This window comes from Mus caroli, unplaced genomic scaffold (assembly GCF_978045245.1).
Source record: "Mus caroli unplaced genomic scaffold, Mus_caroli_1 scaffold_11, whole genome shotgun sequence".
NCBI lineage: Eukaryota > Metazoa > Chordata > Mammalia > Rodentia > Muridae > Mus > Mus caroli.
In genome coordinates, this window is record NW_028227266.1 from 96,132,543 (window position 1) to 96,204,631 (window position 72,089).

The following is a 72,089-nucleotide window of genomic DNA, read 5'->3' on the forward strand; positions in this document are numbered from 1 at the left end:
GGCAGCTTATACCCACCACAGGTTTGTGGTCAAGGCTAGTCTGTCACTCAACACATCTGTGCCACTTCTGAGTCATGGGACCTCTCCGGGCTTCAGTTCCCTTACTGGTGAAACAGAGACAATAGTGCCCACGCCGTAGGGCTGTGAGCCTGAAAGGAGCCAGCATCTGTAAGTTGCGCGGTACGCCTGGAACACAGTGAAATGCCAGTCACTACTTTTTACTTCTGTGACTTATTTCCAGCGCTGCACTGTCTGGTCCTCATTAACCTTGGGATCAACTTAAAATCCTTTTTATGGACCCTTCCAACGTGGCCGTCAGAACCCTGGCGTCTCATTCATGTATCAGACATGTGAGTCCACCAACCCCTCTATGGTGCCCTCTGCTCCCTCATAAACCCACTTTTCTTTTTCTGCTCCCCCAATTCTCTTATTTTTGTGACCCTAAGAATATCCTGCTCTTGTGAAGCTTGAGCCAGCCCCTCCCCGACAAAGCCCACCCAGCATGAGTCTTGGTGTTCCCTCCACCATTTCCTGAACATCAGCCCACTGTGGGCCAGACTGGGGCTATCCTGGGTTAGTTTTTATTGAGTGAATTTGTTGTCTACTTTAGTGCTTAGAGAGACCCTTCCCCTGTCTGACTTTATTAAGATAAAAGACTTCTTTATTATATTTCTTGGAAGGAAAAAAAAAATCAAAGAAATAAGCCTCCAAACAGCCACAGTTTTAGAGAGAAAGCATTATTTCTGAGCTAAATGAAATTTTTTTCCCCATGAAGGAAAATTTAGCCATTGTAGCTCCTGGTGAAGCGGTGCAGACCCGTAACAGCTCGGCTCTGCTTTGAACCCATTTGCCAACTTCTTCAACTCAGCGTAAACAACTCTAGTTTCTGGGTCGGGGTCGGGCTTGACATTAACACGTGCCCCTTGGGCATCACTCCAAATTGTATTTTCCCCTAGAGTTAATTATTTACCCAGAACATTTGTACAGCCTAGCTTCTGGATGTCCACTGGCAAAGAAGCCAAAACAGACCACTTGGAAGCCAGGACTGGCAAAGTTCTACTGCTCTCTCTTGATCACGCCAGCCTTCAGCGTTTAAGTGGGAGCCACACTTCCTTTCTCCCTCAGTGGGTCTCAGGATGATTCCGGAGCAGCGACTGCAGACATGGATGCTGGCACATATGTACAAGATCATGCCTGTGTATCTGCGTGTGTACAGTTGCTCACATGACTCCCGGAATGTATTTCCTGTGGGGAAAGGGGGCAGGTGCTGGCAACTGCTTTCCCAGGAGTCCATGTGTCTGACAGAACAGGGATTTTCAGGGGCCACAGGGTTCTCACCAGGCTGAGGATGTGGCTCCTTCCAGCCTTGTGTGCATCCCCCTGCTGGGTCACTGGAGTCTCTCTTTTTTCCCAGACTAACCTTAGGTCCTTCTCATATCATCAGTTAGGCTCATGCTGAGGGGTATCTGAGATTCATGTATTAATTCCTTTGGGAGAGGAACAGCTGTGTAGATGATGGCAGCAGTCTAAATGAAACCGACATTTTTCTATAAACTTCACTTCTCACCATCTCTTAAGACCCAGAGAGACTGTGTAAGCAATGAAGACCAAACAACTCAGATCAAGGAGTGCTGCTGCCGCCTGGTTTCCGCTCCAGTCTGCCTTCTGTTTTGTTTGTAGAAGGCGCCCCAACATCCAATTGTTACCTTGTCTTCAAAACCTAGCCAGAAGCTGTATCCCATCACCCCAGTCCCCTGCCTCAGGCTTTTCAGGATCTGATCAGTGCCTGGGCCACTGCATAAAGACTCTGTAGGTGACTGTGGAACTCATTTGGTGTTGACACTGAGGTGGAGCCAGGTCCGAGCATTGCTTTGTAGTCTGGCTGTTGTCTTATGGATTAGAAGCAACCTGAAGGCGAGGGCTAGCTTTGCAGGGTTGTAGCTACCCTGCGGAGCCTAGCTACATTCAGAACACTTGCTGTCACTGTATTCTATAACACAGCAGTATCTCAAAAGCTAAGTGTTCACAGCCCCCAGTTTCAGCTCTATCTACTCTTGCCTAATATCAGTTTTTGAGCTGTTGGTTCTTGGCCCCAAAGCTACCTTTGTATACCATCCGGCGACCCTGGGCTTGTACCAATACAGGTGGCATTGTTTCCTTTGCCAGGCATTTCTAGGGTCTTCTATAGGGGGCAAAACATCTATCAAGGAGGGAAAGAGATTCTCTCTGTGAGGCAATGGTGGGTGAAGATGTGGCTGCTGCCTTCAGCTTTCTACCTGTCCCGCTCCTGAGCAGGAAGCCGTCTAAGAAAGCTGGGTCCCAGTTCAGAGCCAGAGTTGAGGGTCTGCTTCTGATAATCTCATTTATGTCCTGACCCTTGGGGTTACTAGTGGGGTTGCCACTGTTTTTCCAGTGTCCCCTTTCAGTCTTCTATCCTCCAGTGCCCATTTAATCAATTCTTCATTTTCAGTCCTTTGTTAGAATTAGCTGGGTTGGTAGTGGTGGTGGTGGTGGTGGTGTGTGTGTGTGTATGTATGTGTGCATGTGTGTATGTGTGCCTGTGCGTGCATGTGTGTGCGTATGTGTGTGTGTGTGTGTGCGCGTGTGTGTGTGCGCGTGTGTGTGTGTGTGTGTGTGTGTGTGTGTGTGTTGGGGAGGGGGGTGGATACTACTCAGTTGATAGATGAATATTCACCTGCTTCTGTTAGATTCTCCTTGGTTGTCCCCAGGCATTTGAGCCATACTTTAATTTCCTAAAGCACAACGTTCTGGAATTTTTCTTTTCCCATCCGTTTTTCCAGTGCTTACCTCACTCCTGCCCACTTACGTTCGCCCCACTGGTAAGGAAGTCTGCTCTTCCTCCTGGAATCCCTGCCTAGATCATGCAACTGCAAACAGCCCTCCTGCCTTTCTCAGCCCCACAGTCCATTCGACATGAAAGCAGAAGCAACACTAACAAAAAAACGTGACTAGGGCGGAATGGTGCCTTGTTTTACATTCGTTCTGTGGCTTCAGAGGGACTTGTGCCCCGAGATGCTCTTAGGCCCTACAGATGTCCTTTGCCTTGCTTCCCACATGATAGGCTCCCTGCTATGCCATTTTCCCAACATGCCAAGTCCCTTGCTGCTTCAAGGCCTTGACACCTGCTGCCCTTCTGTGAAGAATGCATTTCTCTTCTGCTCATACCTGGTTGGCTCCTTCCTATTCTTGAGGAAGTAGCTTCAGGTTCTTTAAGGAGACATCCTGTCCAGAGTTCAGAGTTCACACTTCCCAGGCCCCATCTCTTTTCTAGGGCTTCTAGTCATTTACAATTAGCTGTGTATTTGCAGGGCAGGCTTCAGATCTGTTCAATTCAGTGCCATGTTGAGGAAGCCCAACCCACCACCATCCCTGGTCTCATTATAGACACATTAAGGGAGAGGATGAAATTAGAATTATTATCTTTTGAACAAGCAGGAAAACCTAACTAACAGCTGTTCTCTCTCTCTCTCTCTCTCTCTCTCTCTCTCTCTCTCTCTCTCACACACACACACACACACACGCACACGCACACTCACACGCACACGCACGCACACACACACACACACACACAGACAGACAGAGACAGAGACACAGAGAGAGAGACAGAGAGAGAGACAGAGACAGAAGTTTTCAGGTGTGCTTTGCTACTGATCCCTTCCAGAGCCAGAGCCCTTTCTCTAAAGAAAGGTTGCTGGGATGGAATGTGTAAGGACGTGGAGAGATAGCTCAACATGGCAGTATATAAGTGTGTAATTAAGAACCTCTTGGTCATATTTAGGACCCTTACACCCATTCTAAAATACATGCTTGTACCTCAGGCATGGTCCCCAGAGGGGAATTTCTATGGATCATAGCCACAAGGACCAAAGAATGGAAGAAAGTGTTGCTCCTGTTCAGAAACTCCCTTTGACTTTGGAAGACTCGGCTCCTGGTTTGGTGGCTTCTCAGGGATCTTCGCTTCTTTAGTCCGTGAAGGCAAGTTCACATGGTCTCTAGAAAGGCAGCATTGGGATGTATGGATTCTTTAATTGCACCATGGTCCTTGTCCATGCCGGGAGTAGGCATGATCATGATAATGTGATATTCACACAGTTAATATTTTAAAGTTTAATTTCACTTTAGTTGATCAGTGGTGGAATCCCTGCTGGCATGTCATTTCATTTGCTTGCCGTGCTAATGATGGTTCTGAAGTTTTTCAAAAAACGATTATACGATAATACCAGATTTGATGGTGGATCTGGCCTGTCATTCGCAGGGATGGGATCGTAACACAGCTCCCGGGCATACAGTCTTGTAATTCGTACCAGGCATTCTGGGGCTTCTCCTTTGCTCTGGGTTACAGAGGAGTGAGAAAAGGGAGGCCTGGCTCTTTTTATGGGCCAGAGGCAGACTTCAGATCATGGGCAAAAGCTGTGGGAAACCACGGGCTTAATAATTTGGAAGAGCATTCTCACAGTGCCAGGTGCTCAGTACTGAGACAGATTAAATATTGAGGGAAAGCCTCCCCACCAATCGCTGACTTGCTCAGACACCTATAGTGAGCTAGGCCAGCACTTGAATGAACACCCAGGGGTCTTGCTTCTAGATAGAACAATCATTACCACCCAGGCACATGCCACTTGTCCCATACAGAGCACCATGAATTCGGAGCTCAGGCTGGAACCTGAGCGTATACAGACCAACAGGCTTTGTCTCTTAGTTTCATCATAATGAATCAATCACAGCAGGTTATGATGTCAGACATTTCCTTTTATTGGCTTTTAGGAAACTTCTTTTGGAAAACCCAGAGGTACTGGAAACATCCATCTACCCTACAACCTCCTCGAGGAATGTGGTGAGAAAAATACATACATACACATATAGATATCTCTATGAGCAGTAGAGTTCTGAGGGGGGTTCCAAGGCTCAGAAGCGCTTCTGGAGGGCAGACTGGATGTTCTTCAGGAGTCCCCACTTAGCTCGGTTCTTCCCACGCCCATCTGGTGTTACCACCTACAAGGGAAAGCAAAGAGTGTGTGGGACCATCCACGGAGGGATAGTAGCTCCTAGAGCCCAGGATCATCCCATACACCATCTCACCAATGCCCATGACAACCATGGGAAGCATGCACGCTCAGCCCCTCTATAGAGATGAAGAGCCCCAGACTCAGGGTACCACAGAGCTTTCACAGCAGCCCACAGCTGTTGTGTGCTGCCACTCCAATCCTACACATCAGGTTCTACCTCTCTCAAGGCAGTTCATACAACCGAATGTGGACAAGCATGATAGACTACACCCCAAATGGCCCTTACCACAGAACATCCCCCCACGCTAGCCTCTGGAACTTTGTTTCTTTCCTGTCTTTCAATTTCTAAGTTTCAGCTAATGAGTGGTTTCTTTACTAAACTTGGGGTGACCTGTTTAGGGTGTTGGGGGAAATGACAGTTTTTTTAATTTGTTTTAAGTCTCTGTAGTCTCAACATTAGTTAAGTAAAGAGAAGATTCTTAGAGATGTGTATGAAAGATGAATAAAGCAGAATTTGTAAGTTGTCCAGTTTTCCCCATTTTACATAGACAGGAATGCTATCTTCTAACTCAGGTATGCTTGGTGACTCAGTGCTACCCAAGAAAGGCAAGATTCTGGGCAGCAGGGCTAAGGAGGACCTTCTTAGAAACCTTACAGACTCAACTTCGTCATGCTTCTCCGTGATGGACCTCCATGTCTCCGACCTCGCATCATTCCCAATCCCTAATACACATTTACTGAAGAGGCATTTAGGAACTAAAGTTGGGATGGAAGATCCCACTGCCCATGCAAATTAGGCCAAGAGATACATGAGTAGATGGGGCAGGACTAGGTTCGATTGATGAGGAGAAATGTTTATACGAAGCACAAAGTCTCTATGATAATGTTTTTAATCTTTTATATCTGTGTTGGGCAAAAACAGAGATGCTGCATAGAGAGAATCCTGATAAAGATGAAATGAAAAATGTCAGAGGTGCACAGAGCTACTGGGGACAGCCAACAAGGCCTAGTGGTACTGTGAGTTATGGGGTTTGGAAGTGCATTAAAAAATACACATTTGACAATTTTGTCTCAAACTTTTGTAAGGAGCTCCAAAGCCAACGACTGTGTAGCGTAATGGGACAGAGGTGGCTGGGGAGCGTTAGCGCGAAAACAGCAGCGTCAGGCACAACAGAGGACAGAAGAAGCAAAAAGACAGAATGAAAATGCTACAGAAATTGAAATGATGGTTGGCACCTCCTTCCTTGTCCCACACTGAAGCTGTGTGACGGGGCTTCCCCAGAAAAGGAGAGGAGAGAGAGGCTCCCCGACTCCTGGAAGCTAGATTTGAAACATCAGTTCTAGATTCTGATAAAAACAGTATGGACAAGCAGTGATATGTCCAATCCACTTATGACCATAGATGCAAAAAATCATCTAAAATATCATATAAAAATCAAATCACAGTAACTGAAATAGCTGTTAGAATGACATACGAAAGCAATATGTGATGCCAACCAAGGGCTTATTTCATGAAGAAGTGGAATCCAGCATTAGAAAAGGCAGTCATGGTGAGCCAGAACAACACTTAGAAAGGCCAGGTCCTGGGTTTAATTCATGGCACCATAATCAAACCAAACCAAACCAACCAACCAACCAACCAACCAACCAACCAACCAAAACCCATCATAATTTACTTAATTGATAAAGTCCTAAAGGAGAAAAATCATATGATTACATCAATGAATGCAAATAATATCATTCTCTATGCAAAAGCTCTTGGAATCCTGGAAGTCAGAGATGTTTCTTTAGGTCAATGACTATAAACCTAAATACTGAATAGAAACAACAAAGTCAATGGAGAAAGTTTAGTGTCAGCAACTGACAAGTGTGTCTACTTCTGCCATCCTGGGTCTGACTCAAGGCTCTCGCTAAAGTGATTAGGAAAGAAAAAGAAATATAAACTCAAAGACTGTGAGCGACGAGATAAAAGCACCATTACTTACAGATGATAAGCTGAACCAACAGTCTTGGAATAACAGAGTCCTTAAAGATTTGCCGGGATTCAGATTTATCTAGAGAGGACAATAGCTTTCCTACTGAACCAGCCATCTGTTAGGAATATACTACAATATAGAACAAACACTCAAGGCATCAAAGGTTGTGCACTGTTCACTTTTGTGTTTTTCCTAGATATGTTTAAGGATGCAACATATTTGGGTACACATATGTGTGGCGAAACGCTACAATAAGCAAATTGGTGAGTCTCTTATTTCGCATAATCCCTGGCTTACAATGTGATTATGCATCTAAAATCATAGCAAATTAATCACATATGACACGGTATAGAGTGTAGTCTTACTTCTGTTCATTAGATCACTAAACTATGTAGTTTACCCAGGAACACAAGGTTGAAGACCCCAGAAAACCTCACATAAAGCAGTTTGAATGAATGTTCAGATAATATGGCAAACCTATCAACTGCCTCCCAATTAATTTCTCAATGTCTTTCTAACCCAATTCTGTTTGGATTAAAAATAAAATAACTAAAACAATAACCACAAGGGGTTCCTTCGATGTTTATAAGAATTAGAAAGCCTCCATGACTTGCTAGTCTTTGTTTTGCAAAAGAAGCATGGTTAATGAAGGTGCCTTGGCAATTCATTAGGACAGCACACAGCTGAGACTAAATCCCAGTAAAAGCAGACAGGCACTGACGTGAGCGTTGGGGCTGTTTCGCATCATCCCCAGTCTTTATCTTTAAACATCTTCACTCCACTTTGAGACAAAGACCTCCAGTCTTCTATGTTTTCGGTTCCTAGTCCCATAGCTCACTGCACTGTTAGCCCCCTTTACTGCCCCCATGGCTCCCTGTGCAGCTTACATTTTCATAACATCGTTATGCATATATTATCTCCATTTTTTCCTCCAGCAATGGGTGATTTGCTACCATTTATACAATATTATCTTTACTTTGCATATGGCCCTGTTTCTGCTGAAGCCATTTTTAATTTTTGTCAAAATAGAAAGCAGAATGTTGAGACATACTAGGGGATTCAGGAATGAACCCTAAATATATAGACAGTGAATGCATGATCAAAATAGCACCGTGACTGTACACAGCACAATCCTAGTAGACAACGTTGGGTAAATGGGCTCAGTTGTAGCAGAGCAGATACAGCTGTTCTTTGCATTGCATTTAAAGGTAGACTGTGTACTGATAAGACTGATAAAGGTGAAACTATAAATTTAATAAAAGAATATGTGGAAGATTATCTTTGTGATCTTAGTCAAGGCAGGGACTTTTTAAACAGAACCCCCAAAGGTCATACCATAAAGAAAAACAGTTACGACTTTGATTATTTGAGAGTTTAAGACTCCTGCCATTTCATGGAGTACAATATGAACAGAGGTGATAAGACAAATATCAGAGGAGCAGAAATATTAGCAATGTCTAAAACCATCATCTGGAATACATGGTGTCCCGTGAGTCACCAAGTCAGGAGAGTATAGGGCTGGAAGTGGCATGGGTGGGATGGGGTGGGGTGGGGGAGGTAGGGTAGTGGGCAAAGGGTGGTAACAGGCCACTTATGGGAGGAATCCTGGAAGAGTGTGATCATTTGAAATGAAATGTAGAAAAATAAAGTGAGCTGATGTAACTATCAGGTTGCGCTTGATCAACGCAGGTTGAATTTAGGATAGAAGGTCTCTCTTATGGAAATATTCATGGATGTGGCCAAATTAAGTACACTGCTGTGACAGTTTGTGTATGCTCAACCCAGGGAGTGGCAATATTAGGAGGTGTGGCCTTGTTGGAGTAGGTGTGTCATTGTGGGTATGGGCTTTAAGACCCTCATCCTAGCTCCCTGGAATCCTGTCTTCTGGTGGCATTTGGAACACGATGTAGAACTCTCAGCTCCTCCTACACCATGCCTGTGTGGACACTGCCATGCTCCCACCTTGATGATAATAGACTGAACCTATGAACCTGAAAGCCAGCCCCAATTAAATGTTGTGCTTATAATAACTGCCTTGGTCATGGTGTCTGTTCACAGCAGTAAAACCCTCACTAGGACAATCATGTAGTTTATAACCCAGACATTTCAGTCATAGTGCATTTCTTATATGAAATCAACTATGCTCCTTTAAGTTCATATGTTGTATTCCTAGTCTCAGATATGATTCTGCTGGGTCAGGGCCTTTAAGGAGGCAATGAAGTTAAAATGAGGCTGTTTGGGCAGCTTTAATCCAACCCACAACCATTGTTATAGGAGGACATTTGAGTGTAGACCTCAGGGATACGTGGGGAAAGATCACTCAGGAGCACAGTGCGAAAGACTTTTAGCTAGAGCCACAGCTGTCTAGCGATCCCTGATCTGTAGCAACTTGTTAGTGCAACTCAACCTGACTCATAAAAAATCCAGGGAGACTTTTACACCTCTATCCCAAGCCACAAGCATTGTCTACTGTAGCATTAGTGGAGCTAACCTGGGTGTCCACACTGAGTAGACAGGTGACATGCAAGAAGCAGATACACGCTATGAAGGATGGCATAGCATCCGAAATCCAGGGACAAAATACCCATAACGATATAGATCAGTGCTTCTTAACCTGTGGGCTGTGATGCTTTCGGGGATGGAATGACCTTTTCATGGGGGTCACCTAAGACTATCAGGGAACACAAATATCTACAATTATGATCCAAAGTTATAGTTATGAAGTAGCAACAAAAATAATTTAGTGGTTGTTGGGTTGGGTGATTCACTGCAATAGAAGGAGCTGTATTAAAGGGTCATAGCATTAGGAAGGTTGAGACCACTGATGTAGATAGATCATTCATTCTATCTACACTTCAGGGCCTGGAGCTACTGCTTGTGAGTGGGTGTCTAGGGAGGAGGTGGCAGTCCTTGGGGTGTGTCAGTCACAACCGTTAAGAAGGTATGTGACAGCCTGGGGAGAAGAAAGTTGGGACTTAGTGGCAGAGAGGCCACCTTATTCTGTGTCAGAGTTCCAGCTGCAGTGCAGGGTAAGGAAAGGGCCCTGCAGAGACCCAGGCTGACCAAACAATGGTCTCTTTGGCACATAGACATTTTTGAGGGACTGACAGACTGAGAAGGACTTTGAGAATGGCTTGGAGACAGGAATGGCTACATTCTCTGATGGGCTCCAAAGACCCAGGAAAGCATCAGTTACTGAGTATTGCCAGGCTCAAAGCGTTGCCTCTAAATCTGTTGTAATTCACTAATCTATATAGATTAGAGTGGCGGATCAATGGACCCTCACAGAAGTCCTTTTCTGAACCCTCAAATCTCTGTGTTCTACCTTAGGAGAATTAAGTTAGCTGTTTGGGGATAGGAAAATTTCCCATCACCACAGGCTCACTGCTATCACAAAAGGCCCTTCAGGTGGCAGGGAGAGGCAGAGGGGAGCCTGAGGGAGGGCCGGCGGGAGGGAGACAGACCTAGTTGGAAGTTGATGTCTTGAAGACAGAAGAAAGGAACATGAGTTAGAAATTTGAGTGGCCAGCAAAAGGCGAGGGGTGGGTTCTACCTCAGAAATCCCGCCACAGAAGGATCTAGACACAGATGGTACACTGATTTAAAATTTAGCCAATGAGAACCATTTCTATTCCTGAGCTGCAGAAATGTAATGATTCGTTTGTTTAACCACCTATTTGTCACAGTAGGCAAAGGAAACCCACACACAGAAGGACAGGGCTAATCAGGGTCTCAAGTGTGCGGGAGAAGATGGGGAGCAAAGAGGGAGTGGTAGCCAGGAATGGAATGTGGTCAGGGGGTGTGTTGAGGACCAAGGGAAGATCCAAGGAGGAGAAACAGAGGCCAACACACACACACACACACACACACACACACACACACACACACACATACACACACGCACACACTGCCTAAAACACACTTATCTGTCCTTTCAAAATAGACCATTAGGCTCCTTGATGTTAGAGGCTTTGAGGCAGAGACCATGAGCCATAAGGAACCAGTAAGACAAACATCGTATCCCATTGCCATGGAACTTAGCAAGCTAGTGTTGTTGGGGTCTGACTCAGGAACATGAGCTCAAATTCCAAAGCTCTTTCAAGACACAATTCTGTCTCAGAAACAATAGTTGATCCATCAAAAAGAGACTCAGTGCTTTGATATCACTTCCCCAGAGACATGTGCTATGCTTAAGCTGACCACAGCTTCTATAGCTTCTGAGAGCTTTGTTTTAGAGCATGAGTAAGGGTCTTGGGAAGCTCTGGTGAAGTCTTGTGTGCTGGTACTCCAGGCATGAGCTCTCTCCTCCCTGGCTTATTCATTTACACTTGACTCTGGTCCAGGAGGCTAGAGTTCTGGCTTTGAATACAGACCCATCCCCTGTGTTTTCTCCATATGTGCTTCCTCTTCGAGGAGACATCTGAGACTCCAGGATGATCAGCGATAATGGATAACACAGATTTGACCTTCAAATGTGACCTTTAAAGTGTTGGATAACTAATTTTATTGTTGCATGTATTATGTACCAAAGAAATTTTCTTTAAAAAAATATTCAACAAGTCTTAGGCTATGCAAATCAAATATAAAAGGTTTTCTTTCACATCTTTTATAGAAGTACATAGGCTGGAAGCATGGTGGTGGGAATAAGACGTGACTATGCTACCTCTTAGAAGCATTCAAATGAAACCTTTCAGAGATACGCGTACACCAGTGCCAAAGGAAAAAAATTTCGATTTTATAGGAAAGAGCTAAAGCCATTACTTTTATGAAGCTTTATAAATGTCATTCAAACACACCATCTTATTTTCATTTGCTGGTGAAGCCTTTACTTATGCAAATCATGACAAATGTTAAGGAAGGCAGTGTTTCCTCGGAATGCTAATAGAACCGCAAAGGAGGGAGGAAGAATTACTTCTGAAGGAAAAATCTATACTGTAGCTCTTTGAGTCAGATAAAAATGAAGCTTCCAGAAAACCTCATTAATTAGGGTTCTGCTCATTTAGATATTGTGAGGAAAAGCAAAGAGACAGGCATGCATTTCCCTCTCTTTCATAGGGCGGCAAATTAATCGCATAAAGACAGATTTAGGGGAAGGCTATTCTGACTGTATAAAACATTCTGCCTTCAGGCATCTTATGATACTTTGTGATTATTAATTTTATTTATCAATTTACTCCTTCAGTCCTTAATTTAGACATTCGCCCATATATTCATTTGTTTGGTTACATTTTTACTCATGTTTCCATTCAATAATTAAGAGGCTGCTGTGTGCAAACTGCTTCGGTAAGCACCACAGGAGAGAGAGAGATGAATTAGGCAAGAATTTTGTTTGCAAGGAGGTCATAGTGGGAGAGAGATGAGAAGACTCAGGAGGGTAAGGTGGCGGATTGACGACACGCCTTGGTCTCTCTATCTGTCCCCAGTCCTCCCTCACGTCTAGAGATGACAGATGATTCATTAGAAAAATTAACAGCTACTGAGTGCCCTTCGTGAGTAAGACATTTCTGCAGGATTCTAAAGGCTGAGAAGGCAGATGGAATCAGATTAAAAGCAAAATCTGTAGTCGAGAGCATGGAATGGAAAACGTAGCAACAGGTCTGAGGCTTCGGGGCTCTGGAGAGAGGTCCCCGTGGCAACTGCCACACAGGCTGAGAGGCCAGCAGAGGAACAGCTTGCAGAGCAGCCAGGCAGGCTCTCTCATCTCACTTCCTTGGCATGGAAGTGTCCAACCTCTGTGGGCGTGGGCGTGGGCGTGGGGGTTGGGGAAGCATGATCAGGAGAATAGCCCCACTCTGCAGAACTGCTACTGATAGCACAACCCCACTTCCTTCCTATTCTCCAACATGGTTAGAAGGGACAGGCAAACCCTCAAACATCTGACCAGATTGCTATTAACCTGATTGACCCGATTGACCAGATTGCAGTTAACCCGATCCAATGGCCCTGAGCACTCAGACCACTCAGAGCATGGGTGGAGACGACCCAAGAGTACACGAAAGCTGGGCTTAGTGGAGCAGAAACTTAGGGCCGACTCAAAATGAGGCCGATTCAGAGAGAAGTGGACAGGAGAGAAGGAGGAGAGAGGAAGAGGGCAAGAGGGGAAAAGGAGAAGTGGAGATGGGAGGGAGGTAGGAGAGAGGAAGAAGGAAGAGGAGGGGCATGGGAAGGGAAGGGGAAGAGAAAAGAGAGGAGGGAGGGAAGGAAAGGGAAGGGTGATAACTTTCTAGCTTCTGTGGACATCAGATTTGACAGATGTTTCTTCTAGGTGTGTCTTAGAGGTCTTTCAAGGCTTCCTTCTCTCTCTTGGTGCCATATATCTCCCTTCTTCCAAACCCTAAATGAATAGTCCTGGCCTTTTTTTTTTTTTTTTTTTTTTTTTTACTTTTAAAGAACCTCGAAATCTTATTTGATTGCAGAGAACAGCTCCACAGTTATATAGTATGATAGCTCTTGCCTGTCCCAGTATTCTCAATGTCATTACAATGGCACTCATGAGTGTGCCGTCACTGGGAATTCAGATTAGCATTAGCTCTCCATCACAAAAACCATAGTTTGTTCCTTTGCTTCATGAAGCCAACCTGACCTGCTCCGTGTCTTTTTTTTTTTTAACTACCAGAGAAACCAAAAGTAGTTTTAGTATAAATATGCTTTAAATATTACATGGGATATTCTTGTACTACACGCTTCAATTGTCCTCTGTGAGAAATGCTGATTTAACTGGCTGCTGTGCGTCTTTGCTAAATTTCACACCTTGCCGTCTTCATAGGGAGCATTGCTCCTTTGGAATTTCCCCACTGTAATTATTTCTTACTCTTCTCATACAATGACTGCGAGTCCCTGACTGTGGTGGAAGGAGGGACTATGCTTGGTCATACTCTGAACTTCTGTATCCTAACGCAAAGTTTTGAGTTCAGCAGAACCTATGATCCCTGGATCCAGAGATGAGAGACACTGTCATTGACTGAGAGTTAACCAGCTTTCTGGGCTTGGAGATAGAATTCTCTGTGGTCTCTGCTGATCTAGGAAGCCTAGTTAAGCCAAATCCTGATTCTATGAAGGCATTCCCATCTGATGGGTCAGAGAGATGGGTCAACTGGTAAAGGTTCTTGAGGCCCTCAGATTGAGCCTCTAACATCTGTCTGTGTACTATGGCATGCATGTGTGAGTACATGTGTGGGCATGTGTACATATGTGGGATTCTCCAGTAAAATTAATAGGAAAAACGTTTAACCTAAGAAGTCAATGTACACAGTACCTTGCAGATGTCACTCCACTGCCCAGGACCATTATCATTGATGGCTCTAACCTTGAACAAATACTCAGTGTTGGGGGTTAGATTGTGTAGCTCCAGGTTCTGCTGCAGGATGTCTCGAATTTGTCCACAGAGCTCTGTGCGCACATTATTAGGAGGGGTGGTAACGAGCTCATAGAATTCCATCTCAAAGGAGTCCACGTCTTCTGTTGGGCATGTCCAGTAAACCTAGGAGAAGTGGGTATATGAGCATGGCACCAACACACACTGCTCTGTCCTTCCCCTAGGATTTGTGCGGTAGCCTGTCTGTGGGCTGTGCTTAAGCTGACCCCATCTTCTACAGCTGCGGAGAGCTTTGATTTGACCACGAGTAAGGGTCTTGGGAAGCTCTGGTGAAGTCTTGTGTGATTCATGGAATGGATTTCGGGAACAGGGGGATGATCTTCAGGGTTCTGTTCCTGTCACTCAATGTGAAGGCAATGGCCAGAGATAACGTTTACCAGCTGCCTGTTGGACATCAGCGCTCCTACCAGGTGCTCCTAACTACAGATCTGGGAATTCCCAGAAGCCACTGGGAGGCAGATTTCATCCTCCCACTTCACAGGCACAAGAAGGAGACATTTGGCAAATGCCAGTGGACTCACAGAACATGGTAGAGTCACACAGTTGTCTGGAATGCAAAGTTATTTCCTTCTCTACTCCTGAGAAAATATCCAACAATAAAGACAGTAAGTTCATACTCAAATCATGAGATGTCAACTCCCAAGAAGAGACACAGTAACAAGTCTCAATTTGGCATAGAAACAGTTTGTGATAATAGTGTTTTCATATCATTTATTTATTTATTTGTTTATTTATATATTTAGTGTGTGTGTGTGTGTGTGTGGATGTGTGTGTGAGTGATATGCACTCGAGCATGTTTGTGCACACACCAAATGCCATGGAGTCTATGTGGAGGTCAGAGGACAACTTGCTGGCATCTGTTCTCTTTTCCTACCACGTGGTTCCTTGGAATAGGACCCAAATTGTTAGGTTTGGTGGTAAGTGCCACCATGTTGATGACCCTGAACTTTAAAAAACATTGTATTTTAAAAGCATATTTCTACTGCTCTTATTATATTTTTTGCTAAAGTCAAATGCCATAAGGCACAGCTAATGTATAATTTCACGAGTACTAGCTTTTCTAAATGAAATCACATAGCATAATGAAGTTATTCTGATTTGATCATTCATTCTGATGATCAAAACAAGAAGAACATTTATCGTAACATGCTTTGGAAATGCAGAAATATAAGGGAAGAAAATAAACATCTCCCCTAATCCACACGTTGATTCCTGTAAGTCTTTCTCCTGTCGGGGGAGATGCAAGCACACTCATGCAGGGATCAGGATTGCATGGTTCTGCTTTATTCTCTTAACTTACAGTTCATCTGTCTTATACAGTCAAAAAAAAAAAAAAAACCTGCCCCTAGAGGCCAGCAAGGTGGCTCAGAGAGTAAAGGTGCTTGCTGCTAAGCCCAACAACATGGAGTTTGAGTCCCAGGAGCCCCACAGTGGAAGGAGAGAACTGGTACTCTCAAAGTTGTCCTCTGTCCTCCACATGTATGCTCTGGCATCTCTCTCTTTCCCTCCCCTCTCCCTCTCCCTCTCCCTCTCCCTCTCCCTCTCCCTCTCCCTCTCCCTCTCCCTCTCCCTCTCCCTCTCCCTCTCCCTCTCCCTCTCCCTCTCCCTCTCCCTCTCCCTCTCCCTCTCCCTCTCCCTCTCCCTCTCCCTCTCCCTCTCCCTCTCCCTCTCCCTCTCCCTCTCCCTCTCCCTCCCTCCCTCTCTCTCTCTCTCTCTCACACACACACACACACATACACAGAGAGAGAGAGAGATAAAATGAATAAATGTAATGGAATTATATAAAAAAAGCTTTCTAAAATAACTGACCCCTTCTACAGTCGAGCAGTCAGATTTTTCTGCTTTTGTACTCAGATAAATGCTGCAACAAATATTTTTGGGGCATAAATCCTCATCTGATTTTTTTTTTTTGAGGAGGACAGTTTCTTAAGAAATTATTTCTAAAATTCAAATTGAATCAAAAGATCTCTCGAGATCTTTGGAATACATACAAATAATCTTCTAAGACCAACTCGAACATTTTCTATACTGAAGCTCTGAAAATTTAGGAGCCAGGTCTACATAGACTTAATTATTTTCATTGTAGAGCACAATGAATCCCGGGGAAGGTCCATTTAACGACCCTGGAACAGGGATTTTCTACATCACCATCATCACTACCACCATCATCACCATCATCACCATCATCATCATCATCATCCAAGGATAACTCTTAGGCAGCACATGTGACGTCTCCAAGTCCAAATATGGAGCGGACCCCACCAGCCCTTCTGCTTCAGAACAGGGGCTGTGGACTCCCTGAGAGGCTGGGGGTGTCACTGAGATGAGATACAGCGTGGCCAGAGTTCACCGATGTCACCTGTACCCCATTTCTGTGTGAAGGACAGGGAGAGGCACCATGCTGTGTTGATGGTCTCCAGGAGGGTGCTGTTCTATCTGGCACATTTCTTGTGGTATTAGTTTATCCTCTGAAGCACACATTACAATGTCTCATAGAGGGAGAAGGTAAAACCTGGTCTCTGTCCGATCTCCATTTTCTTGTGTTTAGACCCTACCTACTGAAGTGCAGTCTGCAGACAGCAGCATTGGCAATACCTGGCAGCTTGTGAGAGCTAGACTCTGAGGCCTGGAAATTCAACGACAAAGAATCCACCTTCTAACAAGTCTGCAGGAGATGGTAGTGCTTGGAACCACTAGTCCACATTTCAAGATGCCTACTGTCTTTGAAAGAGGGACAAAAGATGAGCTGTGCCATTTGGAAGCAGGCCATGGAGTAATTTGGGAGGTGTGTCCATGCAGGAACCTCAAAAGAGGCCAGAAACTCCAATTGCCCAGCAGCCCTTTTGCCTCTTGGAGTTTAAATAACATACTCCATAGGCAATTCAATTCAGGCTCAGCTGGATTTCAGAGAGACAGTAAGGCAAAGAGCATTTGTTCAGTGTTAGGTTAAGATGGCCAGTGGCCTGTGCTGTCAGAGGTGATGCAGGTGTGGAGACCTGTAAGACACTCCACTCTCCATATCACCCCTGAGACAGAAGATGGATCTCAGCAGAGAACTGGAATGGTTCTGGGGATGGTCATCTGAATCTTTTCAAACCCAGGGAGCCTGGATCTAAGAGAAGTAACAGTTTAAAGGAACCCACAGCTGGCAGACAGCAGAGACTGCTCACCTAATTCAGTTCTGGACTCTTCCCCATACTTCCATGACCTCCCAAGCCAGTTTGAAACTTTCTTTAGTTCCAACTTGATTCTTTCTTTTGGCTTCTTTTCCCTCCCTCCCTCCCTCCCTCCCTCCCTCCCTCCCTCCCTCCCTCCCTCCCTCCCTCCCTCCCTCCCTCCCTTCCTTCCTTCCTTCCTTCCTTCCTTCCTTCCTTCCTTCCTTCCTTTCGGTGTGGTGTGGTTTGTATGTATATGTGGGTGTGCAGCACACATGCGTGCATGCCCACTTGACTGTTTATGTTAGTGTAAAGACCAGGGGGTTGACACTGTCTTCTACTGTCTTCTCTCTCCCATATTCTACTATCTATAAATCTGTCTGTCTGTCTGTCTGTCTGTCTGTCTGTCTGTCTGTCTACTTACCTACCTAACCCTGAGGCAGGGCCTGTCATCTAGCTGGAGTTCATTGTTTCCACTAGGCTAGCCAATCAGGAAGATCCTGGCTCCCCCTGCCTCTGCCACCCCAGCACTGGAAGCACAGATATACACCAGGCTTTGACATGTGTGATAGAGATGCAAATTCAGTTCTTCATGCTTGCACAACAAGCCTCTTGCTCACTGAGCCTTCTTCCTAGCCTGTGTTTCTTTCAATAGAAAAGCTGTCCATCAGGTTGGGTTGGAATTTACATGCACTTATTATGTTTTCAATACACTGACTAGATTAACTAACATTTCAGGACCCTACCCTACTGACTAGGCTGACTACAAAGAGTCTAGAGGAGTAGACTCAAGTGACCACGTTCTAGAGGCCAAAGCGCTATAGACAACCTTCTCTGACCTCTCTCTTTCATTCTGTGCCCTGCCCTCCACCCTCCCCTTTGTCATACCTTGGCAGCTCTTGGGTACACCAGTGTCTGGTAGATGACAATTGGGCCTGGGGTCCTCACAGAGGTGTCGTTGAAGGAATACCAGTTGTGGAAGCTGTTACTGCTCTGCGGAGGCTGGGTTTCCCCCGTGGCACTCCAGTAGGTGTAAAGGCCATCAGTCGTCTTGGCGGGCGCGGCAGACTGGGCTCTCCCATAGTTCTCCAGACCCATCTTGCCCTTGTCATTGGCGGTGTTGAAGGACATCAAGGAAGAGCTCCGCTGGTATATCTGCTGGTTGCCGAAGCTGTGGGTGCTGAATGTCACCTTCCTGGCGATCATCATTTCCGAGTGGATAGGATACTGGGAAGGGAGTGAGTCCCCTGAGGAGCAAGCCTTTTTGGGTCCTGTGGGAAAGAGCTCGTGGATGGCATTGGAGAGTTCGGCAAAATCCAAGGGGATACAGTGGAGGGAGTGAAGCCGCAGCTGAGGGTCGGGCCTGAAGGTATTCTGGATGCCCTCCTCAATCTGGTCCACCAGGATCTTGGCAGACTGCAGGAAGGCCACCTGTCCTGTTTCCTTCAGGGCTTCTTTGGAGTAAGCAATCAGGCCATCCATTTCGTTCACTTTCATGGTCGTAATGTACACATATTTCTCAATTTCTTTCTGCCTGGACACTTCCAGATTCTCTATCTGTTCCATGATGATCTTCTCTTTCTCTTGAAGGATGGCTCGCAGTTTGAGGAATCCATTCCGGACCTCCTTCCTCTTTGCTTCCTTGTCAGCTTTAAAGCTGCTCTTTAGAATGTTGAATTCCATCAGGTCATTATCAATTTCATATCGGACTGAAAAAAACAACCAAGTCGGTTACCATGAATATTTTCATCTCTACAGATATCAAAGCCATATCAAACCGAAGCAAATCTCTGGACTCAAAGGAAATGGAGAGAGAGAGAGAGAGAGAGAGAGAGAGAGAGAGAGAGAGAGAGAGAGAGAGAGAGAGAGAGAACGCCTAGCTTGGCTGACATAGGCTACAACAGACCTTTGAAGTAAATTCCCCTTTTTTCTTCCTCCACATGCTCCTGGCACTCGTAACTTTCCCCTGGACTACGTCTCTTGTAGCAGAGAAACAAATTTCTGATGTCTACTAAATGGTGTCTTACCAACCAAGCTTGACCGAGTGTTCTTCAGCTATTGATGGTAGACCACTTTTTTTTTTTCGAGACAGGGTTTCTCTGTGTAGCCCTGGCTCTCCTGGAACTCACTTTGTAGACCAGGCTGGCCTCGAACTCAGAAATCCGCCTGCCTCTGCCTCCCGAGTGCTGGGATTAAAGGCGTGCGCCACCACGACCGGCTGACCACTTCTTATAGACATGGACTATAAGTAGTAATAATTCCACCCCACACTCCCAGCCCAGCTTTTTAAATTTAAAAGAGTTTTGTCACTGTTCAGCACTGGTGTTAGAGTCTGGGTGCATGACTTACTAGCTGCTGCCTTTTGCCGACCACTTTATTTAAGCACAGCTGTCTCATGCATGGAGAGATAAGTGTACACCACACCTGTGCTGTATGCTTATTGAGCCTGGCATGGTATATTCCTAGAGCATTCTGGCTAGGGTCATCTGGAAAGAAAGACTCTTAATAGAGAAAATGACTCCATAGGATTGGCTTGTAGGCAAGTCTGAAGGCATTATTTTGATTGATGATTGATGCTGGAAGTTCCCAGCTCTCTGTGAATGGTGCTAGCTTTGGACAGGTGGTCCTGGATGCTATAACATAGCAGACTGAGCTAATCATGAATGGGCAAGCCAGGAGCAGCATTCCTCCATGGCTTCTGTCAGTTTATGCTTCCAGGTTCCTGTCTTACATTCTTGTCATGATTTCCTTCAATGCTAGACTATGATGTGGAAGTATAAAATAAGCCCTTTCCTCCCCAAGTGTTTTTCTGGTCATGGTGTTTTACCACAGCAATAGAAACTTTAAGACAAAGACCTATATGAAGTGGTCCTCTATGAGCGGAGCCATTCCCTAAATGAATTTCTAGGTCTACTTGGAGACAGAGACATGTCTGACCTGGTAAAGACACATTTTGATATTATGAAACTTTTATGGAACTTTACAAAAAATTATTGTACTTTGCTCCAGTATAAAAAGCATGGTTGGTTTTATATAAATTATATTATACACCAATATGAACAACCATGACAGAAGGGATAAAAGGAGCTGGCCAGAATAATACTGCTATTTTGGAGGTTCCCTATTACTATGTGGCCATTAGCAGTTCTTTAAATTTGTTGCCTAAATTTTGACAGAAAGTTCATGGCAGATAACGTCAATTGAGATGATTCTCAGCATTAGATTAGTTCTTCCCCCTGGAAACAGGGAGGTGGAGTTAAAAATAACTGTTATGTTCAGAAAAAAAAAAAAACCATCAGTACCAAACACCCCCCCCCCCCCCACACACACCACCACCACACACAAACAAACAAATAGAATTTCAGGATGTGACTGGAGAAAACTTATTTTTCCCTTTTGGAAAATGGGACAAAAGTTCAGTAAAATTGTAACAAAAATGACAGGATCTTTCTGTGCTTATTATTCTCCAGTTTGTTTTCCAGAGGTGAGAGAATGTTTCATAAGATATCCCATCTTATCCTCACCAACCCAATGAGGAAGCTACCGCCATTTTATAGCTGAAAAAAAAAAACCGAGTCACAGAGACACTAACTGGCCAGTGATAGCTGTCATGGATACCTGTGCAGGCCATCTCAGGCTCTCCCAGTGTCTAGATTTCTCCACCAGCTTGAGCACCTCCCCCCCCCCCCCCCCCGCCCGCCCCCAAAAGGTTCCCTACACCATCCTCTGGTCTTTTCCACAGCTGGGAGTTACACTGAAGGGGAGCAGGAAACTGATCAGGACCTGCTTTGAACTTGGCGATGGCGCTGAAGAGGGCAGCAGACCTCTCGGAGCAGGCATCTATGAGGCTGACCGTGTCATGGCCATTGTGGAAAGCGATCTTGCAGAAAGCGCAGAGTAGCTGGTTGTCGCTGCGGCAGTACTCGTTGATGCGGCTGGATGGATGGTGGATGCAAATCTTCTCGTCCTGGTCCTCGGCGCTGGTGTCCACGAAGATGTGGTCCTGCATGGCCACGTCTGAGTGGAAGGCCTTGAGACAGTCGTTGCACAGGTTGAGGCGACAGGTGACACAGCGTTTGTAGGCAATGCGCCGGGTGCGGCACACCTGGCAGAGGATAGGCCCCGAGGAGCGGTCGAAGCGCCACTTGAGGTAGCCATGCTGCTGCATGTAGCGTTTAGTGAGGCGCCCGCGCAGGTAGTTTTCTGGCAGGTGCATCTGGTGGCTGTAGGGCATACAGTGCGAGCGGCTGCACATGGGGCAGATGAGGATGAAGAAATTCTCCGTGACCTCGGCGTGTTTTTGCAGCTGCCGCAGGCACTTCTCGCATAGGCTGTGGTTGCAGGGCAGCATGAAGGAGTGCAGGCGCAGCCGGTTGCACATGGGGCAGGTGAGGTGGCTCACCAGGTGGCTGCTGGCGGGCATGGTCTTGGGTTCATCCATCTGAGTATCGCTGCTCCCCACGCGGAGGGCGGTCTTAGAGCTGAAAGAAAAAGCAAGCCCAGGCTTCAGGAACAATACACAAGAGCTCCAGAAGGACCAGTCTAGAGGGGTTGCACATAGGAAAGGTGATACACGGTTCCTGCATGGTGCCTGTCTTGGCTTGCCTCCACTCTCTTAGTAAATGAACTCAGTTAAGGCACTGGTACCCATGACATGGCATTTTAAAAGATGATGAAGACTGGATTTATTGTCTGCACAGAAGGCTCTCTGGATCCAGCCAGAGCGCTGTAGTGCCATCCTGCTAATTTTAATTTTGAGAGAGAGAGAGAGAGAGAGAGAGAGAGAGAGCAGAGGGGTATGGCATGGTTAGCTGGCTTGGATTTTTTGATGCATATCAGTAACACCATAAGCATCACACAGGACCACAGTGGCTGTGATGTATCAGAGCAGAAGTAATACTGCTTCAGGATGTTGGACCAGAATATTGTCCAAACCACATAAATGGCCTCCCATGCCCCTTTGCTGGGGAATGTGAGTGACTGTACCTTCTCTTTTTTTCTGATAGACGATAGAATCGTCTGATAGACGATTCGGGCTCCATGTGTTCTAGGTGCTTTCTAGACAGGAGTAAGAGAACCAACTGATTGACTCCATTCTCACTAACTCAAGCCCCAGTCCGTCGGGTTCCTCACACTGGCGTGGAGTGAGACATGTTCCCCCTGTTGCAAATGAGTCAATAAATCCAATCTAGCCCAATTACAGGCATGCTTCTGGTGGCTGTGCCTGGAAGGCAGTGACATTACTATTTCTGTTCTATGTGGGATGGGCCAGAGGAAGGTAGTAAATGGCTTTTCTAAGACAGCAAGAGACAATTTCTGTGCTGATCCTAGAAGCCAGGAACTGACTTCCAGATCAACAGCAATACACAAGGGTTTGCCTCTGGGCAATTTATATATGGCAGGGCATGGCACATTTAGAGTTACCCGTTTAGAGGGTCTTAATCTCTTTTGTGTTCAGTTTCTCCAGCTGTAAATCAAAGATTGCAGCACTTCCTTCATGGGGGTTTACAAAGTATAAATGAAAATAATCTATCCCCAGTGTAAATATGATCCCTGTAATCACCCTCTTGCGCTATCCACCGGCTAATGTCCACAGTAGAGGAGGAAACCGCAAGAGAAGGAAACAGTAGCCAAGCTCGTGAAGGCCCATGTGTGCTTATACTATTGTGAGTTAAGGGTCTCTGTCTACTTGCTGGAGGTCGCCCTCATGGATTCAATGGCAAGAACTACAAATGAAGAGACTATGCTTGTGCAATTCAAGTGCTTGGTATGAGAAGCTGCAATCAGAGTAAAAGCAGTTTAGGAAAGAAGCGACTCTGCAGTGGGAATGGAGATGCAAGCCGATGCACTATCTTTGGCTATTCCCTCGTCTTTCTGTTCATAGTCAGGTCCTGGACTTGACATTGGGCAGTGTTCTCTTCTGACCCCTTCCCTTTCTGATTTCTCTTTCTCTTTGTGTCCTTCTTGGCCAAGGAACCCATGCCTCAGATCACTGACAATCAAAGGAGCTTCCTAGGGTGGCCCTGAGATACAGTGTCTCTGCATAACCTTAGGCAACCTGAGAGCTGGCTTATCCCTGGGTCTTGGATGCTGAGATCTAGGCTTACAGCCTCACTGTTTTTGGCCCTATTTCTTTTCTGTGTCCAAGCCTCTTGCTCAGTACCAGAAGGGTCACCCAGAGTCACAAGTCAAGAGTACATGTTGTAGCTAGATGAGCTTCTCTGATAAGAAAAGTAAGACTTGGAGTCAGTGTATAATACATGGAGGGAGTGGAAGCGATCAGAAAGAGGGAAGGAGGGAGAAAGGAGATACTGTGTGGAGAATGGGCAGGGCTAAGAGAACTCTGTTAATGGCCCAAGGAACTGGAGTAGTTATGAGAAAGGGTCTGAGGAAAAGAATGAATCCAGGAAGGCTAGATTAGACCAGAGTGAAGAAAAAGTTAGGCGCCTGAACAGCATTGGGAGGGAAGGGGTTTGGAGACCAGGAGAGGGGGGTTGGAAGGCAAGCACCAGTACGTTAGAGCTGACTGCCTGGCACTGAAGTACAAACAGGATGTCTGCTGCCCGCAGATTTCCATGCTAAAGCGGCCACCAAGTCCCACAGCCTTGCCTTCTTGCCCTGGTACCCTGCCTCTGCTCCGCTGCACAGCCCACTCCCTGCTAAGTCCTGCTCATTCTCACATCTGCCTTCCAAACCTCTAGGTCCCACGCTGACGACTCCAGTTCTCCCTGTTAGAATCACTGGATGGGGATCGAGTTCTTACAGTTCTGAAGCCCACGTTGTATCCCAAGATCAATGGAAAAGAGAATGCTGAGGTGTGGAGAGCACGCAGGAGCGTTTATTTTTAAAGGTCCCCAGGGGATTTATATGCACTTCTGAATTTGGGAGCTGCTGATGTCTACGACTCTAAAGCACTAGCTGTGATCTTCCCTCCCCTGCGAAATCTCCCTGGCTCCTGATGTCCCTGACATGTGACTTAAAAAGAGCAGCTTGCTAGCCTGTGGGGTAGCCACTTTACTGAGTGACTGAGAACCTGACAGTCATGACTTTGGAGGGGAAAGAAAGGGTGGCTGTCAGCTCAGGGTACTTCTGTAGGTTGCTACCTATGGTCAAAAGCGGCTCCTAGAAGTCCGTACACATCTGGTAAATGCTGCAGTTTCCAGGAATCGGATGAAGAACAGTTTATATTTTTCAGATCATCTAACAGGCTATGGAGCATATACCATATAAAGGGGTCTCCATTTTGAAATGACTTTTTTTTTTTTGTTTTTTAAATTTTGGACCCTTGCCCTAGCTCTGGATTCAAGTCATGACTACCCGCTTCCTAGCTGCTTAGTCTTGGGCAACTTAGTATCTCCCAGCTAAATATTTTCCTGAGTCCAGCTGGCACAGAGTGAGGAGAGGGATGGTTACATGAACAGTACAAAGTTTCTTGAGGGCCATAACTTGTTTGCAAGGTGAGAGCTCTTAGGGTCAAAGGGTACATGTAGCATGCATTCACATCGGTAAAGGAGCTTGGCTGTTTAACTGCTACAAAATTACCATTTTTTTGTTGTGTTTTTGTTTCCCATGTAGAGTATACTCTAGGAAGCACTGGCCTGTTCTTGGGTACCCATAGCTGGCACATGTTCTCCAGTTATTTTGAGCCAACATAGCCAAACAACGGATGGCCAACACTCATGTAGTACTTACGAGGTGCGGATGCTTCGAAGGCGACCCTTTCTGAATGTGATGGTAACATTGCGGCAGCAGTGGCTCTCGTAGTAGTAGCACTTCAGATTGGTGCTGGCCGTGCAGCAGCACTTACAGTTGGGGTCATTGGCCCAGGAGCAGCAGCACCAGTGGCAATTGGGGTTCTCTGCGCAGGTGCAGTGGCAGAACTGGCAGTTCCGCTCATCCTTGTAGGGGCAGGGGAAGCAGGTGCAGTTCCGCTCGGAGGTGAAGATGAACTTGCAGCACAGGCAGGAGAACAGCCGGGGGCAGCATCTCTGCCAGGTACAGCAGGGAGAACACACACACATAGCCGTCTCCATGGCTCCTAGTTCCGTGGTACAAGGCCTCTAGAGTTTTGACAGTGTCCTCTACCAGATTATTGTGGCCACTTCTCTCCCTTGCCCACTCTCGTGAGGCTGGCAGTTTGGGAGTTGTGGCAGGAAGTTGGCCAGTTTATGAGGCCTTCACAGGTGGTATTCCTCCTTCTGAGCTGGTGTTACCTATTTCAGCCTGTGGACATTGCTTATGTCATAATCCCTGACTCCCACCATGTCTAAACATGCTCAGGAGTAGGTAAGAGGAGGGCACCCAGGGGTGGTAGCTGGGATACATACTGGGTGTTTTTCAAGAGACTGATGTCACAGGAGTGGTGGCACCACGGAGCTCTTGGAGGCTTTAGCGGCCATCTGTTGTGTTTCAAGTGCTCACATGGATTTTAGATGCTGTTTTTCCTTGGTTGGTACAGTTACTGCTATTTGGGTCACTTGACGTCAGGGTTTTGTTTTTTTTTTGGTTTTTGTTTTGTCTTTATTGACTGAAAGACTGGGGTGTGACTAATTAGACGGACAGACTGACACCATGTTCCTCTTCCGTCAGCAGAACTCTGACCAGCAAAGCACAATGTTTACAAATAATGGCGCCATCACAGTTAAAGAGACATCACTATTCAGAAAAGGGGCTGAAGGGACAGAGACACAGGCTCACTCATGCCCCTTCAGAGTTCATGATCACAAGACTTTATGCTTAAGTTGTCCACAGGTTTAGGACTCAGACTTTGTTTTCTTCTCCTCTGTACCCTTGCCCTAGCCCACCCCACCCCTCCCCACCCCACCCCACCCTATCCTACCCCACCCCACCCCACCCCACCCTACCCTAACCTACCCCACCCCACCCCACCCTACCCTATCCTACCCCACCCCACCCCACTCCACCCCACCCCACTCCTACCCTACCCTACCCTAGCCTCAATAGAGACATCACTATTCAGAAAAGGGGCTGAAGGGACAGAGACACAGGCTCACTCATGCCCCTTCAGAGTTCATGATCAAGAGGCTTTATGCTTAAGTCACAGGTTTAGGACTCAGACTTTGTTTTCTTCTCCTCTGTACCCTAGCCCCACCCCACCCCACCCCTCCCCACCCCACCCTACCCTACCCCACCCCACCCTACCCTACCCTACCCTACCCTAGCCCCACCCCACCCCACCCCACCACATTCACTTATCAAGAGGTGCAGAATCATTAGCTACTCTGCCAGTGTGCACCCAGGAACTCTAGAAACAGAGCCCTATCTATCAGGGGAAGTCTTGCTTTCCCCTTCATACAGCTTGCAAAGATTAAAGGAGCAGAGGTCTCACGGCCATGCCATCCTAGAACAGGAACGCCGTCTCATTATATTTCTAAAAAACAGCAGAAGTGAGAGCTGAATTTGGCTGTGGGAGTTTAGTGAATAATTTATTACCTCTTCCCATGATTATCACCCGTGTAATAGGAAAGAACATTTCCCGAGTGCTAACTGGGCCAGCCTCACATGGAGCTTAGATCTCTACAATAGAAAATCCCGAATCCCAGGGTGCGCACTTTATCTTTCGTAGACATTACTAAGTAATCACTGCGAAGCGCACTCCAGATCACAATACCAGGAATAGGTGTATGACACTTCCTCTTGTGTTTGCCCAAACTCAGTTTTATCAATAAGCCTCCCTACCCTTGGGAACAAAAAGACCTGAGTTCCATTTATAGGCCATTTCAACATTGGTTTATATAAGGCATCCTTTCCTTTCTGTTCTTAAAAACATTAGCAAGGTGTAGTTCACTTACCGTTAGAGTGATCCAGTCAATGCCTTTTGGTGAATTCATTAAATTGAGCAAATATTACCATTATCTAATTCTAAAACATCTGTCACCTCCAAAAACCATCAAATAGAAGTCATTTTCTCCTCTATTCCCCCAGCCCTCATGGAACAATCTTTCTGACTTATCATTTACTTATTTTATGAATGGAATAATACACAGTCCTTTTGGGTCTTGTTTAACTTAGCGTGTTTCCAGGGTTAATGTTATACCAAATATGAGATTTCATTGTGTATCTGTGCATGTGTGCATACAAGTTCATATACACATACTGATATGTGGAGATGTGCTTGCCTGTATGTGCACATCTGGACGTGAGAGATTGCTCCTAGCCATAGCCAGAGATGCTTCTTTTTGCAGAGGCCAATCCTTAGGCAGAGATTCAGAACTGGTCAAAGTGTTAAGAATATGCGACTCGGGGGTTGGGGATTTAGCTCAGTGGTAGAGCGCTTGCCTAGCAAGCGCAAGGCCCTGGGTTCAGTCCTCAGCTCTGGAAAAAAAAAAAAAGAATATGCGACTCGGAGTGATCAGCCACAAATGGGTCATCCATGCCAACTTCCCCTAACTCAAGGCTCAGGAGAATTGAAGAAGAGTAGCCACGAGGAAGGGAAGGGCAGGATGATGAGAGAGAGAGCTAGGATATGCTACCTCTGGCACGAGAAGGTCATTGTACACAAGAACAAACAAGAATTGTGCTTACCTGCACAGATCGAACCAGTACAAATTCTAGCATTGTGGGGAGACTGGTTCTAAGGTCCCACCTCTAGATGAGGAATTCTGGCAGTCATTGGCTGTCTAGTAAAGGGTCCCATTTCCTTGGGTTATGGCATATGCCATGCCCTAGTGGATGGTCCTACATGCACTGTTTGTAGACAACACCAGTTGGACTTTATTGGTTATTACTTAAAAACAATAAGGGGATATGTAGATGAAAGGGAGAACCCAGGGGGAGTCCTGGTGGCAACTGGAGGGAGGTAGTGGGGGTGGATATGATCAAAATCCATTGTGTTGATATATTATGAAACTTTTTAAAGAAGAATAAAAGATTAGAGCTTCCCATGTGATCTGATCAATTATAGAGACTATCAAACGAAGGGGAACTCCCTAATTATTTTTATGTGACCAAAATGAATTCATTAAACCTAAACTGACAAAAAAAAGGCAGTCGAGAAAGATGAACCAGAGCCCATCTAATGTAATGAAGCACAAATGGAAGCTTTTGATAAAGTATTAAGCAGATCACAGGAACACATTTAAGAAGTTGTACATCTTAGCTGTTGCCATTTTTTTCTAATGGGATCTCCTATCTTGGCACTGTATGAGTCACCCGTATGTGTGCAGAACCAGCCTTTGGCATAATATGAGTATTCATGTTAAAAATACTAAACACTATGGGGATTAATATAGTTACTTTTTAAGTTTTGCTAGGTAGCCCAGGCTAACATAGAATTCATTGCAATCCTCTAGCCTCAGCTTCCCAGTGGGTGGGATTACAAATACGCACCACCTTATATAATTGATAGTTGACTTCTTAATATATCAGTCTCAAAGCTAGTACAGAGTTAGAAAACACCAGGGTGTGCCTGGTGCCTGCAGAGGGTGTCAGATCCCTTGGAACTGGAATTATGGGTGGTTGTGGACTACCATGTGGGTGCTGGGAACTGAACCCAAGTCCTTTGTAAGAACAAGGGCTCTTTTTCTTTTTCTTTTCCAATTGTGGGATAGCTGCCCCCTTCTTCAGGTCCCCCTTTACATAGTTTCTTCTCTCATCCCCCTCTCCTCTGGGGTGGAGGGCCTTCTTGGGTATCCCCTGACCATGTCACATCAAGTCACTGCAGGGCTAGATGCATCCTTTCTCACTAAGGCTAAGCAAGACAGCCCAGTTAGGGGGAACAGGATCCACAGGCACACAATAGATTTAGGGACAGCCTCTAGTCCAGTTGTTGGGGGATCCGTATGAAGACTGAACTGCACATCTGCTACGTGTGTGAAGGGAAGGGGTGCTAGGTCCATCCTGTATATTCCCTTTGTTTGGTGGTTCAGTCTCTGAGCCATCTCCCCAGCCTCCTCCTCTTTTTTTTAAACTCATTATCCACCCTCCCTCTATCTTCTCTCCTACCATCCTATCTTTTAGTAATCAAGGTCCCACATTCAGACTGACTTTTTCATCATTCATATTTGAGGGAGACTATGAAGTATTGGTCTTTCCATGCTAGACTATTTCACTTGACATAAATATTCTTCTGTTCTATTAATTATGCTGCAAATAATAGAACACAATTCTTTTAATGGTTTAATGATATTACATTGTTCATATATATATATATATATATATATATATATATATGCCACATTTTTTTTATCCTATTGATGGATATCTAGGTTGTTTTGTATCAACTCTCACGAATTGTTTAAAGATAAACACAGCAATGTTTTCTTTTTTTTTCATTTATTTATTTTTTATTAGGTATTTTCTATATATACATTTCAAATGCTATCCCAAAAGTTCCCTATACCCTCCCTCCACGCTGCTCCCCTACCCACCCACTCCCACTTCTTGGCCCTGGCATTCCCCTGTACTGGGGCATATAAAGTTTGCAATACCAAGGGGCCTCACTTCCACGTGATACCGACTAGGCCATCTTCTGCTACATATGCAGCTAGAGATTTGAGCTCTGGGAGTACTGGTTAGTTCATACTGTTGTTCCACCTATAGGGTTGCAGACCTCTTTAGCTCCTTGGGTGCTTTCTCTAGCTTCTCCATTGGGGGCCCTGTTTTCCATCTTATAGATGACTGTGAGCATCCACTTACATGCTTTCTTTGACATGACTTTATATTATCTCAGTATACACCTAGCACAGTGGTTCTGAACCTATGGGTCACGAGCTTGGGAGTTGTATATTAAATATCCTGCATACCAGATATTTACATTACAATTCATAACAGTAGTAAACTTACAGTTATAAAGTAGCAAAAAAATACTTTAATGATTAGGGGTCACCACAGCATGAGGAACTGTATCAAAGGGTCACAGCATTAGGAAGATTGAGAACCACTGATCTAGAAGAAAATTCGTGATTCATGTAATGGATTTATTTTTAGTTTTTTTTTTAAAAGAATCTCCATGTTGCTCACTTAATAACTTTTATTTAATTCTCCTACAATTGTTGATGAATTTTCTTTTCTCCATATTCTTCCTAGCAATTTGTCAGCTTTCCCTTTTAGGTAACAGTTGTTTTAAATGAGGTGCAAAACAGCTCATTATAGTTTTTTGTTTTTTATTTGTTTCCCTGATTGCTAACGATAATGAATATTTTTCATAAATTTATTGTCCATTTGAATTTCTTCTCTTAATGTGTGTCTATGTGTCTGGTCATATACTTTGTCCATTTTAAATTAGATTATCTGTCATTGCTACTGAGTTGTTTGCTTTCCTTATATATCCTGGATATTAATCTTTTGTTATTTGAATGCTTTGCAAAAATTTTACCAACTTGTAGATTTTTCTCTTCAATCTTGATCATTTCCCTTGTGTAGAATCTTTGTAGTGTGATTTAATCCTCTTTGCATATTTTTTTTGCATTAGTTTCCCATGCTTTGGAGGCCTTAGGGAAAACAAAACCTAAAACCCCAACAAAGATTGTCTTACCTCCTATCTTGAAGCGTTTCCCCCAAGCGTTCCTTTAGTTTCATGCCTTGTATTTATGTATTTGATCCTATTGAGCATAATTCTTTTTTATAAGGTGAGGCAGAGGTCTAGCTTCAATCGTTTGCATTTGAATACCCAGTCTCCCATCCCAACACTACCCATAGATCCTCGTCTACTGTCCACGCTGAATCCTGATATATACTATTCAGTGATATGAGCAAAGCAGAGATAGTATATAATGCACCACCGTTCATTTCAGGAAACACCTTGACTCTTTGATTTCTATTTTGTAGGATATCTAAAGATAAACTAAGATTTAAGAGAGTGCAGGAGCAAAATGGAAGGGACTATGTATCTTAGTTTATAAAAATGATTTTAAAGCTATTTAAATACATTTTTTACATAATTATAAGCTATAGTAAACTAGAAGGAACCCATTGAAACAAATAAATTTAACTACAAGTTGAGTTCTGTACAGGAGGAATTATTTCAAATCAAAAGGGATACATACTATGTCGGCACAATCATTTGACTAGTTGCTCTGTGAATTTTATCCCTTAACATGCAACCAGCACAAAACAAAAGTGGTTGGATATATTTTGAACAATAGTGTAAATGAGAACTTATGCTGCTATTAATGATGAAAGAACACACAAATAGGTGATGGATGAAGTCAAGAAAACCTAGCTGTCTTAGTCAGGTTTCTATTCCTGCACAAAATATCTTGACCAAGAAGCAAGCTGGGGAGGAAAGGGTTTATTCAGGTTACACTTTCACATTACTGTTCACCAACAAAGGAAGTCAGAACAGGAACTCACACAGGGTAGGGACTTGGAGGCAGGAGCTGATGCAGAGGCCATGGAGGGATGCTGCTTACTGGCTTGCTTCCCCTGGCTTGCTCAGCTTGCTTTCTTATAGAACCCAAGACTTCCATCCCAGGGATGGCACCACCGAAAATAGGCTAGGCCCTCCCCACCTTGGTCACTAATTGAGAAAGTACCTTACAACTGGATCTCATGGAGGCATTTCTTCAAGAGTAGCTCCTTTCTCTGTGATAACTCCAGCTTGTGTCAAGTTGACACACAAAGCCAGCCAGTACACCAGCTATACTAAATTGTATTGGACATATCAATAGCTACCCATGCTATACTTTTTTAAAATAAAGATTAGCCTCATTTTGAAAGCTGGCTCCAGTTGTGCCCTGTTATCTTTGGAGCTTTTGCTTAGCCATTGTGATTAATTAACAAATGATCTGAGAACATTCTCTTAAAAAAATACTGACTCTGGCCACAGAAAAGGCTCAAAGACCATGACTTACCCAATATGTTTGTTGTCCAGACTGTGGTCCCCTGATAGCACTAAGTGGCAGTTGGGCTAAAATTTATGGAGGAATGGGTGACTTCAGATCTGGGCAAGTATATAAATGAATTCAGACTTACATCTTATAACACTTAAAAGATCCCTTCAGTGTCATTTTGGTAGAGGCCACATGACAGGAGGGCCAGCAAGCTAACATGGCAGGGGGGCAAGTGACAGTTCAGAAGAGAAGGAACGGGACTGAATGAGTAGGTAGTGATGCTGAGGTGTGATGCCCAGGGACCTGAGGAGGACAGTTAGTTCCTCCAGTGTCCCGGAGTGCCAGCTCCCCACAGCTCAGTTGAGTATTTAGAGAAACTGCTTGCAGCAGGAGGAGGAATCTCACCTGGAATTATGCCCCTATTTACATACCATCCCTGACCAACGTGGGACAACCTTAAAGGGTTTTCCAGCCGCCAAGGAGCTCATGTTGGATTGGTTAAGGTTTACATCTTCGATTATTACAATTGGTCTTCTATTCCTGCTCTCTCCTGCTTGTATCAGTTCCTAGGATGGTTTGAATGAGAAATGCCCGCTACCCCCATCCCCCACCCCCAGAGCTCAGGTATGTGAACACTTGGTTCCTTGTGGATCAGACTGTGTGGGGAGATTGTGGAACTATAGGAAGCCGTCTTTCTGAAGGAAGTACATCACTGGGGGCAGGTCTTACGGGATTATAATTTTGCCTGATATCTAGTTCACTCTCTGCTTTGTGTTTGCAGTTGAAAGTGTGGTCTTTGACTTTTGGCTCCTCTCAGTTCTTTCCCCTGCTACTATAGATTCTCTCTCTCTCTCTCTCTCTCTCTCTCTCTCTCTCTCTCTCTCTCTCTCTCTCTCTCTTTCTCTCCCTCCCTCCCTCCCTCCCTCCCTCCCTCCCTCCCTCCCTCCCTCCCTCCCTCCCTCCCTCCCTCTTTCCCTCCCTCCCTTCTTCTCTCCCTCCCTCCCTCCTTCCTTTCCTCCCTCCCTCTCCCAATTCTCTCAATTATAAGCCTAAATAAAGTTTCTTTCACAAGTTGCTTTTGGTCATTGTATTTTATTACAGCACCGGAAATAACCAATATAGTCCCCAAGTCTAGTCCCCAGTAAATCACTTTCTGCAAGTCTGCATCTCATTCTGTTCCTTGTGGAACCTGGATGAAGAGAACCTGGTTTAGAGCTTCACTGCCTGTCAGATCCAGCACCATTGATTGTTCTGTGCTGTGGGTCTAGCTTCCACTGGGCCTCGTGCAGGACACAGGCTGGGTTCACAGCTCTCTATGGACGCCCACTAGGTATCTAGTTTATTCATTGTCCTCCCAGACCAAGTGCAGCTTATTATTTGGGGTCATTTTCATCATGAGCAATGTTGCCAGGTAACATTGCTGACTGCCCACCTATATTAGTTTCCAGGGGAACGGAGCTGCATAGTTAACCCAAGGTCATTTTTTTCCCCACAGAGAAAGGGAATGTACGCTGTTAACTATTTATTCACATTTTAGAAGCCATGAATTCATGCAGATAACTTCAGGTAGACAAAAATGCCAACCACCATTATTTACAGGATACATGGAAACTCATTTGGAAATCTGGTAAATAAAGGGAATGGGTAGTTGATGCAGACTTTCTCATGTACAGTGTGCCTTAGGATAATGAATAATCTGCTAAAGGGGATTTTAAAAAATGGAATGATTCCAGTTAATAAATGAAGGAGTATAGAATTAAGATATCATCCTGTTGCAGCTTCTAATGAAAAGATGAATCTAGGCCTTAATCATCTACGACTGCTAATAGCACCAGAGGGAGACAACTTGATGCTCTGCCCCTCTGATGGGAGCTCACAGCATGACTGGCAATATTCTTGCAGGAAATTTAAACCAAAATATGATCAGAATTCTAGTTCCTAATGGCAACTGTCAGGGATCAAGGATTATGCTAAATCAGACTGTGATACAATTTCCAACATCCAGGCTATGGAACTATATGAGACAAATGAGCCAATTTCTTCAATGAAGACAATGACAGAGAGGAGAGAAAGAGAAGAGAAAATAGAGGGTAATGAAAAACAGATACATAGAGGGATGAGGATTTATAACTGAAAAAGTTAAAAGGTGAGGGACACATGTTAATCAACTGCAATTATAAACCGTGTTTAGACTCTGATCTAAACAGTCTGAGAAAACAATGACTCAGCTGAGAGAATGTGAAATTGGCTGAAGACTATGCAGTACACAAGATTATTGAAGTTTAGCTCTCATATATAGGTTGAATATTCCTTACTTAGAATGCTTGGCATCAGAAGAGTTTTAGAGTTATTTTTAAATTTTTCTTGGAATATTTACTAACACACATACACATATGTATTATTTAAATATATGTGCATGCATGTGTGCACATGTATGTGTGTGTGTGTTTTTATGTATGCATCTTGGGTAGAAACCAAGCTTAAAACCCAACTGACTTATTTGTCTACACCTTCTGCACGTAGCTTGGTGGTAATTTCACTCAGTATTTTGACATCTTGTGCACAAAATAAAGTTACATTTCTACTTGTGGTGTCACATTGGTTTTGGAAACATTTTGAGGTATAGAGCATGTCAGGACTCTGAGGTTTTGGATTAGGGGTGCTCACTCAGCCTGTTCTTTGCATTGTGGTTAACTTAAGTGTGCTTTCAACTTTTAGAGGTAGAGACAGATGAAATGGCAAAATCATTTGTTTTTCTCCAAAATAATCTACACTATGGGGAAATGGGCATAGACTTAAGTAGGATTAGCTATGAATTTATAAACACTGAAACTGGGAATTGGTTTGTTGGCTCAGTCTTCTGTTTTCTTTACTGTTACAACTTTGAACATTCCTTTGGAAATAACTAGAAGCACAGATGCATTTACATTTAAGTACAATAATCTCAATCAAGAAAATCTATCTGTAGATATCACCTGCATTCTTTGCTTCTTACTATTTGTATTAGGTAAGGTTTCTATTGCTGTGAAGAGACACTATGACCATGACAACTCTTCTAAAGGAAAACATGTAAAGTTAGAGGTTTAGTCCACTATCATCAAGGCAGGAAGCAAGGTGACATGCAGGCAGACCTGGTGCTGGAGAGGGACTGAGAATTCTACCTCTAGATCTGCAGGCAGCAGGAAGGAAGAATGAACCACTGGGCCTAGATTAAGCTTCTGAAACTTCAAAGCTCACCCCAGTAACAAAGATAGTCAAACAAGGCCACACCTACTCTAACAAGGCCACATCTCCCAATAGCGCCACTCACTGGGAGCCTGTGGGGGCCATTTTCATTCAAACCACCACACTATTGTATATTTGTGAACAACATAGACCTTACTATAATACATAAGGGGGAAATGGACAGTAGAGATGGGAATGCTAAGGAAAGGTATGTCCTTGTAATGTTGCATAAGCTAAAAGACATAAACTGATAGATCAGAGGTCTCAGGTCAAGGTGGTGGCAGGCCACATTCTCTATCAGGCTCTAAGGGAAGTATTTGGTCCAAGCTCCTTGTTTTCTAATTTATTAATTTTAAGCTAGTATCTAAAATAATGCTACGTGTATACTATCAGGACATAGTCAAAAGAATGACCCCTCTTGCTTTAGAAAATATAGAAGGGGAGATGTCAGAATACAATTAACAGGATGACATGTGGTGAACAATGCCTTGTGGAACTGTGAGAGAGACTTCAAGAAATAAGGCAGAGGGCCATAGTCACATTCAGGGTTCATTCACCAGACTGGGTTCTATAGCTATGGTCTGACATCCAATAAGAACATTTTATAAATTGAATGTGTTTTTCTTAGGAGGCATGAAGTCACACCCAAGAACAATCCAGGAATAAAATGTGCCTGAGATGAAAGACCCTCTGCCTTTTCTTCTGGAGCCTCTCTCATGGTTCCCTAAGGAATTGTTCACAAAGGGTCAATCTTCTGACCGTGTTCCAATATCATATATCATATCATATCATATCATATCATATCATATCATTATACATTCTTCTAGTTTCTTCCCCTCCCTGGCTGCTAGTCCAAATGTTCTGTGCTTCCCATCTGTCTGGTTTTGTTTCCCTTTTGAACAGTCCTCTCTTCTGTTTTCATATTACATACACATCACCCTTTCTCTCTCCCTCCCCCGCCCCTCACCATCCTCTTCCTCCTCTTTCAGGTTCTCTATTTATACATTTTGTGTATGGTGGAGTATACATGTGTGAAGGTCAGAGGGCAATTTTGGAGCCTGTTCTCTCCTTCTAACTCCGTGTGGATTCCAGGAATCACACTTAGGTTGCCAGGCTTCTGAGGTGTGGGATTTTAGAATACAAATATTTCCCGCAGGCTCAGGCAGACTCTTGAGCACTTGATCTTCAGTTGGTGCTACTGTTTGGGGAGGTTGTGGTACCTTTAGGAGCTAAAGCCTTGCAGGAAGATGACACTGGCTTTGCCTCACTTCCTGTTTGCTTTCCATGCTCTGTGTTTGAAGATAAAGCTGTGATGTCTCAGCTTCCTGCTCTTACCACCTACTACTATGCCTCCCTCACCATTGTGGACTTTCCTTCTGGAGCCATAATCCAAAAATAACCTTAATTTTCCTAAGTAGCTTTTGGTCATGGTATTTTATTGCACCAATGAAAAGTAATTAACAGAGACACAAAGAATACATTAAATGAGATTTATTTTATGTATATGAATGTTTTTCTTTGTATGTATGTATAATACATACATTACATGCCTGGTACCTGCAGAGGCCAGAATCTGGCATTGGTTCCCTGGAACTAGAGTTACATAAGGCTCTGAGCTACTGGGTGGGTACTAGGAACTGAACTTGAGTCCTCTGCAAGACTAGCAAATGCTCCTAGCTGCTGAACCACCTCTGTAACCTCCAAAATAATCAAGTAAAAAGTTAAAACCACATTGAATAACACCCCAAATACACTTGCTTGTTCACCCACATGAACAACATTATACACAATTAAAAAATAAAAGAAAAAAGAAAACTGATGATAAAATATGAACATTAAATTATTGAATATATGGAAGAAAATAGTAAGAAAAATAAATCAAAAGTTCCTATGGATAAGATGCTTGGAATGGAGATAGTTCTTTCTAGTTCATGCACCCATTACTGCAGATGCTACAATGTTAGCAATGTACCAGAGTGTATGGAATAGCCAAGTCGCCCAGTTCTGCTTTGGGCAGGTGGGGTATTTGCTGCTGTAGATCTTGGTAGTTTCAGAACTATTTCTAGAAACGTCATTGCCCACTCTGCCTTCCGCTCTCTATCCCAGTCCATGGTCTCCCGCTCAAACCTCTCACTTGACTCAAGTCAATGGCTCCCTGATGCCATGACTGTTTTATGTGTGGCCGCACCCATCTAGCCGATGCAAGGCATAGTGTTCATGGGGACCCTGGATTGTGGTCATTACTGCTCTCTGCTTCCCAGAGCAGTTTAGTTCCTAAGGACTGGACCCTTGGCATGCTGGCTCCTGGTTGCAGTGCTTTGGGATTGCTGAGTTGAATTCCTCAACAATGTGCTTGACATACAGGTGGAGTCTTTGTTCAAAACCAAGTCTCTGAATTAACTTTAAAGTGTGTAGGAACCATGGATTTGCTCTTAAGACTGATGGTCCACAGAATTTCAGTCATGTTGCCAGTTTACCTTATGTGGCAGTTCTGTGTTGTTCTGGGCTGCCTTTCATGTTCCCCTGCTGTGTCCGTATCTCCCCCATTTCTCTGTTGGTTGTCAGAGTTCCCCGTCTTGTCTGCTTACAATATGATTTTTCCTCTGCTGCTGATTTTCTTCCCATCCACAGACTCAAACAATAGATGTTGAGTGATCCCCTAAATTATCTGGGTTTCTGAGGTTATGTCTTGGGGAGTATGTAAAGGCAAAGGAGATGCTAAGTGGAAGAATACTTAGATATCTCTGCTCACCCCCCACTCCATTACCTGGTTAATACAAGAAAATTCCTATCTGTGGTTTGTAGAGAGAGGTTGATAATAGTGGTCTAGACATAGGGAGTCTGATGGTTTATTTTTATTGGCAACCTTTCTGGATTTGGAAACACCTTGGGAACATGCATCTAGGTATATTATTGAGGGTGTTTCTAGAAGATTTAACCATTTTGAATGTGGTAGAACCATCCCATGGGTTGAATGAAGTTTTAGACTGTATACAAAAAAAAAAAAGGGGTGGGAGGAAGCCTTCTCTGCTTCCTCATCATCCAGAGACATTCCTGGTTGTCAAGCTGTGAGCTGCTCCTGTTGCCAAGTCTTCCTTGCTTTGGTGGTCTACTCTATCCCCTGGACTGTGAGCCCAAACACACTGTTCTCCTTAAATTGCTTTTTGGTTAGGTGTTTTACTGCCATGATGACAGAGTAACCAAATACTAAGGCTTACTACGGGATTCAAAATTGCGTTAAATGAATTCTCTTATTTAGTTAAATTTCCAGGTGCAAGATTTCTTTATTTGCAAGGTTTTAACTCAGAAAATCCATTAAAAAAGGATTCCCCTTACATGTGATATTTTAAACCTTCGAAAGCTCAGCCATGAACCTCTAGTTATAAAGATGTATATCCTATTTTTCCTGGTGTCCCTGCATAGACAGTCCAGCCTCATCAGGCAATGATAATGGTGACATCATTTCTAGTTTATCGTGCTAGACTTAACCTGACTTAAGGATCCTGCCTAGGAAACCAAAGGATAAAGCTACCTGTTGTCAAAGTTGTAGCTACATGCAGCTACAGAATGTTAGAGGCTCTCAAAGATGATGTAATCTTGACTTTCTTGTGTCTTAGCAGAATAAATTAAGCATTGACTTCAGCAAGGTCAGCCCAGCCCAGCTGGATGTAGAATCCAGGTGGCCTGTGTTTTCAGGTGCCTGCCTTCCCCAGGTGTTCTCAGAGCAAGATGAAGGAATGTCTCTATACAGCCGTGGAAATGACGGGCAAGAGGAAGTCAGTTCTGAAGACATTGCATGTGACATTTACCATCCCCGAGAATTCAGATTTACAAGCTTCCCCACGTTCAAGCGGCCGTTAAACTCTCTAATTGCTCATTTATCGGATGTTATAAAAACCAGTCCCCACAGATACAGACTGACAGGTAAATAGCTTGATGAGGATGTATTCAAAATGATAAACTAACACAATACGCCCTCTTTTAAGAGAATTATCTAAAGCATACTATCGTACTGGGTGGCTTGTAGCAGTATTTCTCTGTAGTCACTATTGACTGCAACACTCCAGCTTTTTTTTTTTTTTTAAGATACTGCATCTTTTTGATCCATGATATATTGTACTTTAAGTAGAGTTGTCAGGTCCTTGTGGAGGCATGCAGAACAGAACAATTTGGTACAGGTTGAAGAAATCACCTGTAGGATTGGTATTGAATCTAGAGAACCCTGGTCCTCTCCAAGATGTGTTTTACCTTGAACAAGACTGTAATCTCAGGATGCCCCACTCCCCTTTCCCTGCCCACGTAAAACGAGAGCAGGAAAGAACTGTAATAGTGTGTACCTCATTGTAGAGTTGTGGGAGTTAAATGGAACATAGCTATACAGCAACTTATTCTGTGCCTGGCTTCTTATAGGTGCTGATTAATAGTGATCTGCACTAGTACAGAGAGCACTGACTTTAAGTGCCAAGCCTGGACTAATGGTCGCAGTATACTACAGGTTTGGGACACCTTGGTATGGTTTTGGATTCTACTGTTTCAGTGTGGTTATTAAGCATTGCATGGGTCGCTTAATTTTTTAAACTTTCTGTTCGCTCATCTGTGAAATAGGAAACATGATGATAAGAGCATCTACTTTAGGGGCCGTTTTTACATATAAATGAGTTGCCAGTGAATCCTCAAACAACGTCCTGCATTTGGCTAAAATAATGATTATGATTTTCCAGAAACTACCATTCACATACAGTAAGCCTGTGGTGAAGGACGCAAATTATTTGACAGTTCCCGTGATCAAAGTGTTGGGTAGAGCTCATGTTCCCAGACGACCGAAGACCACTTGTTTGACATATTGTTGGATCTTGTGAGAGACTGGCACACTTGTGGGTAGTTGAGGAAGAAGTGATGAGAGAAGGACACCCCCAAGGGAAAGACTGCACCCCTGTGACTGGAAAGGACATCAGCTATATGCTTCTGATTCCTGCTAATGTAATGTTAGCCCCTACCCATGCATCTCCAGACCTCATTGTGTTTCCCTGGCATTGGGAGAGCTTTCTTTATCTGCCCAGAGAGACTCATTTCAGTTCAGCTCTGGAGATGCTCTAAGTTGTGGGAAACACTTGAGATAATATGTGGCGACGCCCAAAAGAAACACTCACTCAGACACTTGGAAATATTTTTTTTCTTATGAAACAGTTTTCATTGATTTTTATTGACCAACCAATTTGAGGGATGCTAATACTCCCAATCGGTGAACTATATTTCCCCCCATGACATGCTCAATGTTTTATTTGCAATAAAAAGCTTTTTGAATCACACAGGAAAATTAGTGCTTTCTTGTAGAATCAAGTCAACAACCTATTTGTTTTCCATTAGCCTCAAGTTGCTCTCAAAATCACAGGGTTCTCTTGTGCTAATTATATGAAAGAGAGCATCAGTTTGTTATCCAGCCATATGTGTAATAGTTCAGGGCTTGCTTGACAATAGCTGGTCAATGTTGCTAGCTTAAATAATCTGTGTGCTTGCCGGCTCTCAGGCCTGACTTTACTGAAGAGAAAATGTTCCACACCAGGCATGGAGACTCTCTGCAGTGATCCAGTTTTCTCCTGGTATCTGGGGTTGATCATTCACTGTGTTGCTTGTTGCTAGCGTGCAGAGGTTGGTATGATCATCTCTCAGAATTTCTCAACTAATAGGGCCTGGAAGTACAGGGACAGAAGTACAAACTCTTCACTGATTGAGAGTACTGATAATACCTAATATTGATAATAAGAAGGCAACTGGTCATTATTTGATTCCCAGACCCACATATAGTTGCTGTGGGGAAAGAAATACCATACACTGGATATGTTTAGGGTTGATACTGTGCAACAGTCCACTTTGGCTTGTGCCAGTATGTTGCATAGTATCCTCTGCAAATCACACCCAGGAGTGAGACCTTTTCAGACTATTGAAAATGGGTGGAGGAAGGTGATGTAGGAGGATTAGAGCTACCTGCTCCCCAAACGTGTGTGCCATTGACCCGGAGATAGGTCTTCCGTATCAATAACCACTTCTCTGTGAGTTGGCTGCACTATATCACTAGCCTCATGGTTTGAAGATCAGATATGGCTAAGCCCATGAGGAATTGCTCATGTGTGGTGTGGCATGTTACTTGGCATTTCATAGGGATTCAGTCTCTCCCACATTATATGCCAAAAGTTTCTTAAACATCCTAACAGTTAACTGTATAGAGTACATGTGGCCTTGTTAAAAATCCTAACATTGGCAGACATCTTGGTTCCGGAACCCCGCCAAGAGTATTCTGCACAGGCCCCAGACATCCGGCCACTTTCCCGGCCAGAGGATAAGGGTCCACCCGGCCCGAGAGCGCTTTGCCTGAGCATCGGCAGCAGACATCTTGGTTCCAGGACCCCCCGAGAGTATTCTGCACAGGTGAGAGTGTGGAATACAGAAGCTAACAGCTTCTGGGACAGGCGGGAGCCACAGAGCTTTTAAAGCAACCCCCTTTTCGGGCCCAGACATCTGGCCACTTTCCTGGCCAGAGGATAGGGGTCCGCCCGGCCTGGGAGTGCTTGGCCTGAGCATCAGCTGCAGACATCTTGATTCCAGGACTCCTCCGAGAGTATTCTGCACAGGCGAGAGTATAGAATACAGAAGCTAAGAGCTTCTGGGACAAGCCAAAGCAACTCAGCCGCCGGACAGGTCCTGTTTTAGGCCTTCATCTTCGGCCAGGAGGGAGGTCCTAATGCCAGATATCTGTGCACCTTCCCTGTAAGAGGAGAGCTTGCCTGCAGAGAGTGCTCTGACCACTGAAACTCAGAAGAGAGAGCTAGTGTCCCAGGTCTGCTGATAGAGGCTAACAGAATCACCTGAGGAACAAGCTCTAACCAGAGACAACTATAACAACTAACTCCAGAGATTACCAGATGGCGAAAGGCAAACATAAGAATCTTACTAACAGAAACCAAGACCACTCACCATCATCAGAACGCAGCACTCCCACCTCAGCCAGTCCTGGGCACCCCAACGCACCTGAAAAGCTAGGCCTGGATTTAAAAGCATATCTCATGATGATGGTAGAGGACATCAAGAAGGACTTTAATAACTCACTTAAAAAAATACAGGAGAACACAGCTAAACAGGTAGAAGACCTTAAAGAGGAAACACAAAAATCCCTTAAAGAATTGCAGGAAAACACGAACAAACAGGTAATGGAATTGAATAAAACCATCCAAGACCTAAAATGGGAAGTAGACACAATAAAGAAAACACAAAGTGAGGCAACGCTGGAGATAGAAACCCTAGGAAAGAAATCTGGAACCATAGATGTGAGCATCAGCAACAAAATACAAGAGAAGGAAGAGAGAATCTCAGGTGCAGAAGATTCCATAGAGAACATCGGCACAAAAACCAAAGAAAATACAAAACGCAAAAAGATCCTAACTGAAAACATCCAGGAAATCCAGGACACAATGAGAAGACCAAATCTATGGGTAATAGGAGTAGATGAGGCTAAAAAGTGGGAGTGGGTGGGTAGGGGAGTGAGTGGGAGGGTATGGGGGACTTTTGGGATAGCATTGGAAATGTAAATGAGGAAAATACCTAATAAAAAGTATTAAAAAAATCCCAACATTTCATTCTTTGACCCTTTCTTGGGTGACTGTCAAGGGCTTCATGTAGTGTCCCTAGTTGGCCTCATGTACCTTGGAGACTATAGCATAGCAACTTTCATGTCATTATATTGATATTTAAAAAGAGTCATATTTGCTTTTCTGCCAAATGAAAATGGGGTCATGAAAAACTTGGTAGATCATTTAGAAGAGCAAATCAAATATAATCGGTATTGCCTTTGGATTCCCAAGGTCTTTCTAAGCCTGGGACCTCTTTCTTTGCTGTAGGCAATGCAAGGGGCAGATGGAACTTTTATTTTGAAGGGTCTATCCTTATAAATCCTTAGACCCTTAGGTCCTCAGAAAATGCACAGATTTAGTTGGTTTCTGAGTCTTTGTGGTACTTATTTTCTATTTGCCAGAGTATGCAGCAGTGAGCATTTTCCATTTCTCTTTTAGCATATTTGGCTGGCATGAGTGGCATTTGTATAATGCATCAGTATAATGCTTTGCAGAATGTCAAGATAGTTGGGACCCAGTCACTAAATTATGACAAGCCAAAGGGTTACTATTACTTTGAGTCAAGAGAATGAAGGCATATTGCTGTCCTTAACATGAGAGCAAATGACTTCTGAAAGGAGATAAGGTCGAGAGGGAAGGAGAAAGGAAGGCAGGCAAGCAGGAGGAAGGGAGGAATACTTACAGACTAACAACCATCTATCAAGTGCCAAAAGCAATGAATTTTTTTTCCATTACAAGTGTGCCATAGTTGGGTCCTCATATTTCAACAATGAGTAGTTATCCTTTATTTTTAAGACCTATTTATCTGAGTTTTTTTGGTAGGCAAGAAAAATGTATTAAGCATGTGGTGTGATAAAAGTTATTACCCCTTGCTCAACCATAAGTGGGACCTCTATATCACAACCTCTCCCTCCAAAGTTCTAGGAACATCAATGAAGCGTGGGTGGAAAGACTGTAAGGGCCAGAAGTCAGAGAGGTCGTGGAGAAACAGAGTTTTCCATCCACTGCCCTCCAGAGCTCACAGCAGTGGTGGTTGCCTGCACATAAGATCAAGCCAATGAAAGCATCATTGTGAAGGGGTCAGAGCTTCGTGAGAACCCACTCCTAGCTGAGGAGCTGTTCACAGTTCATGGCTTCTAGTGCAAGGAGAGTCCATATTTTAAACCCTATTTATCCTGGTATGTCGACCATGATCCAGTGTACGGCTCCACACCTGTCCATTCATTGGCAGCACACACTTGACTCAAGGGGGTATTAAACAAAAATGACAAGGAGTTGGGAAGGTGTATTCATTAGGGGTAAATACTATTAAAACATAATAATTCACACAAAATGTGAAATTCTCAAAGAATTAATAAAATTATAACAGGGATCATCATCATTTCTGCATTTGTGTTATTCTTGAAATTCCCAATTTCTATTATTCTTGATGAGATGAAATATTTATTTAGGATTGACTATTTTAGTAGAGAGAGGAGGTTCTAAGGGCTCCATCTGTTCCTTATACCATAATAATTCCTACTTTTACAGTTCAAGGACTTGGAATGTGGATGTTCCTAGGTTCTGAGCACGCCTGTGTTGGTTATATATTAAAGACATGGGGACTAACCACAAAGTGCATTTGTAGGTTCACTGGCCATATGGTGAGATATTGTCAAACCCAAATCATCACTGTCTCTCTGACCTTAGGTATTAAGTGTGCAGTGAGGTGATTGTGTTCTCAGCCTCTATTTACAGCTAATATCTAATAGCCTTAAAGCTCCACATATCTTCCTCCAGGTGAAAAGAAGCCCTCATAAATGGCCACAGGTCTTTATGGGTAAGGTTTGTGGAGAGGCTTACACTGTGAATATATCCCAAGGAGCCTTGGGAACTGGCAAGAGGCTCTGTCTCCCTACAAGGGCTCACCAAACTCCTTCCTGCCTGGTATAAACTTGTTCAGCTACACAGTTAATTCTTCCGTAGGCTCGCAACCTATTTTATCCATATGGTTGCTATAATCTATTAGGCAGAACTAAAAGTTCCACAAAGCCAAAACATTCTGATTGCCATTTCACCTCTGCTTTAGTGTTAACTAAACTACTCTTGTATCTCATGATTTACCACCACTTAGATTCTGTTATTCCTGGATCTCAATTTCCATTAAAACACAGAGTCATTAAAATGGCAATAGTATTTCATATTATTCATTAAAATGTTACTAAAATATGTTGACAGTATTGTAATATTTTGAAATTCTCAATGACTTACTGCTATACTTGATTTTTATACATTGAGCCTGTATATTATGATCTTGTTGAATACATTTACTGATTATACAATTGAATTGCAGACTTCTTAGGATTTTGTACACATGTCATCTGTACACGAACATTTTACTTCTTACATTCTAAGTTTTGTAAGTGTATAGGCTTCTTTTTGTTTCCAGGGCCTCCGGTACAGTGTTGAATAGAGATGGTGGTAGTGAACAACTTTGCCGTGCTTACTGTGTATTATTTTAATTTTCTCCAATTCCTACTTCAAAAATTAAAATAGATGTTACATTTTGTCAAGAAAAATTCTTCTTCCCATTGAGATATTCAAATGTTATGTGTTCATTTTCTTAATTAACCAGTGAGATCATCCACTCTTTGAATTTTCTCTGAAGGGCTAAAAAATTATAAATCACATAATAGTCTTGGAGCTATTCATATTTTGTTTTAAATCTTTTCTGGTTGTGATAGGTTGTGTTTTCAAAGAAAATTATCTATGTTTTCCTGAATATTATTCATAATATTTTAATTTTGTGTATTTATAAGATCTGTAAGCATAGTCCTGCTTTGATCCATAATATTGAAAGCATACTTACTTTTTTCTTATTCTGTTAGTAGACTATTAGAATATTTTCAATTTATTAATCTTTTCACAAAACAACTTGGATGCCAGGTTCAGTCCTTCAATCCAAGCACTTGAGAAGTAGGAGCAGGTTATCTTTGTGAATTTGAGACTAGCCTGATCTATCCAGCAGGTTCCAGGCTAGCCAGGGCTACATAGTGAGACCTGGCTCAAAAAACAGAAGCAACTTGGTTTTGTTGACTTTCTGTGTTGTGTTTTCTGTTTTATTGATTTCTACCCTTATTTTTACTGTTTTCTTGCTTCTACTTCCATTGTCACCTAATTATTCTGGCTGGGCTTGTTTATCGTTCTCTAATTATGTTGCAAACCTAGACTACTCACTTTGTAACTGTCTTCATTTCTGTGCAAATCTTTGAGGCAGGGAGTTTCCTGATTATTGCTAGTTTGGAGTTTTGCTCTTTCTCTGTGCTCACATGCTCACAGGTGAACCTGATCTAGGCAATTCCTCAGTTAAGTATCTCCTTCCGGGTGATTTTGGGTTGTGTGAAACTTACAAAGCTTTCCTACGACCCAACATTGTTGGAGGATACACATGTGAGCACGAGACAAAGGCAGGTGGTATTTCCCAGGTATAGGTATAACTACGACGATTTCTTCCATCTCTCCTGCTCTTCTTCAACTATGGTCAGGACTTCCTTCATCTAGTGGCAAGGAGATCATCCTGTGTCTTCTTCGGGAAGATTTAAAAAATAATATTAGACTTATCTTTACCCCAAAGATTTGCTATGTTCATATCTAAAATCACTAGGTTGTAGTATTTTGGGATGTGAACAATGCTAAGAAGGGCTTTAGACAAATTCTTAGTTCCTTCCCTGGCTTCTCTCTCACACTAATTTTGTATTTTATATTTTTATTTGAAAATAAGGACCTATAAGTTTTGTTAACATTTTCAAAGTGCCTAACATATTTCTGGGCAAATGTTCTATGTGTGTTTATTATTTTATCAGCGCTTTGGATTTTTCTTTATTAATTACTAATTTTCTAATTCTATAGGACCACTATTTTACCCCTGATTAGGTTAATTAATGTTATATATTAATTATTATGGCCTATATCCAAAGAATCTGTTCATAACATATTTAACTCCATTATTTAAATTTTAAAAATTAAAATATTTAATTCTATTATTTATGGATTACTGATTTATTGTTTTTTCTTTAAGTTTTTACTTTCTTTGAATATTTCAAATTCTTTTCTTTCCCTTTTAGGTTTCTATGTTGCATGTTCATATGTTCAGTAAAACTTTGCAATTTTGAATGTGCTTGGTTATAATTTATAATGTTATTGCCTTTTTTTTTTAAAAAGATGGTTAATAGTTACAATGTATCTGAATTATTCCTGATTCAATAGTTAATAAAGGGAGATTTCCCATCCCCCAAGTTCTAAAGGCTAGGCTTCTTTACATTTCTGTATTTGTTATTTATTTATTGCTTTATTATACTGCAGCTTAGAATGAGGTTTGTATTATAACAGCTTTTGGGGATTTATGTTTAAAAGATGGTAATTTTGTAAATGCACCATAGCAACCCAGAAAGACTCAATTTTCATGATATTGTTCCCATGTTTTGCTTCCTTATTTTCTTATGCTTCCTTTGTCAGAGAGCTAAAAAGGTACATTAAAGCCCTTTGTTACTTTTTACTTTTTTGTCAGGGTCTCCTTGTGTTTCCTGTGATTTTACTTTACAAATGTTGACACTTTGCTACTTGAGTCCTAATGGTGTGTGATTGCATTAGCTCTGTGGCTTGCAGCCATCATCACTATCAAGTGAGTGTTTTTACACACACCCCCCCCCTCCGTGAGATGCTTTTCACCCAGAATTCAGTTCTGCCTACTAGCAACAACATCACAATCTCTGACTCTTTCCACACTAACATCTGTCCCAGGTTAGAATTTTTGTTTGGGGGAAGTAGAAGTGGGGTGGTAACTTATCTGCCCTAGGTCTTCCTGTATTGTTTATCTTTGTAATGGAGAGTCTCCTGCACCCTTGACTTCTCCACAGAACAATAGAGCCCAGTGTTTCTATCTATCCCAGGGGGAACCCTCAAGGTCTCCTTCCCCCCTTCTTCTTTCTCCTCTACCTTCTCTTTCTCCTCCTCTTTTTTCTTCCTTCTTCTTTTCTTCATCCACTTCCTTCTTCTTGGTACATTTTAGAAGCTTTAAGAATGAACCCTTGAATAAAACACAAATTCAAAACTCCACTTTGCCCTGAATAAATGGGTTTATTATAATGCAGAAAAAACCAGAAGAAACAAATGTATAAAAAAAGAATACATGAATACATAGGCAAAACTGGATAAAAGGAAATTTCTTGAGCATAGATTGCTAGTAATATACCTTAAGCATTTTATTAGTAACTGTTTACTACATACAATAATGGGTTTCATAATGGTACCTTCATAATACAGATCATTTTTAACACATTTACCCCAATCACCTTCTCCTGTTACCCCTGTGCTCCCACTGAACCTGATTCTTTTCTTATCTACTCTGCCTACTTTCATGTCTTTGTTTCTTTGTTTATTTGATGCCCCAATGAGTGTCATAAGAATTGTTCATAGGGTCCTATATGGGGCATTATTTATCACAGCTTGGGTTCCTTAGCAGTGGCTACAGCACTTAAGAAAATATCTTTCTCTCCCACTGACCATTAAGTACCTCAGGGAGGAATGGGGCTCATTATCTACAAACAAGTACTCATGAGGGAGTCTTAAAGGCTCTTCTTGGGGCTGGAGAGATAGGTCAGTGGTTAAGAGAACTGACTGTTCTTCTAGAGGTCCTGAGTTCAATTTCCAACAACCACATGGTGGCTCACAACCATCTGTAATGGGAATTACCATTTTCTGGTGTATGTCAAGACATAGCACTCATATATATATATATATATATATATGCGCCACGGACTGGACTCAGTCAGTCCCTCAACCTGTGGGAGAATTCAGGGCCCTGGTTCTTAGGTGGACAAGGAGTCGGCGGTATGACAAACAGACATGGACACCAGAGAGAGATTGTATCTGAATGTAATGTCTCAAGGTGAGCATCAGACTTATAATACAGAAGAAAAACAAGGAAATTAGTCGATACATCAGCCAAGGTACATCAAGATGTATAATGGCTCTTTACACAAAACAGAGGAAAATGAATACATAAAAGATTACAGGAACCAGGCAGTGTTTACAACTGAGATAAGATCAGCCTTATCTAAAGTCAGCTATTCACAGGAGCCAGGTGAAAGGGCTAATATGCCCAGGTGCAATTCTGGTCTATTGTATAACCCACCACCAGGGGGTTTCTGCTCTTGCTAACCTTTTCATAAATAAGACACTGCTCTAGTTCCTCCTTACCACAACCTTTCTTCTATCTAGACCATTGTAAATTCCTGCATATGGGAGTGACTCAGCTATATTTCTAAGTTTACTTTGTTGAACTATCCCTGACATTTTTAGCTCTTATCTAGTAAAATACTTCACAAAAGCATGCAAGACCCTCCATAATATCACAGGGACAAATCTGGTTATGGGACACCAGAGACTCTCTAGGAGACAAGTTTCCATGAAACTTTTTGCCTCAGGACTGTGCCCAAGTGTTTGGATACACACACACACACACACACACACACACACACACACGTGTATATATATATATATATATATATATATATATATATATATATATATATGTTTATATATATGACATTTATAAAAGATTCTTCTCCACACTTACTATTGTAGCAGTCATATTGATTGACAGGTACAATCTTTCATGGGTCTTACATGGATAGTCTCAGTTGCTGTATGATCAAGCTGGCAAGTTTAAACATAACTGATGTGTAAAAGGCAGCATGCTACCTTGTGGCTCTCCTTCCACTGACTCTACCAATTTTTCTTCTCTAGCTTCAGTGACATTCTCTAGCCTTGAAGGAGGTGATATAGAAGTCCATCAGTGGTGTGGCATTCAGCAGCTTTTAGTCTCAGCACTATGACCACTTATGCATCTCTGCAATTAGTATTGGCCATTGCTAGAAGAAAGTTCTCGAACCAATGCTAACAGTAGCACTAATCTATGAGCATACACATAATTGTTTTGGCAACAGCATGTTGGGCACATCCTGGTCACTTAGCAAATTAACAGCTGATGACTTCCCAGATTCAGATAATTGCGGTTCCCCCACCCCCACTCCCCATAGAACAGGCCTCATATCTGATCAGAGAACAGAACTCCCATTACTGACTTGGCACTATCATCAGTGGTCCCTTCCTCCACAGCTGTTCTGTAGTGTAGGACTCATGGTCTATATCTATGGAACATCTTTGAAACAAAAGATGGAAGACAGAATACTATGGGAGCAAGGGTTAAGTGAAGAGATGGAGTATGGACATGGTGTAGAGGAGGAGATAGAGAGGGGCAGTAAGGAAAACTGAGGATGCATGAAAAATAAAGAAAGCAGAAGATGGGTAAGCTCCTAAAAAATAAAATAATGGCAAAGAGCTTAAGCCGAAATGAGTGGACAGAGCTGCTCCCAGAAACTATAGATTCCTGAATAAGTTTGCCTCTAGAGAATTCTGACTAACACAGTTCACGCAGCCCAAGGTTTCTAACATATCTGCATCTAAGGTTCAGCTAGTATTTGCAAAGTGATCTTTCATCCATTGCTATTTGGCTGCCACCTCAGGCTGCATGTGGTAACATGATAGTGACAATAAAGTTCCATGGTCTTCCTTCAGGATTAATGCAGAAATTTAAATGAAACCTCGCTTCACTCTCTGAGAGTTTTCACATGTGTCTGCATTCTGTTGGCTCTGGTTTTCCTTGACCCGTGAGCCAATCACTATAGCTGAGAGAATGACATATACAGAATATACTCAAGCTACATGTTCACCTTTACAATTGGGTGATAGTTCATCTCAGTGTACATGGACCTCAGAGCAGGGGTGGTTCCAGAGAGAAATGGGGGGTACATCACCACCACAATAGCAGATGGATAGTGGGAGCCAAAAGCTTCAGACTACATGCCTCATCTGCCCAAGCAGTTTTGAACTTCTAGATATAAAACTAGACTAAAAGAAATAATAGGATGCCAGGATACTGCCATTTCTGGAACATATTTCAGGGAGCAATGATATGTTAGTCACAGAAAAATCAGATTTATCATAATTCAAGTGCTACATCCATCTTTACAGTCTTTATAATTATTAATAATACCTTTCCAGGGAAACCAACAGAGGAGAAACAGTGTCTCACTCAGTCTGGATACTGCTGGCAATTTTGAGGGATATTGTTTTGAAAACCTATTTATTATATGTGTTGAGAAACTACAAATTGCTTTCAACATTTTTTTTTCACCAGAGAAGTGTGAAGTGTTCTGAAGGCTGCCAGCAAAATGTCAAGCCGGCCGAGAGACAGAGAAAAGGCATTATTGTTTCATGGTGACTTCTATTCCATCTGAATCTGATTGGCTAACCTGTGCAAAGAGAGGGCGAAAGGGTGAAGTGCTGAGCGAGCTTCTTGCTAATGGTTTCTGTGGGGGAGATGCCACCTTCATCATTGTAATTCTAAGGGGAACACCCATAGCTTCAAAGATATCAGCGTGCCTCTGCTTGCGTAGCAAAACTCACAGTGGGAAAAGAGACCTCAGCACAAATTTCTTTGGGCATCTTTTATTAACAGACTTGGACCAACAGAGTGATTCTTCAAAAGATTTTCAAATTTCCAAGAAGGCAAATAAAATTATTAATCATAAAATATTCATCATGATTTTGGCCTGTGTTTTAGGGCAAATATGTCACAGCGATGTTGTGCCAGGGTAGTGATCTGGTCATGATGGATGCAGGGAGGTCTGGTGCATAGACTACATAGCAAGGCAGCAGAGGGATGAACAGAGGCAAGACGAAGCCATTAAATACAGGAGTTTCCAGGAAACCAGGGTCTCACTGGCAGCTAGAGCAAGTATTTAGGCAGTCATTGAACAGATAGCCATAGTAAACACTGGGTGAAACTGGACTCGTGCTTTTAGGACAATTTATTCTTGGGATGTTACAGGGATAAATTTTTTGTCTTTTATGTTATTCTTTCAAATTAAATTCACATAACATAATACTTTTTGGAAGGCTGTGTGCCAGAAAGTCAATGGCCATCCCCAATGGAGCCAAGGCCTTCTAGGGGACCTACTTGCAAGCTTCAGTGATAAAGAACGAAGTAAGAAGCAGTAAGAAGCCAGGGCTTCTGGCATCTTAGCTGATTCAGAGGTGTGAGGTCCCCAGTTTAACTTTTCTCTCCCTCTTTTCCCATGTCCCATGCGCGTGGATGGAAAGGGCAGGGATCCCTCTATCTGAACATTGTTTCTCTAAGAAAAAGCCTGGATGGCCCTCTAAAAAGGAGAACTGTTCCTAGTGTTCAAAACCTCTACCCTTCTATTCTCAGTTCATTTTCTTGGGATTGCTGTCCCTCCACTCTGGAAGCAGTACCAAAGAAATCTCCCAGAAAACATTGCTTCAGGTGCTACCCATACTTGGTTCATCTTAGCTGCTTGGGGACTAAGTGGAACTGGAGCCTCCATAAAGGAGAGAAAGTGGACAAGAATGGGGTCTGCAGAGGTGGCTTCAGAAGTTTTGGCATCCTTACTACAGAACAATTCAGCCCCCTTCCATTATCATGACTACCTCAGGAGACTATAGGCTCAGGTCAGTGTGATATCACCTAAGCTTTGCCACTCGGGAGTAGTACATGGAAGGTGGGCAGAGGGCACGGCAAGGCAAAGGATGTCATGGCCATGAGTGCGTTAAGGATGGGAGTTGGCAGAGTGACTGAAGTCTCTGTTGATGGGCTTAGGTTCTTGAACCTAAGTAGAGAAATAACAACTATAAAAGGGCTCTGTTGAGGGATGTGGGGGCAGCGCAGTGCCAGCAAGAGTCTGGTGGCAGTTGTGGTCAGCAGATCAGTCAGTCTTGATGGGCTTTTCACTGACAGGCCCACCTAGAACATCCACTTTGGTTTTTGCCATTGAGGAGGGCATGCTGTTGGCTCTACTTGTCTTAGCAGCTTGTGGGCCAGTGGCAGGAGAGGTTCAAACCTCAGGACCCTCTTTCAACAAAGTCAGCTGGGGGAAGATGAAGGTATAAAGGCTAGTGAAGGATATCTTAGAGTTCTCTGGCAAATCATGGCCAGATCAAAGTTTTTGCATTCAGTTACAAGTATTAGGGAGAGATCTAAGCCAAGAGCAACGAGTTTAGAAAGAAATAGTGGCTCCTTATTTGCTGGTCCATTTCACAAAATGTACAGAAGGTACATGGACTTGAGACAAGGTGACCTTCTGTATAAACTTTGAAGAAGATGATTTCCATGTAATAAGTTGTCTCTACCTCTCACTGTCCAATTTTCTTTAGCACTTTGGAGACAGGATGCTAACAGTGCACTTGCTTTCTAAATCACGGGAAGGAAAATCTAGCTGGTGAGAGGGAACAGCGACTCATTTGTCCAGAGTTAGGGGAGGCAGACCTTCAGATACAAGTCATCCATGGATGCTGCCTTTGTTCTAGGCCTGTCTCTCTATGCCACTGAGCTGTGGGATGTGTATATTCAAAGACTGGCTTTCTATAGTTTGGTGGTTTTATATCCACAAAAGGGCTCCATTCTGGGCAGGGGAGCTTTTCTTTTTCAAACAGTGGGAAGTTCTGAGTTGTATCTGAGTCTGGCCAATTTTTGTTGTGAGGGGTAGGAGATTATCTTGAAAGAGTTTGGTGACCACTCTTAGGAATGCTAGGTTGATCAGCTTTACTTGCCTCTTTGTTCCCTCTGCACTATGGATGGTCAGAGATGGATATTAGAGAGAAGGAAGCCAATAATGTCTTCTCGAGTCTTGATCACTTTCTCACGAATAAGAAATCAGGGAATCACTAGCAAGCCACGAGGTGCAAGCTGATAAGTAGCAGTGGCTTCGGCTTCAGTTCCTGTCTCTGAGTTCCTGCCTTGCCTGAGTTCCTGCCTTGACTTCCCTCAGTGATGGACTGTAACCTGATAGTCAAATAAATCCTTTCCTGACCAAGTTGCTTCTGGACATGGCATTTTATCATAGCAATAGGGAGCAAGCTGACACACCAGAGCAAGGAGCAAGTGGCCCATATGGAGGCAGCATGAGAGGAAACAAAGTCTACAGGCCACCTTCATCCACACCAACCCAGAACCACTGACTCCAGTTGCCCTGTGATGCACAATCAATTATCCTTTCCGAAATCAATATGTTGCAATTATCCTTTTTGAAATCAATATGTTGCCTCATAGAACCAGAAATTCATATTAAACACCAATCGACCCATATATGCTATATAGTATTGCTCACATTGGGTTTAATATTGGTTAAAGGCAAGATATTATTTGAGTATGCAGTGGTGTTCAGCAGATTACTAGAAGTAAGTGCATGAAAATTAAATATCTATATCTAGACACATCATTTCCTCTCCCTTTTCATCTTTCTCCCCTCTCTTCTCCTGTTTGGTTTGTCTGTGGACTTTCATCCTCCATACAATGGCAATGATTACTGTGTCTTCTGCTCCATAGTGTAACCAAAGCCTTATAAGGATATATTGATACATGTGATAAATAGAGACGATAGAGGGGTGATCACACACACACAATCACAAACACATACTCTCTCATATATATGTGTATATATATATATATATATATATATATATACTCATGCACACACTCTTTCACACACACGATCACATACACACACATTTACACACACATAGTCAAGAACAAATACTCTCTCACACATATACAGGATCACATACACACACCCACATAATCACAAACACATACTCTCTCACACACACATACACTCACATTGAAACATCCACTCACACACACTCATACATACTCACAATACACTTACACACACATTCTCTCTCACATACACATTCACACACACACTCACACATATACTCATACATGCACACACACACACACATGCACACATGTACATACATACACAGAGTCACATGAAAGGTTTTTTTTATGCTTTAACACTCTCTCTTCTATGATCAACAGACAGGCTTCTGGTTGCTTTTTTGTAGAGGCACAGTAGTTGGCGCTACCATTATTATCCAAACAGAGTACCACCTATCTCTATTCAAGTTAACTCATGAAACAGCATGTTTGCCTCATCTTGATGGCGCTTTGAGTCACGTAGAGCAACTCCTTACTGTGGCCACAGAGAGGATGTCCTCTTCACTGACTCTTTTGGGGAAGGCCTTTCCTCTCTCAGGGGCAGAGAGCCTTTATGTCAGGGACTGAGTGTGAGAGAATTCTGAGGGAGCTGGATGGTTAAAGTCTGTTTGGTTCTGTGTTCAGGATGTTGGGATATGAAACATTACCATGGCAACAAACAGCACATTTGAAGAAACAGGATCATGTGTGTCCTGTGGTCAGAGGCATTAAAGAAAGCAGCCAGAGGGTAGACCTCGACAGTGCATAGCTGGGGCTTGTCTTCCAGTAGTGCACCTACCTGTCTCCCTCAGTGGTCTGTCTACAGGTGAAACATCAAGTTGAAAATTATTTTTTTCAGGCATAAGGGCCTACGTTTATCTGATTGCATGCTTCATCTGAGAGCTCATTGTTATCCTTGGTGTGAGGACCCTGTTATTTATTTAATTTTAATCTTGACCCACATTTCCTAAGCCTGCCCCATAGAACTCATCCCGAGGATGCTCTTTCTAGTGTGTGTTATGCGCATGCTCTTACTCTACCGTCCACATGTTTATTCAGATATGTCTCTCTTAAAAAATATAGACTGCAGTGTGTTTTAATTTACACCAATGTCTCTGTGCTACAGACCCCATTTTGTTGTTTATTTTCCCTGCTTGGTCTGTTTTATAGATTTATCTATGTTGCAGGACAGAAAATCCAATCTATTTTCTCTCGGATCCACCCTCTTCCAGGACATCATTCCATTACGGGTAAATGCTGCAATTATTTTTCCAGTCAGAGGAACACTAGGTTGTTTTCTTTCCCAGTTATCGCAGACTAACGCAGTGGTGAGCAACAGTCTGGATGCTTTCTCAGTGTCCTTGGGTTGTGTCAGAGTTTCTTCCAGATAAATGTCAAAGTATGCTGGCTACTTCCGGCCACTCCCTCCTGCCATGGTGACTTCAGATGCAATAGCGCTGCTTATTCTCCCTTGAGACTGAACTAGATTGTAATTGATTAGTTGGGCCAATAAATGGATGTTTTATGATGGTATCAGCTTCTTTTGTGTTTCACTGAATGGCAGGCGACCAGTAGCTGAGCTGTTGAGACCACAAGATAAAACATGGTGTTTTAAATTTCTCTTGTTGAGTTCTCTGATTAAAAGTACATCTGGGCATTTCTTCATATTTTGGATTTCTTTTGTGTGATTTTCCCCAAATTCATTTGTCTTCCCCTCCCCTACTCTTTGTTCACTGATATTTAAGAGGAAATAAAGGAGAATTTCCTTTGGAAACCACAATATCTTTGGTTGTATTGCTGACACATAGGTTATTTCTGGTTTGGGATAATGTGGAAGATTAATTTCTTATTTGAAAACCCAGCAATACAATTTGCCATAGTAACTGACTGACATAAAAGAAATGATTCTTCTTAATAGGGAAGAAGAAACATTTGGCAAAATTCAAGAGCACTTTTGGCAGAATTCAAAAGCACTTTTGGATGAAAACGTTCAGTAAACTTGGAGCAAAATAACATCTTCTCAGCCTGATAGAACATTTATTAAACCCCAAACAACAACAAACAAGCCAGGTGTGGTGGTGTTAGTTGGCAATCGTAGCACTCTGGAAGCCATGATAGGAGGGGCATGAGTTTGAGGTCAGTCTGGACTGTCTAGTTAGTTCTAGAGAAGCCAGAACCTAAGAGAGAGAAGGAGAGGAGGCGGGGAGAGGAGAGTCCCCCAAAAGTAAAATGAAGAAGAAAAGACACAAGAAAATAAAAGCTTACAGATAACGCCATATTTTGTGGTGAAAGAATACATCACTTCTCTCCAGCTTAAAAAGAGAGAGAGAAGATGCAACCACCCAGACACTACTTTTCTTCCTTCCTCCACGCATTCTTCCCTCCTTCTCTCTTTTATGCCGTCCCTGCCCTCCCCTCTGTCTTCCTTTCTCCCTCCTTCCTATCCTTTGAGATAGGATTTTGCTGTATATGACAGGCTAGTCTTGAGCAACTGGTCTTCCTGTCTCAGCCTCACAGTTGCTGGGATTAGAAGTGTCCACAACTCGAGAGATGGGTGACTCGATCGTCAAGGATACTCGCCACTTTTTTTTCCACATGTTCTTTTTATTCAAGGGTTATACCCAAGATATAAGATACAATTTGCTAAACACATGAAACTGAAGAAGAGTGAAGACCAAAGTGTGGACACTTTGCCCCTTCTTAGAATTGGGAACAAAACACCCATGGAAGGAGTTACAGAGACACAGTTTGGAGCTGTGACGAAAGGATGGACCATCTAGAGACTGCCATATCTGGGGATCCATCCCATAATCAGCCTCCAAACGCTGACACCATTGCATACACTAGCAAGATTTTGCTGAAAGGACCCAGATATAGCTGTCTCTTGTGAGACGATGCCGGGGCCTAGCAAACACAGATGTGGATACTCACAGTCAGCTATTGGATGGATCACAGGGCCCCCAATGGAGGAGCTAGAGAAAGTATCCAAGGAGCTAAAGGGATCTGCAATCCTATAGTTGGAACAACAATATGAACTATCCAGTACCCCCCAGAGCTTGTGTCTCTAGCTGCATATGTATCAGAAGATGGCCTAGTTGGCCATCAGTGGAAAGAGAGGCCCATTGGTCATGCAAACTTTATCTGCCTCAGTACAGGGGAACGCCAGGGCCAAGAAGTGGGAGGGGGTGGGTGGGGGAGTGGGTGGGAGAGCGGGTGGGGGACTTTTGGGATAGCATTGGAAATGTAAATGAAATAAATACCTAATTAAAAAAAAAAGAAGTGTCCACAACCACACCCAAGTGCCTCAGCCACTTTCATTATCACCAGTTTAATAAGGCAGGAAAAAGAAATGAGACATACAGACTTGAGAAAGATATAAAACTGTATTTATAGATGCTAACTAGTTCTATGGAAAGTGCTCACGGGTCTACAAAAATGCTGTAAGAACTGGGAGATGATTTCCTTGGCTTGAAGAACACGAGGTCAACAGCTAAAATTAACTAGCATTTCAGTAGCATCAGAAGCTTTGCAACTGAAGTTTTTAAAAATGCCATCTGAAGTTTTATCAAGAGTGTAAAGTTATTTATATGGAAATTAGGGAGTAGGAGAAAATAAAAATACACAATAAGCATATGCTTATATTTTTTCAGTATATTGAAAATTATTGCTGGAGGAAATTGAAAAGGCTTAAGAAGTGGAACATTGTTGTGTATAATGAGTAAATGGAGTCAACATTATTAGGATGTCAATTCTCTCATTATTAAGATGTCAATTCTCTTGAAGTGTCTATGGATCCAACACAATCCCCATCAAAATCCTAACAGATGGTTTTTTTTTTTTTTTTTTTTTTTTTGGTTAAAATCCAGAAGGTTATTCCACAATTAATGCAGAAATGTAAAGACTGTAGAATAAAACACTATTTTTACAATGAATAAGAACAACTGAGAATCTCAACACCTGACTGTCAGACTTATGGGGAAATAAAGGTAGATGTATAAATCAACGGAATAAAGAATCCAAAAATAACCCCGTGCGTGCCAACTGAGTTTCCAAGAAAAGTGCTGCAGTCGTTCAGTGTATAAAGGCTAGGCCTCCCGATAAACGGAGCTTGATGGACTGGGTAGTCATAGGGAAGTTAGTTTTGTCTCAAGATCATGGTACTAACAAAACATCAGCACTAAATGGATTATTCCTTCCTAAAGGACAAGCCTATAAAACGTATACAAATACACTCAGGATCCTTATGATCTTGGATTAGGTAAGGGGTTCCTAGCCAAGACAAAAAAGCATAAACTTTATAAAGCAAAAATTTGTAATAAATTTTACTTAATGAAAGCCAACACTTTTTGTCCTTTGGAAGGCTCCTCCGAGAGAATGAGCACACAAAACCTCTGTCAAGGACAAGGCGGTTGTCAAGTATATATTGGCGACATGATTTACCACCAACATTCATAAAACTTTCCCAACTCAGTACTGAGCATCCAAATAGCCCAATTAAAACACGGGCAAAAGATTTAATAAGATTCCTTGACTGTCTATCAAAGACAAAGGACAAGGTAAATAACCATGTTGAAAATGATTAACATCATTTATCCTAAAAGGAATTCTACTGGTTTGCTGCTGTGCTGGTATTGTTTAGGTGACCATATTCTTGAGATGTTGTAGGTGTAACTTCTCTGTCATATATAGAAAACACTATCTCCTGGCAGATGTCCTGGTTCTCTGGTTCTTACCATCTTTCTGTCCCCTCTGCCCTGATGCTCATTAGGTGTAGGGGTTGTGTTGCAAATGTGATCAATTAGGGCTAGAAACCCACAGTCAGCTGTTTTCTGCATTTTGACCAGTTTGATGATTTCTGTAAAAGCTCTCTGATTAAAAAAAAAAAAGAAAAGAAAAAAAAGAGTACTTTTCTGTGGGTAGGAGGAAAAGACTTTAGAATGAAGTTAGAAATGATATTGGTTTGTGAAAGTGTCAGTAGTAGGTTTTCCCTTCTAGTGTTGACCTGACAAAGTGCATGTGGGAAGTCTCACAAGGCCCCACTCTACATGAAGAGCTACCAGCAATTAATGGCTGCTTAGAGAGGGAGAATCAGTCAGTTCCAGGGATGAAGACCCTGAATTGTCCAACTCAAAGCACATAGCCCTAAACATATATATATATATATATATATATATATATATATATATATATGAACAAAAGCAGATAGACTCAGTGATTATATATATATTGGTTTGTGAAGGTGGTTTGTGAAAGGAATCATATATATGTATGTATGTATGTATGTATGTATCTATATTCACACACATATATACACACATATATATATACACACACATATACACATATACATACAATCTGTATATACATAAGCATACATATATATCACTAATAATTATGAAGTGGTCGTGAATTTGAGGGGGTGAAGGAGACCCAGAAGGAGTTGGTACAGAGAAGGGAAGAAATGATGGAAGTGCAGTATTCATGTATGAAATTCTGAAAAAAATTAAATAAAAAGATGAATTAAAACAGTGAGATATGGCAGTGGTATTGTTAGCTTTTAAAGACTAACGATGTCACTGTGAAGGAGAAGGTGGTACAATGAACCAACTTGAACTCATGACTTGCTGATGCAAGATAGGATGACATATATATATATATATACATATATACATATACATACATACATATATATGTGTGTGTGTGTATGTATATATATATATATATCCCAATATATTGCCTATTCTAATTCTATTTATCCTACAAAATGAAAAGCTTATTCCATAGGAAGATGTGTCCATGAAACCTCATGACTGTTTATTTAATACAGATAAAATTTGAAAATAACCCACATGTTCACTAACAGGTGAATGGGTAGGTAGATTGTGATCTATTAAATGTTACAGTATTACTTAGGTGTCATAAGGAACCTAATAATGCAACCGTAGGTAGACATTAAAATCATCATGTTAAGTGAAAGAAGCCAAAGCCCAAAGACAATAAATTCACTCTGTGTTTTCATCTCAGGACATTCTAGAAAATGCCAAACTATAGCAATGGATAAGGCATGGTGTAAGGTAAAGGAAGAAGTTGAGGAGGGAACCAAAGGGAGCTGTCTGGGCTCATGAAAACATTTGGTATTTTCTATGTGGTGGTTAAAGTTTGCATATCATTTTGCCAGACTCATCCGAATATGTTGTTTTCAGATGGGTAAATTTTTGCATGTTGGGGAGACTTCCATAAACTCCATTTAAAATACTGCAGTGTTTGTTACCACGCTGGTTTAAATGGTTCCATGTAATTGCACAGTGAATGAGGTCTAAGGATGCACTGGGGCTTGATAGGGTACTGGGTGGAGTGCTGTGAAGAGAGGGAAGCATCCTGGGTAACAGCCCCCAAGTTTATGGAGGTTCCTGGCCCCTGGGAGGATGATGTCATGGTTCTTCTTACTGGAGCCCCCATCAGTGACTTTAGGGACTTGGGAGCCACCCTTCAGTGCACAGGTGAAAGCTCAACTTTTATCAGGTGAAGGTGCAGTGTGCCCTGCCCCAGAAAAATTTAAGGCGGCCAAAGGAAAATGTTAATGTGCCCGTGGAGAGACATGAAGAGTGTTCTGCAGGGTGGGTCAGGGTGTACCTGACTCAGGCGCACTTGCTGCTTGTGGAGGCTGGCTCTTCCGTCTCTTTGATCTATCAGGACTTTGTGATCCTTCAGCACTACGCTAGAAACTTCCATTTGTTTCTCATTTCAAGAACACCACATCCCAGAAATACAAGCAGACAGGCAATTACTATAATGTTCTTGGCAGGTGCTGTGATGTAAGATGCATGCAGACCAGCAGAGGGCCAGGGCTCTCCTGAGCCCCAACAACTTCACTTATTAAATTAGAGCGATAACAACAGCAACCTCCCAAGGTTTGCTGTGAAGAGTTAATGGCATATTTAAAAGCTCGTTCTTAGACTACACATGGCATAAGTTGCAAATGAAGTAGGCATTTGTGGCTTGTTTTTTATTCTTGCTCGGCCTTATCTTTACCAAATGGAGAGTGGCTTGTGTCTGAATAAACTCATCACTAATGATAATAATAGCTTCCAGGTGCTGTGTAAACAGTATAGTTTGGTCCTTATAAACATCATGCCAGACGTCTGCACACAGTTGGCCCTGTGTTCCCCCAGGAGAACAACAGTTGATGGTTCTCAAGGTTATAGAATGTGGCAAAAGTCACCCAGCCCTTGGGCATGGACTTTAGTGGAAGTCACTTAAAAGAGAGGGCTGCATTCATTTTGTTTCTTCTTTGTTAGATTTGTGCAGGCTTGGCTATGATTATGTTTTGATGAAGGATTGTGGATCCATGTTCCTATAGGAGCTGACAGATAATGCAAAAGAGGGAAATCTTTAGAGAGCATTCCTGTGGGGAGCAGAGTGTCCGATAGTCTGTGCTATTATAGTCACCAGCTCTACCTACTCCTCCCATATCTCACCTCACTACCCACCCAGCTTCTCCACCTTCTCCACTATTTTCTCCTCCTCCTCTTCCTCCTCCTCCTCCTCCTCCTTATTGTAACCCAATAAATCCAGTTTGCTTTGCCCAGCTGTTTCTGGGCCTGGAGCCTGACCGAAGTGTGTTAGACCTACCAGTAGGTATTACTATTTAAAGAAAACCACTCTCCCCCTTCCAACAGCTAGAATATGCCAATAGACTCTTATGAGTGGGATTTCATGACTCCCACTCCAAGCTAGGGATTTGTCTGCCTTGAGTTTGCACAGGTCTTATGCAGGGCTGTCACAGCCTCTCTGAGTTTAAATGTTCAACTATCCTGTGCTGTCCAAAACAAAACAAAACAAATAATGCTCCCAAGCCCCAAAACAAAACACAAAAACAAACAACAACAGGAATGCCCTGATTTAAATAAAAATATCCACTACTTCTGGCTTTGACATTCTTTCTCCTTCCTCTTCCTCTAAGAATCTTGAGCCTGGGTGTATGTGCATACGGACATCCTATTTAGGTTTGAATATTCCAAAGTCTCTTATCTCTGTAAATCCAGAAGCTGTAGACCTCCTTGCCATTTAATTGACATCTATTCCCAAAGGAAGCTTCTCTGAAGAGAGTTGAGTGATGCACTGATCTCTGGGTATAGCGATCAGCCTTTAGTTGTTTTTAATACCTTTAACAGTCTAGCTTGCTCTCCCTAGAGTAGGATGTCCACTGCAGGGCCTATGCAACCATAAGTTCTTGGTCCTGTTAATAGTGCAAGGTATGGGGTCCAGCTTATAGAGCAGGCCTTAGATCCTATCAGAGTGTTCTTGTTCACTTCTTTAATATTTGTGCACTACTGTGAAAGTGGGCATAGTTTGCCAGGCCAGGAATTATTAGAGCTTGTGGGGTTCATCTGGGTGAGAACGGTGACTATTTTCTTCTCAAATAGTGTGCATAGCGCTTTCCAGCACTAGGAAAGCTAGCCAGTAAGACTGCAGCTTCCAGGTAAGTACCAGTTTGATTTTTCCCTTCATCTATGATGATCACACATAGTGTTTTCAGCAATAGGGTCTTACTGTCAAGTTCTCCAGGGTACCCAAAAAGCACTGGAACTAGCCTGTAATGCTTTGGGGTCTATGGGACTCCATTTGCAAACAACTCAAAATTGTCCAATTTGAGAGAAAGAAATGCACATCAAAGCACAAGCGGCATTTACAACCACAAATATAATCAACCCGACAATAACCTCCCCAGAACATGTTAAAGTCAAGATGTTAAAAGCACACAGCAAAGACATAATGCTAAAAGGTGTAGAGAAAAAACGAACAGCTTACCTACAAAGGCACATCAGACCTCAGCAACCTGAAAGCCCAGAAACCACACAGTGATGTATTTCAAGGCTTGGAAAAAAATAATCCCACTAATATTGAACACCCAGCAAAGCTGTCCTTTTAAACCGACGAAGAAATAAGAACTTTTTATGGAGTACAAACTGATGTAGTTCATAACTACTTTGCCAGCATCAAGGAGGTGTTTTGCTCCTTCTTAAACTGGAGAGAGCCTTACAAATGGAGCTGTGCTTGCCTTGACTTTTCTTTGGCTTCATTGCCTTTCTTCCGATCTTTCCAGCCATCCATTCTGATAACACCTCTGAGATTTTTTTTTACATTTTTCATTAATTAACTAATTTATCCACTTTACATCCCAATATCAGCTCCTGTTTTCTCCCAGTCTCTTCCTCTCACAGCTCATTCCCCCATTCCCACCTCTCCTTCTCCTCTGAGAAGGGAGAGCCCCCCATTTCACCCCTTGGCACATCAAGTCACTGCAGGACTAGGTGCAATCTCTCTCCCTGAGGCCAGACAAGGTGGCCCAGTTAGGAAAATGGGACCCACAGGCAGGCAACAGATTCAGGGACAGCCCCTGCTGCAGTTGTTGGGGGATTCGCTTGAATACCAAGCTTCACATCTGAGATATCTATATCTATGTCTATATCTATATCTATGTCTATATCTATATCTATATCTATATCTATATCTATATCTATATCTATATCTATATCTATATCTATATCTATATCTATATCTATATCTATCTATATAGATAGATAGATAGATCTGGAGGGTGCCTAGGTCCAACCTGTGCTTGCTCTTTGGCTGGTGATCCAGTCTCTGGGAGCTCTTAATGGCCCAGGTTAGTTGACTCCATTGGTCTTCCTGTGGAGTCCCTGTACTCTTCGGGTCTCTCAATCTTTCCCCCAACTCTTCCACAAGACTCCCGAGCTCCATCTAAAGTTTGGCTGTGGTTCTCTGCATCTGTTTCCATTTGCTACTGGGTAGAGCCTCTCAGAGGACAGTTATACTAGGCTCTGATCTGCAGACATACAAAGTATCATTAATAGTGTCAGAGTTTGTTTTTTGCCAATGGGATGCATCTCAATTTGGGCCAGTAATTGGTTTGCTATCGCCTCTGTCTCTGTTCCATCTTTGTCCCTGCACATCTTATAGGCAGGACATATTTTGGGTCTAAGGTTTTGTGGATGGGTTGCTGTCCTTATCCTTCCACTGGGAGTCCTGCCTGGCTACAGGAAGTGGCCAGTTCAGGATTCACATTCTTCATTGCTAAGATTTTCACCCTCATAGGCACCATGTGGACCTCTTTCCCCTGTGGTGTTTTGAATATGCTTGGTCCAGGGAGTGACACTATTAGGACGTGTGGCCTTGTTGGAGGAAGTGTGTCACTGTGGGGGTGGGCTTTGAGGCCATTCTCCTAGCTGCCTGGAAGCCAGTATTCTCCTTTTTGCCTTTGGATGAAGATGTAGACCTCTCAGCTCCTCCAGCCTCACATCTGCCTGGACACTGTCATGCTTCCTGCTATGATGATAATGGACTAAACCTCTGAAACTGTAAGCTAGCCCCGATTAAATGTTTGCCTTCATATGAGTTGCTTTGGTCATGGTGCCTCTTCACAGCAATGGAAACCCTAACACCCTACCCTGCTGATTCTGCTCCCACCCTTAACCCTGTCCCAGGTCTTTGGCATGCCCCTGCTGATTTCTGTTCTTTTTCCTGTCCTCCCAACACCTGATCATCTGTCTCCCAGCCCCTCTCATTCCCTCCTTCGATCCACCTCCTACTTTAAAGGTGTATCTTCCATTTCTTTCTTTGGAACAGAGTCTTTTGTTTCTTCCCCTTCATTGGTCCACACAGAGGCAGCTTCTGCTACATCATCTTCTACTCCATCATCTCACTAAGAAGTCATCCATTTTCATTGTTCTTATTTATTTGATTTTTAAATTTAAGTCTCTGTAAAGGTTTGTAAAGTTTATCTTTTGGAAAAACTCTTTGTTACTTGATGTTCTGTATTTTGTAGTCTCCCCTGATTTTTGGTAGGCTGTTGCTTTCATTTTAATTTTTAAGAATTTTTATTGGCATGAGTTCATTGTATGAAGCCACCCTAATAGGACATGTACTTGAATGTATTAACTCCTGTGTATCCTAACATGTCTACTCTTCCCCACTCCTGCTAACCTGGTTCCTCCTTGTACTTTTTATATAAAATCATACACATCTAATTTAAGGTGCACATATGAGATAAAACATGTAATATTTATCTTTTTGGGTTTTACCTATATTTCATTTAGTATAATAATCTGTGGTTTTTATACATTTTACTGAAAATGAATAATTTTGTTGTTCTTTGTGGCTGAATAAAACTCCATTGCATGTATACACATTTTCTCTATCTTTTGGCAGATACCTAGGTTGAATCTATAAATTGGTTGCTGTTAGCATGATGTACAAATAGCCTTATATTGTGCTAATTTAGACTTTGGGGTTATTTTCTTAGGAGCAGTATAGCTGGAGTGTATGGTAATTCTACTTTTCATTTTTCATGATACTTAACATTTATTCTCAAGAGATCATACATGCATACAAGGCATTTTGGTCATATATATCCCTACTTCAAATCTTCTTGGATTTCCCTCTCCACATCCACTTACTAACTTTTTGTTCTTCTCCTTATGACCCACTGAGTCCAATTAGTGCATCTGATGTATACATGGGTATGGGAACATTCACCGGAGTATGTTTCAATGACCAAAAACCACATTCCTAACAAAACTCTCTTTTTCTAACAGACAATGAACTGTCAGTAACAGCTCCTCAGCTGTTTGAATATGCTTGATCCCAAGAGCGGTACTATTAGGAGGTGTGGCCTTTTTGGAGTAGGTGTGGCCTTGTTGTGTGCCAGTGTCGGGGTGGGCAATGAGATCCTCCTCCTAACCATGTGGGAGCAGTCTTCTGATGAAGATGTGGAACTCTCATCTCCTCCTGTACCATACCTGCCTAGATGTTGCCATGTTCCCACTGCTTTTATGATAATGGACTGAACCTCTGAACCTGTAAGCCAGCTGGGATTAAATGTTGTCCTTATAAGAGTTGCCTTGGTCATGGTGCCTGTTCAAAGCAGTAAACCCAAACATCAGCTAAGAGTGGGTTCTCATTTGAGCTGGGAGAGAACCTTCATATGGGGTTGAGATAGTCCCAGGTTCTTTGCTTCAATTTACTGGCATGTTTTTAATCCTTAGTGTTTTGAGTCAATCTTGGCTTTCTTATGCAATAACTTGTAATCTACATCTTTTTTTCTTCCTCCAGAGAGACAGTGTTTTTCTGTGTTATGTTGCCTAGAGTTGAGGCATAAAGTTTGCAGTCCCGTGGTCACCAACACTGGGGTGTGGGGTCATATCCAGGATGGAGTGAGCTTATTTTGGGATCCGTATCAATGATTATCTGGGTTTGTGATTTGTTGTCTGACATTAGGGGGTTTCATACTATAGATGCTGTATCTGAAATTCAATCCAGTAAAATCGACAGGGGAGGAAATGAAAGGGGGGCGCGATATCTTGTTTTCAGAGTCTGCATCCTTAATGAGGCTTGGAACAACTTTCATAATCAGTCCTGTCCTCAGGGTTCAAATAAAAAATGCTGAAGAAATCAGAGCTGAAATTTGAGACCCAGTGAGTGAAGGCTCAGTCGTCTGCAGAATTGTTGGTGATGCTTGAGAAAAGGGCGCAAAGACTTTGCTCACTTCCAATAAAACAAAATCTCACTGAGGAGTTCACACTGGGAAAAGTGGATGCCTAAGAAGGCACAGGGCTATGTTTCTCAGAGGATTACTAGATCTGTATTCTTCCACCAGTGCTCAGAGTCCAAGCTGTGTCCCTGAGTGTAGCCTTAGGTCACTTGGTGTACTGGAGATGCAGCTTCCAGCTCTGGCCAGTTTCTTAAGTGCTGAAATATGGAACAGCTATTCTTGCCTTCAGCAACCTCATCTAAGAGACAGGAGAGCTTCCTGGACAAGCTTTTCTCACTAAACGTCAAACTTCACACTTCTGATTCCCTTCCCCTGTCAACAATTCTGTAATGCCACTGTTTACAGAGAGAATTAGGAGGTAATTTAGTCTTTCTGATAGTGTGGTTGATCCAAATCTACTTCTTAGAATTGATATTCATAGAAAAGCCAGGCAAATTTTAAAGCTGCTGTCACATTTATAGAATGTTTTATCAAATGTCTTTTGTACACATCTCATCTAATGACACATATGCTTAAATATTTGTATATAAAATTACTAAATAAGATACTTCTGGTCTTCTGTGATTTGAGGTATCACTTTTCTGTCTTATTTTCTTAAATATTTCCAAGATTTATTTTTTTTAAGTCAAATCAAATAGATGTATCCTTAGAAGAATTGGCAGAGACATCTTTTAAAATGCTCAAAATAGACAAAGAAAAAAATAATAGAGATAAAAGGAATGCTTTCAGGGATCTATCCAGACCACACTGAATATGAAGTACAGTATGTTCGATTAAATACCTGTAAAAGATACACATTTAGATAACTGTCAATGTTGGTCAGCAGCTGCCTGCCAGGTAGGAGAAAGGACACAGTAGAGCCAACCTCAGCTTGTAAATCCCACAGCACTGCCCCAGAGAACTGGGTTTCTCTACCCACCAATCTGTTTTAATGTTCTAGAAAAGGTACCAAGTGTAGGAGCAAGAGAGAGCCTGTGCCAGGATCCTGCGCCCCTCGACTCCATGTGGAGAAGCGATGCCTCCAAATACCAGTAGTGAGGTTCTACCTTATGCGAACCACAAATAACACTGAGTGCATTTCTATTTTTGTTTTTGCCACTTGGAATCTCTTATAAACCATCTGACTTTAGTTAAGTGAGATTCTGCAGTGTGGAATTTTAGGAATTCTGGCGTTGTTTCTATATGCTAATGATTGCTAATCAACATCTCCAACCCTACTTGTCTATGGAATGCAGATTTGAAAGGTAACACTAACCCTTTCTGGGAAAATAATAAAAGTACAAATGGAAGTTGGCACTTTTTGGAGAGTGGATGGCTGAGATGGAAATGAGCAACAGAGGCTGTGAATGTAAACTTTGAGATGAAAAGAATGAATTCTGAATAATGAAGAAAATGTAGAGTAGGATAAGGACAGCCATGAAACACTGCAGACGGAATCAAGATGCTAGCTAGAACAGTGTGCAGAAGTCAGAGGAGGGAAGAGGCTGGCTCAGGGATGGGAGAGGCGCTCAGCTGCATTCTGAGACCAGCTCCTGGATAGCAAAGATGCTCAGCCTCACCCTGGGACTAGCTCAGGGATGGCAGAGGTGCTCAGCTACACCATGGCTCTCTCATTGTCCCATGTTATTTAGTGAGTGGAGCTTTTTGTTGTTGTCTGGAGATTTCTAAGGTTTCCCTTTTTGTCTTCTCTCTTTGGCATGTTGAATTTAGATTTGTGTTTATTGAGTCCTGTGCTCAGAGCAAGCTTTAATACAAAAGTTCAAGTCTTAAATCCTGGAAAGCATTGTACGTTCATCTCTTCAGACATCACTCCACATTCCTTTCCACATTTCTTCCCTCTCTTCCTCTTATTTTTGTCACTATAATTTTACAGTCATTTTCTGTGTTTTTTCTTCTGAGTGAATTCCATTCTGTGTCCAGTGGAGTAGACTTTACCCATTGAGCTTATTTATTTAACTACCTATGTATTTCATTTTTAATATTTCTATTTTGGTTTTCATGGTCTACTGTTATTTTGATTTCATTTGATTTTTTTTTCTTCTCTTAACTTCTGTCTTTTTGGTTGATATTCTCTTGGAGGATCCTAGCCAAGTCTCTTTCAAATTTCTCTCAACTTGTTTGTAATTTTAGTTTGATCGGGGATGCATGCATGGTTGGTTATTCGTTGCCTTGTTCTGCTTTCTGACTTTCATTGTAACAGGTTCCTCATTTGATGAGGAAGGAGCTGCCACACTTACCCATCGCATGAATTTGAAAGCATGCTCACACATGCTGCAGTTAAGACACATTTGGCTTTATGTAAAAGGAAATCTAGCAAGTAGCAAAAGACCCACAATGGCATGTCTTTATTTCAAAATTCATTATATTTTTTCATTTATATGCATGTTTTGCATGTGGTGTGTGTGTATGTGTGTGTAATAGTATGCTCATGGTGGTCAGGGTCCAATCTGTGGGTGTCAGTTCTCTCCTTCTACAGTGTGGGTACTGGGGACTGAACTTAGGGTTTTTTTTTTGGTTTTTCTTTTTTTTTTAATTTTTAATATTTTTATTACATATTTTCCTCAGTTACATTTCCAATGCTATCCCAAAAGTCCCCCATAGCGCCCCCCACTTCCCTACCCACCCATTCCCATTCTTTTGGCCCTGGCATTCCCCTATATTGGGGCATATAAAGTTTGCAAGTCCAATGGGCCTCTCTTTCCAATGATGGCCGACTAGGCCATCTTTCGATACATATGCAGCTAGAGACAAGAGTTCCGGGGTTCTGGTTAGTACATCATGTTGTTCCAACAATAGGGTTGCAGATCCCTTTAGCTCCTTGGGTACTTTCTCTAGCTTCTGCATAGGGAGCCCTGTGATACATCCAATAGCTGACTGTGAACATCCACTCCTGTGTTTGCTAGGCCCCGGCATCGTCTCACAAAAGACAGCTATATTTGGGTCCTTTCAGCAAAATCTTGCTAGTGTATGCAATGGTGTCAGCATTTAGAAGCTGCTTATGGGAAGGATCCCTGGATACGGCAGTCTCTAAATGGTCCATCCTTTCATCACAGCTACGAACTTTGTCTCTGTAACTCCTTCCCTGGGTGTTTTGTTCCCAATTCTAAGAAGGGGCACAGTGTCCACACTTTGGTCTTCATTCTTCTTGAGTTTCATGCGCTTAGCAAATTGTATCTTATATCTTGGGTATCCTAAGTTTTGGGCTAATATCCACTTATCAGTGAATACATATTGTGTGAGTTCTTTTGTGATTGTGTTACTTCACTCAAGATGATGCCCTCCAGGTCCATCCATTTGGCTAGGAATTTCATAAATTCGTTCTTTTTAATAGCTGAGTAGTACTCCATTGTGTAAATGTACCATAATTTCTGTATCCATTCCTCTGTTGAGGGACATCTGGGTTCTTTCCAGCTTCTGGCTATTATAAATAGGGCTGCTATGAACATAGTGGAGCATGTGTCCTTTTTACTGGTTGGGACATCTTCTGGATATATGCCCAGGAGAGGTATTGCTGGATCCTCCAGTAGTACTATGTCCAATTTTCTGAGGAACCGCCAGACTGATTTCCAGAGTGGTTGTACAAGCTTGCAATCCCACCAACAATGGAGGAGTGTTCCTCTTTCTCCACATCCTCGCCAGCATCTGCTGTCACCTGAATTTTTGATCTTAGCCATTCTGACTGGTGTGAGGTGGAATCTCAGGGTTGTTTTGATTTGCATTTCCCTGATGATTAAGGATGTTGAACATTTTTTCAGGTGCTTCTCTGCCATTCGGTATTCCTCAGGTGAGAATTCTTTGTTCAGTTCTGAGCCCCATTTTTTAATGGGGTTATTTGACTTTCTGGAGTCCACCTTCTTGAGTTCTTTATATATATTGGATATTAGTCCCTTATCTGATTTAGGATAGGTGAAGATCCTTTCCCAATCTGTTGGTGGTTTTTTTGTCTTATTGATGGTGTCTTTAGCCTTGCAGAAGCTTTGCAGTTTCATGTCATGAGGTCCCACTTGTCAATTCTCGATCTTACAGCACAAGCCATTGCTGTTCTATTCAAGAATTTTCCCCCTGTGCCCATATCTTCAAGGCTTTTCCCCACTTTCTCCTCTATAAGTTTCAGTGTCTCTGGTTTTATGTGAAGTTCCTTGATTCACTTAGACTTGACCTTAGTACAAGGAGATAGGAATGGATCGATTCGCATTCTTCTACATGTTAACAACCAGTTGTGCCAGCATCATTTATTGAAAATGCTGTCTTTCTTCCACTGGATGTTTTTAGCTCCCTTGTCGAAGATCAAGTGACCATAGGTGTGTGGGTTCATTTCTGGGTCTTCAATTCTATTCCATTGGTCTATTTGTCTGTCACTATACCAGTACCATGCAGTTTTTATCACAATTGCTCTGTAGTAAAGCTTTAGGTCCAGCATGGTGATTCCACCAGAGGTTCTTTTATCCTTGAGAAGAGTTTTTGCTATCCTAGGTTTTTTTGTTATTCCAGATGAATTTGCAGATTGCACTTTCTAATTCGTTGAAGAATTGATTTGGAATTTTGATGGGGATTGCATTGAATCTGTAGATTGCTTTTGGCAAGATAGCCATTTTTACAATGTTGATCCTGCCAATCCATGAGCATGGAAGATCTTTCCATTGTCTGAGATCTTCTATAATTTCTTTCTTCAGAGACTTGAAGTTTTTATTATACAGATCTTTCACTTCCTTAGTTAGAGTCACGCCAAGATATTTAATAT

The 72,089-nt window shown here is 42.6% G+C and overlaps 1 protein-coding gene across 1 annotated transcript; it reads right to left on the reverse strand.

Annotated features, from left to right (window-relative positions):
• Positions 1–4,768: 4,768 nt before the first annotated feature.
• On the reverse strand, positions 4,769–25,713 carry Trim42 (tripartite motif containing 42). Its single transcript, XM_021172411.2, has 5 exons — positions 25,226–25,713; positions 21,317–22,014; positions 18,422–19,242; positions 14,259–14,483; positions 4,769–5,013 (listed from the first exon to the last, which is right to left on the reverse strand). Exons 1-5 carry the CDS (start codon positions 25,564–25,566, stop codon positions 4,927–4,929), a joined length of 2,172 nt encoding a protein of 723 aa, XP_021028070.1. The 5' UTR covers positions 25,567–25,713; the 3' UTR covers positions 4,769–4,926.
• Positions 25,714–72,089: the final 46,376 nt, after the last annotated feature.

Excerpts from the sequence above, each read along its gene's own strand:
- Trim42 (XM_021172411.2), bottom strand. The coding sequence starts at position 25,566 with ATGGAGACGGCTATGTGTGTGTGTTCTCCCTGCTGTACCTGGCAGAGA. Across the intron at positions 19,243-21,316 it reads CATCGCCAAGTTCAAAGCAG|TCCGATATGAAATTGATAAT; the intron begins GTCCTGATCAGT and ends TGTTTTTTTCAG. Across the intron at positions 14,484-18,421 it reads TGTACCCAAGAGCTGCCAAG|GTTTACTGGACATGCCCAAC; the intron begins GTATGACAAAGG and ends CACTTCTCCTAG.